Source organism: Pangasianodon hypophthalmus, chromosome 24, assembly GCF_027358585.1.
Source record: "Pangasianodon hypophthalmus isolate fPanHyp1 chromosome 24, fPanHyp1.pri, whole genome shotgun sequence".
NCBI lineage: Eukaryota > Metazoa > Chordata > Actinopteri > Siluriformes > Pangasiidae > Pangasianodon > Pangasianodon hypophthalmus.
In genome coordinates this window covers 17,037,607-17,098,554 of record NC_069733.1, presented here as the reverse complement: position 1 = coordinate 17,098,554, position 60,948 = coordinate 17,037,607, and the positions used below count along the sequence as shown (strand labels likewise).

General features: G+C 38.5%; 4 protein-coding genes across 7 annotated transcripts in view; 2 read left to right on the top strand and 2 right to left on the bottom strand.

Moving 5' to 3' along the window:
* The first annotated feature begins 2,334 nt into the window (after window positions 1-2,334).
* hspb8 (heat shock protein b8) lies at window positions 2,335-14,026 on the top strand. 2 transcript variants are annotated; one of them, XM_026931490.3, is made up of 4 exons: window positions 2,335-2,459; window positions 2,570-2,952; window positions 5,191-5,254; window positions 12,046-14,026. In XM_026931490.3, exons 2-4 carry the CDS (start codon window positions 2,604-2,606, stop codon window positions 12,209-12,211), a joined length of 579 nt encoding a protein of 192 aa, XP_026787291.1. In that variant the 5' UTR covers window positions 2,335-2,459; window positions 2,570-2,603; the 3' UTR covers window positions 12,212-14,026. The 2 variants fall into 2 exon arrangements, with proteins under 2 accessions (XP_026787291.1, XP_034154951.1); XM_034299060.2 differs by having other exon boundaries at window positions 2,350-2,952.
* A 1,334-nt stretch (window positions 14,027-15,360) lies between these two features.
* si:dkey-1k23.3 (heat shock protein 67B1) lies at window positions 15,361-18,221 on the bottom strand. Its single transcript, XM_026931433.3, has 5 exons — window positions 17,732-18,221; window positions 17,587-17,650; window positions 17,380-17,500; window positions 16,201-16,449; window positions 15,361-15,795 (listed from the first exon to the last, which is right to left on the bottom strand). Exons 1-5 carry the CDS (start codon window positions 18,099-18,101, stop codon window positions 15,514-15,516), a joined length of 1,086 nt encoding a protein of 361 aa, XP_026787234.1. The 5' UTR covers window positions 18,102-18,221; the 3' UTR covers window positions 15,361-15,513.
* Window positions 18,222-19,475: 1,254 nt separating this feature from the next.
* LOC113536881 (coiled-coil domain-containing protein 60) lies at window positions 19,476-43,713 on the top strand. 3 transcript variants are annotated; one of them, XM_053228938.1, is made up of 15 exons: window positions 19,477-19,904; window positions 21,808-21,918; window positions 24,147-24,224; window positions 24,824-24,900; window positions 28,371-28,535; window positions 28,728-28,856; window positions 31,327-31,431; window positions 34,607-34,697; window positions 34,997-35,192; window positions 36,992-37,085; window positions 37,658-37,735; window positions 39,334-39,468; window positions 39,886-40,032; window positions 40,195-40,384; window positions 41,789-43,713. In XM_053228938.1, exons 1-15 carry the CDS (start codon window positions 19,725-19,727, stop codon window positions 41,885-41,887), a joined length of 1,875 nt encoding a protein of 624 aa, XP_053084913.1. In that variant the 5' UTR covers window positions 19,477-19,724; the 3' UTR covers window positions 41,888-43,713. The 3 variants fall into 3 exon arrangements, with proteins under 3 accessions (XP_053084914.1, XP_053084913.1, XP_053084915.1); XM_053228939.1 differs by lacking the exon at window positions 31,327-31,431 and having other exon boundaries at window positions 19,476-19,904; XM_053228940.1 differs by lacking the exon at window positions 21,808-21,918 and having other exon boundaries at window positions 19,479-19,904.
* Window positions 43,714-60,371: 16,658 nt separating this feature from the next.
* xbp1 (X-box binding protein 1) overlaps window positions 60,372-60,948 on the bottom strand; it is a 4,958-nt gene continuing 4,381 nt past the window's right edge. Inside the window, 1 exon segment of the mRNA XM_026931293.3 lies at window positions 60,372-60,948. This exon segment is cut by the window's right edge and continues 409 nt beyond it. Within this exon segment, the coding sequence (XP_026787094.3) occupies window positions 60,770-60,948 (179 nt within the window). The 3' untranslated portion in view covers window positions 60,372-60,769.

Here is a 60,948-nt window from a genome sequence, read left to right as displayed (position 1 = left end):
TTTCTGCACAGTCATCTACAAGGGCAGTGGGATAGTGTTCCTGTAGCTCAATGCCATCCTGTAGACATGTACATATAATTAATTAATTAGCATTTTTTATCATCAGCAATTTTTTTGAGAACCCAAAGGGATGGAATCTAAGGCTATTCATTTTTTAAAGCCTTTTTAATACATTCTATCGATTAACACCAATAACCTAGCTACTTAAATTATTATAGGACACTTCTAGGAAAAAGAACAGCTACAGAAACTATTTAAATATACTATTAGAACTATTAGATAATAACAGTTATTACTCTGATTAAACTGATTACTGCTTTTTTAAGAGAGAGATATCGAGGTGAAAGCTGAGGATGTAGACTGCTGGAGGTTTATTGCAGTAAGAAAAGTAAATCATTATTTACTAGATGTAAGGTGTAATTTCCCCCAATTATTATCATGCTATTTTTATCATTTTCATTGGAACCGTTATAAGGTATTGTCATTGTATGACAATGTTATTAACATGGAAAAATTGTTTGACGGTAAGAGTGTACCTTAAAATGATCACGATCAATTATGGTTCTATTTTTAAATGTCCAGATTACACTGACTGTAGGCTAATTCTTTGAGACATGAGTTTGAGACATGATGTACTTAATGTACTTGATCATGGGGTCCTAAAAAGTCTTAAGGTGTGCATTAGGGGTGTATGGAAAATTCAGGGCCCTGGGTGATGCAAGAGGGCTTCCTGGTAATTTTTTCCCTTTTTATTGCCATTGTTTTACCCCTGATGCCTTTATAAAGACTCACAATGAGCGAACTATACCATAACTGTCTGAAAGTGTTAGTATTATATTCTGCATGTTAGACTTAGCGCTAGATCAAGCTTCCCAATTACATAAACCATCGTTACATTACATATGCTAAAACAGAGCAATGTTGGCCTTTATTCTCTGTATATACTTTAAAAGACCAAGCTATCAAGATAATTTGAGCAAAACAACAAATTTGATGAAAAATGCTAGCTAAATTATTAACATTACATGTTCTAAACTGAGCACCAACTCCTACATAGCTGCTTGCTTGCCAAAATGATGTTAGGTTAGCGTTAGGTTAGCGCTACGTTGCTTTGCGGCTTAGCCTACAGTTTTTATCCATAATTCTTTTATTATTATATTATCTACAACACTTCACCACAGTTCTCCTCTTCTTCTTGGCTTCCAGACAGTATTATTTTGAAAAAATGCAATAATTCATATTTTACCCATCTAAAGGTTTGGGGAAGTTTTGGGGAAGTTTTGGGGAAGTTCTGAACTTTTTTATGGACTTAGTTTTGTCCTCAGAGCCCCAAGCAATTGCGCTCTTGTAGCTACACATCTGCAAATGACCAGCCAAACAGGCTAATAACTAGAAGAAATAAATTGAACTATAATACATAAATATAATGACATTTATAATGTGGGTTTTGATTTCCAAAACAAAATTTAAAAATGATCACGGACCCCTGAGCATTTCCCTAACCCCACTTGGAGATCTACGTTTCTAGTTTTACACTGTGCGATTCCAGCGCTCTTTTATAATTATTAATTGTCACAGTGTATGAGACGATAAGAATCCAATAAGAATTCTATACCACACTGTGTGATAACGTGTTCATCATGTCAGATTAAACGATGAAGATAGATACTACGTTCTGCCGTACTGGATGCTCAGCGACTCAGCACAGGTTCGTAGCTCTGAAGCTGGAAAGCATAAAAATAGCTTCATGTTGTCATAACAGTAAATAAACTCTATGAACAGAGTGTTTGCGTGCTAGCTAGCTACACAGCTGGAAGCTATAATTCATCGGTTTCTTTCCATGCCACGTCCCTTTTTGTCCTGTCATGACTTTCTGACTTTCTGTCTGCTTTCACAATTCAACAAATGTTTCGTTTCACCATCGTGTTACCGGGTTTGTAGCTGTTCTGTGAGTTTTGTGTAACCATATGCTATCATCCTATTGGTGGATTTGAGACGAATGTTGTAACAGCGCTCACACTCTGAGATTTTAAACAAAATTATCTGACACTGCCAGAACTTTGTCGTTGACCGTCTTTGGTCACAGCTGCACTAAATCTGTCGGCGGTGAGGCTGTCACATGTACGTTCAGTCGGTGAGAACGATCTCAACTCACGACAGAGACTATCCTTTGCGATGTATGATTGTGCAGCAAATATTGTCCAGTCTAAACCCGGCTTAAGTCTGTTTAAATCACAATCCAGCCCTCCCACATGTGGGGGTTTGTTAATACCAATCTGGCAACCCTGATCACCCCAAATATGGCAACCCATACTCTTCAGGCTATATAAAACTGCGCCAGTCCACTTTTGGCTGAAGACCTTTTACACACGCAGCAAGTGGACATTTAAACTCTAGGGCTGTGTGAGTGTGTGAGTGTTAGTGTGTGTGATCGTGCATCCAGAAGCAACTTTATCTAAGTATTAATGCGAGTTTGAAAACTTTTTTCATTTGTTTCCACAGAATTTAATGATCTTGTGAGACGTTTAAAAACTTTTTTTTTTTTTGAAAACCCGTGAACTCTTTACAGACTTTTCTACACTTGTCTTTAAAACTTGGAGAAGATGGCGGAAGGTGATTTCTACCCCCTGGGCAGCAGGCAGCGGATTGCGCGTGACCCGTTCTCCACGCACTTCATGGATCCGGACTTCTCCGTGCCCATGTCCGCGTTCCCGGAGGATCTGTCTCTGGACTGGCCTGGCTGGGCGCGTCCCCGCCTGAGCGCGCGCCTCGGCTCGCCGTGGACGGGCTCGTTGCGCACCTCGTTCCCGCGCACCTCCATGAGCGCGCAGTCCCCGCGAGGCGCGCCGCCGGTGGACCCGGACGAGCCGTGGAAGGTGTGCGTGAACGTGCACAGCTACAGACCGGAAGAGCTCAGTGTCAAAACCAAGGACGGTTTCGTAGAAGTTTCAGGTGAGAGACAGAACAGACAGACAGACAAAATTAGAAATGAGATGATTTATCTGGTTTGATTTTGGGTGACGTCACTGTGTGCACCAGGTCAGCTTCTTCTTCTTGTTTTTTTTTTTTAAAGACATTTTAGTTGTTTTACAAAAATAATCACAAATGTAATACAAACATAAACACAAACATACATTAAAAAATGTCTTTTAGTCTTAAAGCTCCACAAACTTTTCCTTTTTTTTCAAACCTATGTGTTCATGTAGTCCAGCTTTAGTTTAGACTGTTTACGTTTAATTCAAGATTAAAAAGATTGGTTTAAACCGGTTTATGTTAGATGGTTTAGTTTAGACTCCGTTAGTTTTCAATATTTGAGGTTTGAGTAATAAGATTGTTTATGATACTTTATTACTTATTAGGTTAGATTTACTTTAGACTGGTTTAGTTTAAATGTTCAGGTTAGATGATTTAATTTATACTGGTTTAGTTTGGACTGATCTTATTTAGACTGGTTTAGTAGACTGGTTTAGTTTAGATTGGTTGAATGTTTAGTTTAGACTGGTTTAATTTAGTTTAATAGACTGGTTTAGGTTCGACTTTTTAGTAGAGCGAGTTATTGTAGACTAGCAGTCTAAACTAAAGACTAGTCCAAATTAGACTAGTTTAGGATTAGACTAGTTTAGTTTATACTGGTTTAATTTATACTGGTTTAATTTAAACTCTTATTTTAGACTGGTTTAGTTTTAGAGCGTGTGTGTGTGTGTGTGTGTGTGAGACAAGCACAATGACTTGCACATTTCGATGATGCCTCTCTGACTCTCTGTCACCTGCTGAGACACTTTAAGAAACATCACGCTACAAACACGAGACAGAATTAGACGTCAGGCGGAGAGTCGCTCTCTTCTGTCTATAAACAGCGCTAAAGCGGAGATGGAGGCACGTGGAGCAGAGGCAAGATTCAGATTCAGCTCAGCGTCAGAACTGTCTGAATAACATTCAGGTTTTGAAGATCACAGCCATGACTAATCTTTGGTGAATGAAGTGACGCGACAAAACACAGCTTGGCTTTTTAAACAGAATTATACCACAGCTTAGTAACTAGGTTACAATGTTGTGAGTAACTCAGTAACCAGGTTGTGTTACGTTAATTAGCTTAATGTAGCTATAGACACATAGTGAGCTACAAACACAAGGAAAATGTTAGCTATGAGATATTGATCATATTCCTCAGTAAGCTCGAGAGCTGAGTCCATCGTGTGTTTAAACTTTCATGAACAGAACTCTGGGATTGCGTTCTCTGTGAAGGACACACACACACACACACACACACACACGCACACTCCTCTGATTAATCACAGGATGACACCTGTTCTAAAGGGAGAGACAGTATATCAGGAACACACACACACAACACACACTCCTCACACAGGGAGCCTCATCCTAAGTGAATTCATCCAAACTTTACTTGCTTTATGACGTAAAGACGAAGCAAGTGTGTGAATGTGTGTGTGTGTGTTGGGGGTTGCACATATCTTGGCCAGACCAGAGCCAAGAGCACACAATAACAATCTAACAGTTGCAGAGAGAAAGAGAGACAGAGAGAATGGAAAGAAAGAGTAATATGGAAACAGAAAAAGATTTAAAAAAAGGAAAGATTAGTAATGAATAGATATAAAAGAGAGGAAGGTGAAAAGAAAAAGTGAGAGAAAGATAGAAAAAAAGAAGAACTAAAACAGACGTAAGAAGATATAGTAGAGAAAGATGGACCAAAAAAGACAAATAAATAAATAAATAGAAGCACAAATGATGACACGAGGAAAGATAAAAATAGAAACAGAAAGAGAAAGAAAGACAAATAATAAGGAAAAGAAGGATACAGTTTAAGAGAAAGAAAATACAAAAGAGCTGAGTTTTACTGTAAAGAAAGTCCTGGTCCTGTAAAGAAAGCGTCGAGCTGAAGCTCTGCTCTGATGCTTAATGCTGCTAAAATGTTTCCTACTCTGACCTTTTTCTAAAAAAAAAAAATCTTGGGGTCAAAGGTCATGAACAGGAAGTGTGCTTCTGTGCGTTGATCCTCGTATGAAAGCAGAATCACTGCAAAGTCATCCACTGAGCACCAAGAGCTAAATGTCAAGTGTCACTTCATTTAGCAGCTGTTTCACTCAGACTACTGGTGTGTGTGTGTGTGTGTGTGTGTGCGCGTGTGTGTGTGTTAGTTAATAACTATCATGATGTTTTTTTTCTCTTCAGGGAAACATGAAGAGAAACAGGATGAGGGAGGAATCGTGACGAAGAACTTCACTAAGAAAATTCAGTGAGTGTCTCTGCATATATCTGACCCCAGAAACAGAGAGATGGAAAGAAGGATAGACACAGAGAGAAAGGAAAGGAAAGAGAAAGATAGCAAGTAATAGAGTGATGAAAAAAAATGACAATAAAATAATGAAAGATTGAAGATTTATTATATTAAAAAAAAAATTAATGAATGAATACATCAATCAACCCTATTTTTTTTTAGACAAAGTTGTAATAATCAGTGGAGTTTAATAATCAGTGCTGAGCTTTTAGACAGAAGAGGAAATAAAAACATTAATTCTGTACTCCTTGTAGCCAAGAGCATTAATGCTCTCTCTCTCTTTCTCTCTCTCTCTCTCTCTCTCTCCATCACACACACACACACACACACACACACACACACACACTAGGGGTGTAAGGATTGTACAGCTGTGGATTGATACGTTGATTTAAAAGGCAACAACTGAAATGAATGGAGGCAATAACGCTGATATTAACTTCAGTGTCTGATTATGAAGTAGGAAGTATGAAGCTCCAGGTGAAGTGCAATAGATGTGAGAAGGTTTGCTCTCTGAAGCTCTAGGTGAAGCTCCAGGTGAAGTGCAGTAGATGTCAGAAGGTTTGCTCACTGAAGCTCCAGTGAAGCTCTAGGTGATGTTCAGTAGATGTGAGAAGGTTTGCTCTCTGAAACTCCAGGTAAAGTGCAATAGATGTAGGAAGGCTTGCTCTCTGAAGCTTCAGTGAAGCTCCAGGTGAAGTTCAGTAGATATGAGAAGTGTTGCTCTCTGAAGCTCCAGTGAAGCTCCAGGTGAATTGCAGTAGATGTGAGAAGGTTTGCTCTCTGAAGCTTCAGTGAAGCTCCAGGTGAAGTTCAGTAGATATGAGAAGTGTTGCTCTCTGAAGCTCCAGTGAAGCTCCAGGTGAATTGCAGTAGATGTGAGAAGGTTTGCTCTCTGAAGCTCCAGTGAAGCTCCAGGTGAAGTTCAGTAGATCTGAGAAGGCTTGCTCTCTGAAACTCCAGGTAAAGTGCAATAGATGTAGGAAGGCTTGCTCTCTGAAGCTCCATTGAAGATCCAGGTGGTGTGCAGTAGATATTTGAAGGTTTGCTCTTTGAAGCTCCAGGTGAAGCGCAGTAGATATGAACATACTCAGCTGTAGTCCACAAACGTCACATGGCGTGACAGCAGACTCGTACCGCCCTCACAACAGATCTATAAATACTCTGTGTCTATTTTAGTTCACTGTTCTTTCTCACTGCATGGTTTAGAGTGCACCTGCTTTTAACCCTCATACTGAGTTTAGGGTCCTGGTGACCTCTGACCTTTGTTGAACAGCTGAAAAAACCCTCCTGAACATTGTTTGAATTCTGAATTGTGATTGGTCAGAAGGTGTTGATTCATTTTATCTAACAGAAGCTCTGGCAGTAGTGCAGCTGCAAATATTAATAGTAGTGCGGCTGTTTATATTAATGGGCTTGTTCTAATATGTTATCGTTTCTATAGCAACAGCTCATTCACAGGGACTTGTACAACAGACGCTCCACATAAACGGATTTAAAAACGTGTGTAATCGTTGATATGTGAAGTTTTCTCTAAGGAGAAGTTTATTTCACATTATGGAGGAGTCTCCAGTGTATTTGTGTATCTGTGTCTGTTTTTAGCATGAACAAAGGAGCACACAAAAACAAAATGTAATCAGCTTCAGCTGGTCTGTTATTATCTGCTCTCTCTCTATTTCGTCTTCATTTGATGACCTGCCTGTCTGTGTATCTGTCCGTCTCTGTATCTGTCTGCCTGTCTGTCTACATATCTGCCTGTCTGTCTGTGTATCTGTCTGTCTGCCTGCATATCTGTCTGTCTGTCTCCTCAAATTCCTTTGTCACTTTCTTCTCTCTCTGTTCTCCATTTAGCGTTTCTGCTTCTTCTCTCCCTCCCTTTCTGTCTCCATCTATCTTTTACTTTTCGCTTTCATTCCTTCTGTTATTTCTCTCTGTCCTCTATGTGTGTGTCTGTGTGTGTGTGTGTGTGTGTGTGAGAGAGAGAGAGAGAGAGACAGCAGTTGGCAGTCTTACAGGATCGATACGAGAGATGAAATGATAATGAAAACTTCTTGCCGGAGGTAAACAGACTGCACCGACGCCTGCAGCCCCTAATGCTGAGATCATTTATCACACACACACACACACACACACACACACTCAGAAAAACAACTCTACTGCCATGGAGAGGAAGAGGAAAAACTTTACCATGCTGTGATAAATTGAGACAGCCACAATAACAAAAACAAAGGGAGAAAGAAAGAATGAAAGAAAGAAGAGGAGTGAGAAAAAAGGCCAGTAAGAAAAGAAAGTACCAAGAAAAAATACCATGAACACATGATAAATACATGAAGATTATAAAGACAGAAATGACTGATGTTACTTTTAACTGGAAATTAAATTAGATTATAGTTAGAGGCCACAAGCCGTTTTGTATGATATAAAATAGAAAATAATTAAGCGGTAGCGCACGAGCACGCGTGCTGTTGTACTGAATAACATCACGGCTGTGACAGCTGGATAGAGTGTAGCGTGTTGCCATGGTAACACACAGACTGAGTGACAGCCCGTAGTAAGTGTAGTAACAGTTTCACTGTAACGAACTTTTGCTAGGAGTGGAATTTTATGTAGCGAACACAGACACATGGCGAGATACACACAGTTACATGTCCCCAGGCTGTTACGCTGAATATCAGCACTACTGACACGCTGCTCGACCAATCAGATTAGTGGACCAGAACTAACTGTTCTATAATCAGCTATAATCTGTACAGTTACTACATACAGGAAATGACCTCGGCATAAACAACTGAGGTAAAAGTGTTTAGATAATTACTTCTGGAGTACAACACCCTGCTGGAGTGTATGGAGTTTGTGTTAATGCTGAGGGAACACACTCTGTTGGACGGCTGGAGTGTGTGTGGTGTGTGTGAGAGGACACACACTGGTGTTAGCTCACTATAGCAGTGTGATGTTAATTAAATGGCAAGTGACTCCTGAACTAACACTGATGTTTATATTACAGTCCACACACTTGCCTTCACTACCTTATTAGGTCAGAGAGCTGGGGTGTGTGTGTGTGTGTGTGTGTGTGTCAGTACCTCTGTTCTCTCTGTCTCTGTGTTTTAGTGTGTAGTGCAGTCGAATAAATCACCATACATTAGACAATAATATATATTATTATATATTATTATTATATATTTTATCTTCCATGTCTTCAGGAAGAAGGAAGCTGTATATATTTGTGTGTGTGTGTGTGTGTTTAGATTGTGTTAGCTAGCTAGGTAACATGAATGCTCGTAAATATAACTGCTAATGCGATCTGTTCATCTAACATTGCTAACATTGACAGGATTTCTGAAATGATTTTTAAGTTCTGTTCATAAATATACACTGCTAACACTAGCCAGATGGCTAACATGAGTTTAGCGAGCTAATGTCACAAAATTTCTGAGAGGGACGTTAGTCGTATTTGTAAAGATCTATAATCTATACTGATAACTCTAGCCAGCTAGATAACAACTGCTAACCTGACAGGATTTCTCGGAGGAATTTATGGCATTGGTCTTGAAGTTCATAATTTTTCCTGAACACATGAGCTATCTATGTTGAGCCAATCACATAGGATTGCTAAGATTTTGAAGTCAAATACAAAAATGGTCACAATTTTCAATGCTAAAGCTAGCTAGATAGCTAACAAATGCTAACCTGACAGGATTTCTGAAAGGATTTTATGTCATAGTTTATAAAGTTCATAACCTTCATAATAAACATTTATAATCTGTACTGCTAACCCTAACGAGCTAACAAGTGCTAATCTGACAGGATTTATGAGAGGAATTTATAGCTCATGAATTTCAGAATCTTCAATGCTAACACTTGCATTAACTAGTGATGGGTTTTGTGTCATGTTCATAATCTTTTTTGCTAATGCTAGCTATCTATAATGAGCTAATCTGACAGAATTTCATATGTATATACTGTATGTTCATAATTTTTTACTGGTAAACCTGACAGGATTTCTGAAAGGATTTTTTTTTTCTCAGGATTTTTTCTTCTATTAAAATTGATCATCTTCAATTCTAACCCTAGCATTATCTGCTAATTTACTGCTAATGCTAGCTATCTATAATGAGCTAATCTCACAGAATTGTTGAAAAGATTTTGAAGTCATATACATAAATGCTCATTTCTCATGCTAGCTAACAAAGGACCTTTATTATTATTATTATTATTATTATTATTATTATTAGGGAAGCATCAGTAGCATTTTTTCAGATCAAGTGAATGTTTTTTGTAAATGAGTAACCTATGGTATTAAGCTATCAGGGATGTCATTATATTTTGCTTTGTTTATGTTGTGTTGCTAGCATTGAACTCCTCATGCTCAGTGTAGTGTTCCTGAACCGCCCCTGAAGGCTCCAGAATGTTCCGCACCTCCCAATCCCATTCCCATTTCCATTCCTGTTCCCTTTCCGGAATGTTGCAATAGGAGATGAGTTTTGGGAGGGGGATCTGTCAATGACATCACTGCACATTCATGTTTAAAGTGTGTTCCACCCTTTCCCAAACACACACACACACACACCCCCACACACACATGATAACTCTTCCAACCAGTCCTTCTCTGTGCTTTCTCTCTCCTTCTCTTATTGTTTCTTTCTTTCTGTCTGTCTCACTCTCTTTATCTGTCTTTCCGTTATCTCACTCCTTCGCTCTTTTTTGTTTGCTCAGTCATTCTCTCTCCATCTCTTCCCATTTTGTCTTTCTGTCTTTTACTCTCACTCTCTTTCTCTCTTGCCTTCTCTCTCATTTTCCTTTTCGTTATCTCTCTCTTTATTTATTTCTTTCATTATTTTATTCTCTTTCCTCCTCTCATTCCCTGTCCTTTGTCTTTCTCTGTTTTATTTCTAACTTTCTTTCTCTCACACACTTTCTTTTTTTTTTGTCATTTTCTTTTTTCTTTCTTTTCATTTCTCCTTCGCTTTCCACCATGTTGTCTGTCTCTCTCTCTCTCTCTTTCTCTCTCTCTCATTAAAATGGCTGCCACACTGATTACTCCAGTTTGCAGATGGAGATTTAAGGTGATAATCTTCGCATCAGCTGGTGATTTGTAGTAATTGGGAACAGACTCTATTTCTGAACTCAACACCTGCATATCTCTCTCTCTCACACAAACACACACACAGTCTCTCTCTCTCTCTCTCTCACACACACACACACACACACACACACTGCAAAATGATGAAATGAGGAAATACATTAGGAATGATCATCCTCCCATGCGCCTGTGAGAAGAACAAATAAATAACACACGCTGAGTTTCAGTAAAGAGTCCCAAAACTAGCACAAAGGTGACAGTGGAGTAGCTTAGTTACTGACGATCATACGTGGATTTACTAATCCTGTAAATGAGATGAGCATTATACGGAAAAAGAGAAGAGCGTAATAAGTCAATAAGTCAAGCTCGGATATTTCAGTTCCGAGATACTACACTGTAAATGTAGTGTACGATGTATTTCACTATATGCGCTGAAAGAAATAAAGAAAAAACAAAGAAAATGAAGAGAAAAAAGTTGTGTGTAAGTGATAAAGAAAGTAAGATGGAAAAATGAAAGAAAGAAGGAGGGAAAGGAAGGAATTTAAATAAAAGAGATAGACAAGGACAGGAAATAAACTGAGTTGAAAGAAAGAAAGAAATGGAAGCAAAATACAAATAAAGAAATGAAGGAGAAAGATAAACTGGAGAAAAGGGGACAATAATGAGGAAAGAGAGAGAGAGAGAGAGAGAGAGATGAGAAGGAAGTGGACAAAGAAAAAAGTAAGAAACAAACTAAGAGAAGAAAGGAAAGAAAAGGAGAAAATGAAGATAGAAAAGAATTGCAGAAGAGAACAAGGAGAAAAAGACAGGAACGTCAAGACAATGACAACAGATAAACTGGGAGAAGGAAAGAAAGAACTGGAAACAGTGGGTGGTGTACTGTTTTGCTAATTTTCTAGAAAATTTCTGAAGCACTGTATCATCCCCCCCGCCGCCCCACCTCTCTCTCTCAATTTTTTTTTCAGTTTTCAAAGTACTTTATTGGCATGATTTTTACATACAATATTGCCAAAGCATGAATATAGAAAGGAAGGAGAATTTAATAAATAAATAAATAAATAGTGACAAAATGCAAGGTACAAGTGTAGGACATAAGTATAAGGATTACAATAGTTACGTACATATACACCATAAAATAACATAACATAAAATAAAAGAGTAAATAAGATATATGTTGAGTATGCACAGTTGTCCAGTGAGATGTGATCAGAGCAGTACTCACTTAGTGAACATGTGCAACTCAGAGCTGAATTTCGCTGCAGTAGATGCGTGACTCCGCCCCCAGTAGTACCTACATGTGCTTTGTTTCTGATTGGTCGGAAAACTGTGGCAAGAGCTTAGAGAATTTTTCAAAGTATATTTCTCTTCTGTTACAAAAGGTATCCCAGTGAAGGAGAAAGTGTGCCTCTGTCTCAGCCTCACCAGTCTTACAGTGACAACACACTCTTTCTACCTTTGGAAGCCATGTTTGTTTGTGTCTGCCTTTCTCTATGGCTAGACTGTGAACACTGAGCCTGTATTTTGTAAGGATCTCTCTCTGTTTTGTATCTCTGATGCTGAAGAGGTATTCTGCCAGCTCGTACTTTCTGTTTAGGGCCCGATAACATTCTAGATTACTTTGGTTTTTACTCTCTCTCTCTCTCTCTCTCTCTCTCTCTCTCATGTTGTGTAGGATCCCAGTGGATGTGGACCCAGTCACAGTGTTTGCGTCTCTTTCTCCTGAGGGAGTGCTGATCATCGAGGCGAGACAGACTCCTCCATATTACTTGTACAGTAACGAGGCTCTGGCCGAGCCCATGGAAGAACAAACCAAACCACAGGAACCTACCACAGCTTAAAAATCCACTTCCTCCGAGCTGGTGGGGGTGGGGATGTGATTTTGTACGAAATTCTTACTGCAATTTCCAACTTGAAGTGTTGTTTAATGTAAATGTATGGCAAAAACTTTCTGAAAACCAAATATTAGTGCCTAAGACAAGCTAAATATCACCAAAAAGTTATGCTAATTTTGGGTGTAAGGGATTGAAAAGACGGGAAAGGAGATTGTTTGGAATAAATGATGGCGTAGCGAGTGTGTGGTGCAGTTAAATGACGTCGCGTTGCTCCTACTTGTTGCTAAGTTACCTAGCTAGCAGTACCCTCCTGTGCTCCTGTGCTAGCGTCAATCACATGGCTAAGTTAGCTGAACAAATAACACAAGCTTGTTACCTCAGCTTTTTCCTGCTGTTGGCTAAAAAAAGATGAGGGTTTAATCTAAATTTGTGGCTAAGACAGCCTGAAAACCAAACATTTGGAAACAAAAAGCTAAACATCATCAAAACATGCTAATCTGGGGTGAAAGGGATTGTTTGGAAGAAATGATGGCATAGTGAGTTTGTTTTTCAGTGTATCCTTTACCATGGAGTTAAATAACACCTTGCCCTGTCCTACCTTGTTACTAAATTAGCTAGCTTGCAAGAGCCTCCTGTGCTAGCCTCATATAGTTGGCTAAGTTAGCATTCTCAGTCGACATATAATCTTGGCACATTACCTCAGTTTTTTCTGCTATTGGCTAATGAACAACTTACCAAAGGGAAGGTTTTATTTTCATTTTAGATTTGTGGCTGAGACATGATGGAAACCAAACATTTGGAAACAAAGGCTAAATATCACCAACACACAGCAGGTTATCGCTAGCTAAGTAAATTAGCAATATAACAATGAACTGAAAGAACTTAGCAATAATGGATTAGCCATAGCATTTCTGTTCATCAAAATCTGAAGTGAAAAGAGAAAAGGAAGTAAAAATAGGTAACATAGTTGATGAATATTTTCTTATTCGGTACAAACGACAGTTAACATGGACATTTTTTATCATTTTCAGCTTTAGTTAGCAAAGTTATCAGGCTTGCAGTAACTTCCTCTGCTAACTTCAAGTGAATATAATATCAGTTGGTGCTTGTTGTTACCTTGGTTTTTTCCTTTTCTTTGGCTCATGAACAATTTAACAGCCTGTGGCATGGCTTAAAAAAAAAAAAAAAGCAGGAAGCTGCTAGCGTTAAAGCTAAAGGTGATGATTTTACAGGAGTTTTCTTCATTCTGGTGTCCTTGAGAGATAGTTTTATACAAAGTACCATGGCAAGAACATTGTGCACAGGAGCGGGTTGGAAACAGGTCATACAGTGTAAGGTTGAAAGTAAATTCTGTAGAAATGAATAAACTATAAGTAAAATTATATAATATATAATAAGTAAAATTCATTTAGCCAAATCTACATGTGGTATATAGAGGAGGATCAGCAAAGTGCGATTCCAGGTATAAATGTACTTTACACCCAACATAGTGTGTGTGTGTGTGTGTGTGTGTGTGTGTGTGTGTGTGAGAGAGAGAGAGAGTTCTGTTTGAGTGCTATATTTTATGAAGGCCAGCTCTTGTGAGCACTTGTTTTTGTTGTTTTGGTAAATTCAGTTTTCTCCTGGAGATGCAGTGTGTTTTGTAACTAAACATATTAACAATTGTTAACCCTTTTAATTTATCCGCAATTGATTTATCTTTAGTGGAGTCAGTATTTTATCATTTAGTGTTTTTTTTTTCTGATACTTCATTGGGTGTAAATATACTGTTTGTAACTTGTACTGAGAAATTCTATACAATAAAATGTCTTTCAAAAAGGGTCTCCTTATCCATTTCATGTATATTCTTTATATAGTTTTTTGTTGATGAGATTTAGGGAAGGAGTCTCCAGTGTCAGTGCGTGTCAGTGCTTTCAGAAAGTCTTCAGGACTTAGTGGTTTCTCAGTAATATGACAAGCTGTAATTTTTTTATAGCAGCTATAACTAATTTGTTTCACAGACATTCCACAACGTTAAATATAACTAAAAAGAATAAAAAGTACATGTCATTTAGTAATAATTTTAAAAAAGTAATCATTGGAAAATTGCTGTGGCATAATAGGAATAAAATCGAGTACCAGAGTTTACTAAATATTTACTTAATTTTTCCATTGCTAGTTAAGGTGCGAGTTAGTCAAACACCAGCTGAGCACTTTTTCTCGATTTTCCCTCTAATGTAAGATTAAATTTAAACTTGATCCGAGTTTGTAGATAAACTCGCTGATTGCTTTTGCCATTTTCCATCCAGAGTCACTAATAACGTTTTTCAGGTAGTGAATTATCACTCAGGTGGTTCCTTTACCAATCACCATTATAGAAGTTCACCTTAAAGCAGGTCTATTTTTTTTAGATGTTCACTTTATCATGACCCTAAACACTCCTGCTGTGAGCATCTTCCTTTCTAAGCTTTGATTATTTTGTCTGTAGCTTTCCTGTTCACGTTTCTCAATATGGAAACTTGCACTGAAGTTAATGCTAAGTGTATGTAGTAGCAATAGAGTCTTTTCTTAGCAATTAAACACCATTTCTGAGTGAAATGTTGATATTCCTGACAGCTCTGTCTTGTTTCCTCTGTAATTACGCCATAAATCGTACATTTAACAAACTTAACAGCTATGTAGTACCTAGCTAATTCCTTAGCCTCAGTTACTAGCTAGCTTATGCTTGCCCTCTGCAGCTCCCAGTTGCCTAGCAACAATGTTCTCATTATTTTAAACACTATACCGATTATTTTTATTATTTTGAATTACTTGTAAGTTTTGAGTGAGGCAAACCACAGAGAATACAACGATTAGCCCCTGGAAGTGTCCCACAAGTTTATAGGAGAGCAGTTGGTTTAAATAGAAATTTATTATACACTAATTTATTTTACTTCACATCATGTTTTGGGAGCTGTAGATGCCAAATCTGTGCACTATCCAATGTTCCAAAATAAAATCTATTTAACTTTTCATACAAGCACAAGTCAGGTGTAATTAATATACAAATTAAATACTTTCCTTTTAATTTTTTATTTCATTTCCTGTCTCATTTCTTTATTTCATGATGAGTATGAATGAGTTCATGTGTTAAATCAGGGGTGTTGAAACAGGAATGAAAATAAAGGAATCACACATTCGGGTGCTCTGGTTTATTAGCGCTTCAAAGTTACAGGTTACAGCAAACTGCCTCTCAGATAATGCTAATTAATGGTCAATAAACTGATGAATCAGCTGAATTAAGGATGAGCGGCGGATTTTTATCAATCTCTCCAGGCAGTCATCTTCATCTACTTGATTTGCTCCATTTGCTCTACAGCCTGTTTGTCCTTGACGTCCAGCTTAGTCGGGATCTCCTCCTGAGTTATCCCCGAGACGGGAGGTTCTCCCTCAGCCTCAGCACTCGGCAGATCTCCTTCCACCTCCGCTCCTTGGATCTCTTCATCCTCTTCCTTTCCCTGGATCTCTGATTCCCTCTCAGACGTCACTGTTTCTGGAGCTTCAGGGGCTTCGGGAGCTTCAGGAGCCTCAGGTTTTGAATCCAGCACCTCCTCTGTGGCTCCAGCTGAATCCTAATAATAATAATAATAATAATAATAATAATAATAATAATGAGTAGAGATATTTATGGATGCTATCAGGAAGTAGACAGTCAGCTGAATGTTAAATGTTTACATGTCTCATTCATAGCCTTTTCGCATCGTTCATACTGATGTATGTGCTCAAATCTATCGGCCACCAAAAAAAAAAAGGTAAAAAAGTCCAGTACATCTTATTGTGCATTGTGTGGTAAATGTAACACATGATCACGATGGTCAGCTAGTTTATATTATTAGCCTGCCAGTTTTCATCTGTGCTAATATTAGATGTCTAGTTTAGCTATGTAGCTGACAACAAGTAATGATATTTGATAATTAATAATACTTAAATGGACAAATAATACATATAGTTGGAATAAACTCTTTCAAGTCACTTACAGCTACATATACACTCTCTTCCTCTCTCTTTTCTCCATCTTGCTGGCTCGTGATGGCTTCCTCTCCTCCCTCCACACTTTCTGGAGCATCAGGTAGGCCGTTCGTGTGATGAATCCTCTCATCAGCGCCTACAGTGTCACCTTCAGGCTTTTCTACAGGAGGAGGAATGACTGGGTCTGCTATCTCAGGCTCTTCAGGCTGGTGGCCATCTTGCTTTTGGTCTTCCAGACCTGGTGCCTCCAGCAGCACCTGAGGCAAAAAAAAAAAAAAAAAAACAGGAGATTGATAGAGAAATATATTTATTTGAAAAAATAAAATAAAAAATGCCACAGGCGCTGGAGAGAAAGCTGTAGAAAAAGGGCAGCAGTTCCTCCACAGGATAAACACAGTTCTATTTAATCACTGCTGGTTATTTGGACAATTATGCGACTTGTAATTGGAAAAGCGGAAAGACGATTAATTTATAAACAGCTTTGCAGATTTAGACGACTTTTTAATTACTTAGAAAAGCATATTTTGCCTCTGCAATTTTAAACAATTAAAAATTCTTGCATTAAAATAGCTAACAATTGCGTCGCTTTCAATTTAACAGCATATTGTCTTTGCATATTACTTTTCTGAACACCTGGACTCTCTCTGGGGTCCTTCTGTGTTTTATCGCAAATACATAAATATTTGCTACTGCGCCTTAGGTAGTGCACTAAATATCCAATAGTGAGCCAACATGGGACTCAGCTCTACTTTCTCCATGTACAAAAATGCATGTATCTTTAGAAATAATGGTTTCTATACCCTCAACAGTGTGCTATATATTTAATAGGAAGTCATTTGGGATCCATTTTTATGAAATAAGTCTACCCCTATGTAGGATGTATGGGAAAAATAAAACACCAAGTGTTTTATTCTTTACTTAATTACTTAACTCTCTACTCCATATGGGATTCCTACATAGTGCACTATATATCCAATAAGGAACCTACATACATTATAGGTTCTCTTCTCCTCTATCTAGGGTATGAAATAATGGCATTTATGTATTGTATCTATGTAGTGCTCTATATAGCCATATTATATGAGGATATATAAACACCTGAACACTGAACATGTCATGACTTTTAATAGATTTTAGATAGAACAACAAAGATGTTTTAAACTCCACGATAAGACTAAAGAACCTGCCTGGACCGGGATTGTAACATCAGCCGATGGTGCAATGTTGGGTAACGTGGCTTCAATGGTAAGAACTCCATCTCCAGTCACAGAGGAGCGTATACTCTCCGCTTCAATTCCAGCAGGAAGCCTGGTGCAAAGTCGAATGCATCTTATAATCAACACTGACATCTATATTTACAGTGATGAAGAGCAAATCACAGCCTTGGGACTCACTTGTATTTCCTGAGGAAACATCTCGTGATGTAGCCATGTTCGTCCTGTCTCTCGTCATGTTTTCCTGTGGTGAGAACACAACTACATCAGCCATTTCAATTCATGAAAACTCACTGGATAATTCTAAGAAAGCATTCACACTGACCTTCAATTTCCAGGAAGCCACCATTTGTTCTCACTGTAATCTCAGACGGCGCGAAATGATTCACATCCAGACTCACGGTCCATCTGCTCTGCTGGGCCGACACCTCGGAAACGCCTCCACCCACCTCTCTGTGGATCTTCGGGGCAAACCCAGATGCTTGGGTGTATCCGGGCCATGAGGAGGTCCGTAGCTTCCTAAAAATGCTCTCCATCCAGCTCAGATCTCTGAAGTCCAGGAAGGGAGGAAGACCGAAGTGCTGGTTGTAGAGCAGACTGGGCTGCCAGCCGTAGCCTGGAGGGCGCGAGAAGGCATCACGACACAGCTGGGCCTCATCCTTCGTGACTGTAGACTTGGTGGTTGTGTCTTCCATGATGAAAGTGTGGGTTTGTTTGAACCTCTTCTTATCTGAGGCAGAGTGCTGCTTGTGGACTTCCTGTCACCTCCTTATATATGCCACCCAGGCCTTTTAGCATGTCCTGAGCAGCTCTGCTGATGCTAAGAGAGGAGAATTTATGGTGTTGGTGACGGAGAGCGAGCAGGAACTGTTGCCACGCTGTTGCTATTGATGCTAATTTAGAGATATTTATAGATGTTAAAAGGAAAACGGCAAATAGCTGAGGGATGAGGCACAACATCCAATGTGATCTCCGGCTAACACTGAGATGAGCTTTGTCACTTAGCAGTGATCATTAGCATGCTACAGAGATCACGACAACTGCAAACAGGAGCCGCATGCTAGTTAATTAACTGTGAAATTTGGTTTGGCAGGAAGGCTATGACAATGACTAAGCAGAAGCGAAGTTTTCAGCCCCTCAGTGGGATCACCCTGGGCATGTGTCAGGGTAATTTTCATGAGAGAATGTGACAGGTGGAGTTTATATATCCCTATTTTTAATTCAGCACTATTTCCAAATGGGACCACTATGTATACATATGATACTTCAGTGAAAACAAAATTCCACAGATTAATATGTAAGGAATAAAACACACTGTGTTGTGCTGTTATATGAATTTGGGTTACTGCTGCCAACCCAAAGTTGGGTTTTTAAAATAATTTTGTGTTTCATTTAACATCAACCAACCTTCAGCCTTATTCTGCTTTTTTTTTTTTTTTTAAACCTGGTCTTACATTTCAGAATGTCAACAAAATGTAGGTCAAAAACAATGTATAGATGGACAACTCTGTTTAATGGGATACATTTGTGTTTATTTCAGAATTTAACTATTTATTTTCCATTTTTTATTGAATATCTACACATGCATATGGACTGATATTTGCTTTCAGTGGCATTTACCTGAATGGAGTTTAAAAGATTGCAAATGTATTTGAATATGAATTTCATACACAACAGTGAGTTGAATGAAAACCTTACTTTTTTATAGTCAGTTGTACATTTTTAATTTTGCAACTACAAATTTAATGTACTGTACAACATACAACTTTAAACAACATACAAATTCTTTTTTTAGGGTGTATTTAATAAATCTTTGGCCTAATATACATTAAAGCTGTATTTTTAATTACTTTCAAATTATGTTTTTTAAAGACAAATCTGAGCCCTAGTGAATTCAAAGCAAAGAAAAAACACTGGCAAAATGTAAATCTATTAAATAGGGGAAAATGATTTAATGTGACATGTATATAATTCAAATAAAGGAAATTATATTCAAATACTTTTGTCAGCATCCATGCTGCATATTGTGTTAGATAAGCTGTTTCTCAGTTTTTAAAGCACACTGAGCACTTTAACCCCTGGACAGGAGACAAACAGTTTTTCCCCCCACTCTAGCTGGTTTTAAATGGCCTTGTTGCTATTGGAGACGAGACACACAACAGGACCCAGAGCCATTTTTGCCTACATGTGCACTCCGGAGAAATTTGGCCTTCAGTGCTCCACATGCACTACATGCACTCTGTAGATAATGTGCTGTTCTGATTGTTTCTTCAAGACTTGAACCCTTTCTATTGTTTTGGATTAGAAAACATAGCACAATGCCACAAACGCTTCAGCCATGCCAGATTTTGGACCCTGGACAGTCTTTAAGGAATAAGGAGCTTTACATGAACCCGAAATGGGAGGAGGAATTCTGGGAGAAATTCCACCACAAACACAAGCAGGTGTTTGGTGAAGTGAAGGAAATGCTTCATCTGGAGACTCAAAAAATGGACGAGGTAATTTTTTTAACAATATTTCAGTCTGTGTTGAGTATATTTATTTCCTGTTTGAGTTTGTTTGACTCTGAGTCTCTTTTGTTGACCCTCAGTTGCTTGGGATGTATTCTCTCTCAGTTGTCATTTTAAATAAAAGTGTATTCCTAATGTATAAATGTATAAATGCATTCTTTCAAAAGGCAAAGTTAGCAGTCTGGACTAGTGTTCCTAGTACCTCCTCCTACCCTGCTCATTACACAAAAAAGAAAAGAAACCTGTAAATTTACAGCACCAGATTTGATAAGTAGTTACTTGCAATGGGATACGGTGTGTTGCATAAGTATTTGCCCCCACAAGCACTAAACTTTCCACATTTTGTCATCTTACAACCTGAAATTGAAAATCAGTATAGTCTGCAAAATAATTTTAAAAAATGTAAAAGTTTTGATTGCATAAGTATTCACATAGGGGGGTAGGTGTAAGTTTCAAGATTATAACGTAATGTTACATTGAAATGTATTTAATTTATTCAATTCTTTTTGGTAAATTGGTATATCTATATATGGTATATAGTTCATAAACTCAAACATAGTTACTATTTGTGTGCACACTAAGCTATGACAGAGCCTAAGTTCAACTTAAGGTTTTGTAGGACTGGAAATAACTGCTAAAGATGGCTGCTGAGTGGACAAACTTGCCTATATCGACTTTTTTTCAGCATCTTTCAGCATCTATCTTCTACACTTAATCTATCTCTTGACCTAGTAAACTGGAGACGCAGTATACACTCAGTGTTATTGCATGGCATTGTGTAAAACTGTAGCAGACATGCTTTTCTGGCACACTTTAACACACTATTTGTGGTCAGTAGGGAGAAACCTGGAGTGCTTTCTAGGCTACGATGTTGAACATGAGCAGATTTACTGCAAATAGGATCATCTATCAGGAGAGGGAGAGAGGGGAGAGTAGAGGCACAGCGGAGAGGAGAGGAGAGACAGAGCAACCGGAGGAGACACCTCCGTCTGAAAGAAGCCACATTTGTCAACCAGAAGGCCTTTGGCACATCCAGGCGAACATTTTTCCACAAACATGACAGCATGGATGCACTTCTAGACAATGGCCCAGTGGCAGGCTTTAGACTAGAACAGTACAGGAAATGAATAAATGCATAATGAGTAGCTGGAATCTCCTGTTTATGTAAAATATGTATTCAATTAAATTGATTATATGAATTTACAAAAGCTACTATTAAACTACTGAATGCCTTTTTTTATTAGCTGGCTAATATGAGATTTTGATGGTGACCCAGTGCATCATCTACCTGAAGTTTATGTTAGCATTAGCTCTAACTCCATGCTCCATGCTCCTTGTTTTGTACACAGTAGGCTAATATCAGTACGTTAAGTTTGATTATCCACATGCAAAACTGACCGTATGACATCAACACAATTCTTTAACTAACTTTAGGTAGTTTGCTAGTAATTTCATCTATCCATTTTTTTACATATTAAACAATACAATATTTCACCAAACATTAGCTAGCTTGCTAGTAAACTCATCGATCTATTTCTTTTTTTAATTACACAGTGCAGTGTTAGCTAAGCTAACCAGCTCTCTGGCTTACATTAGCACTTGTGTTGCATTCGACTTAAGTCAGAAGTGAAAAGTCTGAAATCAGAATTACCTCATTTTCAAGCTCGACACGCTTTATCTTGTGAGTTTTCACATAAAGTCTATTTTGTTGAAGTTATCATCTGTGCACTGATGGAGACTTGAGTGCAAACCTGTTCATTGTAGTCCTAAAGCTATCATAGCAATTGTAGTCCTAAGCCATCATAGCAAGACTGTTCATATCAATTGCAGTCCAGAGCCACTTTCATGGTTTATAAGTGGTACCATCTACAGTAATCTCATTGATCTTTAGGCTGTCCATGTGGAACCATCCTCAGCAGCAGTGAGTGGTTTCCAAGTGATGAGAACTCCAACCAGAAGTAGGGCATCAGGATGGATCAGGCAGGTCCAGAGAACAGAAGGGGTAAGGATCACTGGTATCTCAGGAGTAGCATGTGTAGTTCGACAGAGAGAGAGAGAGAGACAGACAGAGAGAGGGGGAGAAAGAGAGAGATTGTTAGGTATGCTAAATGCCACGTAATGGTTAAGGACAATGTACTTTGTGTGCAGAGTGCAAGCAGGGACTCCTGCAGTACAGCGTAACTAAAAGGGAAAGCCGAAAGGTAACACAGGCATGTGGGTGCCCTGGGACATGAAGCAGCCAGCCACTCCAACGTCAACAAACCTGAATGAACAAGTGAGAGTGGGGGGATGACAGCATCCAAAAAATCCCAGTTCGCCACAACACTCTATGCCTGTGAACCCTCTAGATCTGCGCTTTACCTAAAAACTATTCACAAAAGGCTTGACTAAACAAATATGTTTTCAGCCTAGACTTAAACACTGAGACTGTGCCTGAGTCTTGAATACTAATTGGAAGACTGTTCCATAACTGTGGAACTTCGTAAGAGAAAGCTCTGCCCCCTGCTGTAGCCTTCACTATTCGAGGTACCAACAAATAGCCTGCACCTTTTGATCTAAGTAGGCGTGGCGGATCATAAAAGCCCAAATGTTCGCTCAGGTACTGCGGTGCGAGACCATTCAGTGCTTTATAGGTCAATAGTAGTATTTAAAATGAATATGAAATTTGATTGGGAGCCAATGCAGTGTGGATAAGATAGGGGTGATATGATCATATCTTCTGGTTCTAGTAAGGATTCTCGCTGCTGCATTCTGGACTAACTGGAGTTTTAGTGTCTTGGAACATCCAGACACTAAAGCATGACAATAATCCAATCTGGAGGTAACAAAAGCATGAATTAGTTTTACTGTAGTGACAATATATTTCTTATCTTAGCAATATTTCTGAGATGAAAGAAGGCTATCCTAGTAATATTAGCTACATGACCTTCAAATGAAAGACTGGAGTCAATAATCACACCAAAGTTTTTTACTGCTGCACATGATGAAACAGAAAGGCCATCCAGAGTTATTATGTAATCAGAAAGCTTATTTCTAGCTGCATGTGGTCCTAGTACAAGTACTTCTTTCTTAATATCCTTAACACATTCCTCAACTTTATTAAGCTGATGTCTGTCAGCTAAATGTCAGTAGCATAACAATGGAAGTTAATACCATGTTTATGAATAATTTTACTCAGAGGTAGCATATATAAAGAAAAAAGCAGCAGGCCTAAAACAGAACCTTGCTGAACACCAAACTTTACCTTAGAATGCATAAAGAAGTCACCATTTACATCTACAAACTGATAAAGATCAGTCAAATAAGACCTGAGACAGGAGAGGGCTGTTCCCTTAACCAACAACATTTTCTAGTCTGTCAAGGAGAATAGTATGATCAATGTTGTCAAAGGCTGCACTAAGATTAAGCAACACAAGCAAGCTGAATGCAGTTTAATGTTGAATGCAGCTGAATGTAGACGAATGCAGCATTAGCTTAGCTATCCTAAGCTTTGTTGGGACAAATAAGTGAAAAGGAAGACTAGTCGTAAAGTCATGTGATTAAGTTTGTGATTGGTTGATAAAATTTTAACTGCTACTGTATATAAGTATGGTATAATATGTCATAATAATTATACGATAATTATGATGTTAACAAAAAGTGAACAGTGTTGTTAAACTAGAAAAGTGTTCAGCTACCTAAGTCTCATAAGGTATATAAACTATGAACTCCTTTAATTGCTAGTGTTAGCTTGATAGCAAGCTATGCAGCTGGGATTTCGGATATCTTACTGGTATTCTAAATATTTTGGAGAAATCCTAAGGTACAAGTGGATCAGCTATTAAACAGTGGACTGCTTTGCTGCCTCTGAGGAAGTTTTTAGCCAATACATTTCATTCTGCCTCTGAGGCAGACCCGACTTCAGTACTTTGTTGATTTTGCAAATATGACAGATGAAACTATTTAAGGATGTGCCTCAGACTAAGCTAAGGCTAAAATAAAAAAATGCCACATTCAAGGCTAAAAAAAAAAAAGAATGTTTTTAAATAAAATACGTAGCAGAACTTGGGTACAGTTTTTGGACACTGACCCATAACTGACTCGTTGATGCCAAGAAAAATTACAACACTAGCCAAAAATTCAGAATCCTTTGATTGTGTGTGTGTATTTTTAAGCAAGTTATGACCAAATAGGTCAGGAATATCACAGGTGAACACAAAACCGACTCAGCATTGTTATTTTTTTCTGTAGGAGCCAAAAATAGAGCTCTGTATAGCCGATGAAGGTGTCTGCCACTCGACTGCTCCAGACTCTTTGCAACAAAATAAGGTATGAGGTCAGCGTGAGTCACAGCTCAGTCTGCTGAGTATGTGAAGATGAAGAGATGTGAAACCTTTTGATAATTAAAACACCGGCAATTAATTGATTGAGGTGCTTCTACTTGGAATTTTGCACTTTGGAATTGTGGGTGCTTGTCTGAGTAACCTTGCAATGGCTTTGGTGGTCATTTGAGGATTTTTTTTTAATGTACCTAATACTGCATAAATTTAAGATGCAGAGCAAAACAATGCTGAATATACATCTTTTAGGCAAAAAAAATTAGATTTCCTTTTTTTTTATTTTGCTGACTTATTTATGGTTTGTGGTTTGTAGATTTAATACCACAATATACCACAGTAAATATATTTTTAAAAAATCATAATATTCATACAAATTTTACTTTGCATATGCAAGCCCAACAAAACACTGTATATACAGATTTGGTAACATTTTTGGTTCACTTGTTTTAGACAGTTTTCTTTTTGTAAGGCAGCAGAATTCAAGGCCCTTATCTTTGTAATCCAAGAAAGTATGAGATTCTTTGTGTAAAGTTTACTTTACACTATTTTTAATTTAATTGATTTCCTTTGTTCTTTTCTCTCTCTCAGGATTTGCCCCTAAAGAGGCCAAAGTCTCTGAAAAGAGGAGACACCGACAACCTCTGGAAGCATCTACAGCGCTCCAGGTTGGTTCTCCTGCCAGTACCTAAGTTAGCATGAATAATTTAGCTGAATTTAGCGCTCACCACAGATGCTGGAGGATTAAATAATCAGCAACCCAGATTTCCTGTAGGAATAGTGTTTGTTGTTGTTTGCCTGCTGCAGGGATTTTTCATTTTCTTTATGATGCATGACATTCTTCTGCATTTGATTCAAGGCCTCCTGAGTTGAAAGAAACAGCCGTCAGCCAGATATTATAGCTCATAAGTGGAGAGCTTTAGCTAGAATGAAAGTGTAATGGCCTTTGAAAGTATAGGCATAATAGTTGGAAATAAAAGGCTAAGCCCTGCAATGTGTAGGACATAAAAAAACCATGGCTAGTCTGCTCAGGGACCTAAAACTTGAATTCAGTACCATTTTGGTCATTCAGTGTCAAGGCAAATGTCAGCTTTCTCAACCATAACCTCTAAGGGAATTAAAGCATCTTTGTGCCTTTTTTTGAAGTATGCTAAACACTAGTTGGAAAATGTTTCATGGTCAGTCTCTAGGTATGTTTCCCCTTCAAATGTTTTCCAAATTTCCCATTGGTTGTATAAAGATGTGAATGGTTGTGTTCACCATCAAACACCAGCATTCACTGTCAAACACCTACACCAACATTCAGCTTCAAACACCAACACCAACATTTAACATCAAACACCTACACCAACATTCAACATCAAGCAACATTCACCATCAGAACCTACACCAACATTCAGCCTCAAACACCAACATTCACTGTCAAATACCTACACCAACATACAACCTCAAACACCTACATTCAGCATCAAACACCAACATTCAGCGTCAATCACCAACATTCACCATCAAACACCAACATTCACCATCAAACACCTACACCAACACTCAGCATCAAACAACTACATTCACAACTCACAACTACATTCTACATTCACACCAACATTCACCATCAAACACCAACATTCACCGTCAAACACCTACACCAACACTCAGCATCAAACAACTACATTCTCTATCAACCATCTACATTCACACCAACATTCACCATCAAACACCAACATTCACCATCAAACACCAACAACATCCACCATCAAACACCATCCACCATTAATCAAACTTAATCCACCATCAAACACCATCATTCACCATCAAACACCTACACCAACATTCACCATCAAACACCAACACTATTATTCACCATCAAACACCTACACCAACATACAGCTTCAAACACCAACACTATTATTCACCATCAAACACCTACACCAACATACAGCTTCAAACACCAACACTCACCATCAAACACCATCATTCAGCATCAAACACCTACATTCTCTATCAAACATCTATATTCTTCATTACACACCAATATTCACCACCAAACAACTACATTCAGCATCAAACACCTACATTCAGTGTCAAACACCAACATTCACCATCAAACACCAACATTCACCATCAAACACCTACACCAACACTCAGCATCAAACAACTACATTCTCTATCAACCATCTACATTCACACCAACATTCACCATCAAACACCAACAACATCCACCATCAAACACCATCATTCACCATCAAACACCTACACCAACATTCACCATCAAACACCAACACTATCATTCACCATCAAACACCTACACCAACATAGAGCTTCAAACACCAACACTCACCATCAAACACCATCATTCAGCATCAAACACCTACAATCTCTATCAAACATCTATATTCTTCATTACACACCAACATTCATCACCAAACACCTACATCAATATTCATCAACACCAACATTCACCATCAAACACCAACTTTCACCACCAAACACCTACATTCAGCATCAAACACCTACATTCAGCGTCAAACACCAACTTTCACCACCAAACACCTACATTCAGCATCAAACACCTACATTCACCATCAAACACCTACATCAACATTCATCAACACCAACGTTCACCATCAAACACCAACTTTCACCATTAAACACCTACACCAACATTCATCATCACCAACATTCACTATCAAACACCAACAAATCTATCTATTTTCACACCAGTCCCACTACACTCTCAATTTCTATTTTTCTTCCATTCTTGTGCCTAGTGTAAGCCTGGCAGGCATCAGAGCTGGCATTTCGTCCGTCCATGTGGGAGAATAAAACACCATGTTTCTCAGCAGGCCTCTCTCTCTCTCATTCTCTCTTTCTCTCTCTTTTCCTCTCTGGGCATCACAAAATGGATGACATTTATGACAGTCACTGATAGATTCCAGAATTGTGAATTATGCATGCTAAAGCTGGGGTGGTCTGGCATTTTAAAGAAGGAAAACACAATTACTGCGGCTGGCTTTTTTATCCAGTCAAAATAGAATGAGTTTACTGTTTATGTGGGTCGCTGCTTTCTTTACCTCCAGCGTTCATTGGCTTTTATTATCTGCACTGCACGTAGCTGGAAATTTCTGCTCCGCTTTCACTCAGTGAAATGACCTTCTCAGCAGGAGGCCTAATGTTATAAGAAGAACAGTACAGAAGCATTGTGGATGTATTGACAGTGCAAATGTGGATGTGATGAAAGATGTTGCTGTTGAATGGAGAATTTTCGTGTTTGATTGAGAATGTTTGTGTTTGATGCAGAGTGTTGGTGTTTGATGGAGAATTTTAGTGTTTGATTATGAAAGTTGGTGTTTGATGGAGAATGTTGGTACTTGATGGTGTGGTTGAATGCTGGTGTGTAATTAGGCATGTTGGTGTTTGATGGAGAATTTTAGTGTTTGATTATGAATGTTGGTGTTTAATAGAGAATGTTTTTTGGCAAATATTTGATGGAAACTGTTCCATTGATGTGAAAGTTGGTGTTTGTTGGTCAGTGTTGCCGTTTGACTGTTCTTGTTTGAAGATGAATGATGTGGTGTTTGATGAAAGTTGGTGTTTAATGGTGAATATTAGTGTTTGATGGTGAATGTTGTCGTTTGATGGTTGGATAGTTGGTGTTTGAAATGTTAGAGAGTTTGACAGTGTGTATTGAATGCTGGAGTGTAAATGGTAATGTTAGTGTCTGATGATGTTAGTGTTTATTGGTAGGTGTTTGATGGAAAATGTTGGCGTGTGATGGTGAATTTTGGTGCTTGTTGGTGATTGGTGGTGTTTGATGGTGTATGTGTGTGTGTTTGTGTGTGTATGTGTGTGGGTGTGTAACTGTGTGTACGTGCATGTGTTAGTGTTGGTTTTTGGTACTGAATACTAGAGAGTTTGTTGGTGTGTGTGTGTGTGTGTGTGTGTGTTGGAATTTGATGGAGAATGTTTGCATTTGATGGAAAATGTTGGCGTGAGATAGGGAATGTTGCTGTTTGATGGTGTTTATGGTCCAGTGGTGATGCTGTTAATGGGGGTTATTTCATCTAGTATTCAATCTATGGTTCTAAAAACAATGTTTTTTGGTGTTTAAGAAATGTAATGTTTATTGTTTGTCCCTCAGGAAACTGGTTTCGGCAGTGAAGCAGGGCCGTAGCTATTTTCAACTCCTCCAGGAGCAGGAGGAGCAGAAGAATGAAAAGAGGAGGAAAAAAGAAGAGAGGAGATGCACTGATCTTCATCATCCAGCCTCCATCGCTGACTCTGAGATAGAGAATGAGGAGGAGAGGTATTGTTATTGTTAACCCTTAAAATACCAGATTTTTCTTTTTTTTTGTGGGATTTTATGAGAAGGGTATGAATATGGAATTATGGGAAAGGGCTTCATTTCCATCCGGATTGCTTTTGTGGATCTTCACTGAGATGAAGAAGAAGATGAAGATTATTTCATCTATGTACACAAATACTGTTTTCTATCCAGAATATCTGTTAATGGAGGAGTCGCCTCATCACCATGGAGACAGAGCGACAGAAGGCAGGGCCAACGACTCCGCCCCTTTACTCCAGTCCACCAATCACTGACTTCAGATCAGCCACAGCAGCTATCAGAGTGAGACTCTATTCCACACACTCTCTGTCTGTTTTTCTTCTTTCTCATACTTTCTCTCTATCTTTCTCACTCATTCTTTCTCTCATATCCCCTTTTCCTCTGTTCCTTGTTTGATTTCTTTCTTTCTAAATTTTTGCCTAGAATTCTGTCTATCATTTTCTGTCTTGGTGCTTCTTTTTCTCATCTCTTTCTCTCATGTGTCTCTCTCCATCTTTCCTTTCCTACGCCTCTCTTTGTCTGCATCTCTTTCTATTTCACTGTTTCTTTTTCACTACACCTCTTTCTCTCACTTGTCTCTCTTCATCTTTCTCTTACTATGTCTCTCTCTCCATCTCTTTCTGTCTCTTTTCTCATATCTTTTTCTCATGTCTCTCTCCATCTTTCTTTTCTTATGACTGTCTTTCTCTCCTTACCTCTTTGTCTCACTGTCTTTTCTTTCTCTCATGTTTCTCTCTCTCTCCATCCTTCTCTTCCAGTGTCTCTATATCTCTCTCCATCTCTCTCCGTCTTACTGTGTCTTTCTCTCTCAATTTCTTCCTGTCACTGTCTTTCTCTTATCTCTTTCTCTCGTATGCCTCTCTTCTCTCTCCATCTTTCTCCTCTTGTCTCTTTTTCCTCTGTCTTGCTCATCTCTTTCACTCATGTGTCTCTTCATCTTTGTCTTCCTATGTCTCTCTTTCTCTCTCCATGTCTTTCTGTTTTGTGGTGTATTTCTCTCTTCATCACTTTCTCTGATGTGTGTATTTCCATCTCTCTCTCTCTCTCTCTCTCTCTCTCTTTCTCTCTTGGTTTTAACACACTTTTTACACAAGCACAAGTGAAGTGCGTACACTGAAGATTTAAATGCTGAAAACATCAGTGGGTGTTTTGTTGCTGCATTTGATTGCTGTGCTCTCAAATAGTGGCCTGTGTGTGTGTGTGTGTGTGTGTGTGTGTGCCCACACACTCTAAAACACTTAGGAATAAAAAAAAACTCCGGCAAATATCTCAGTCTCAGATAAGTTTACAAAAGAGACATTTTTTGAAAACACTTTCAGAGAAATTGCTGGTCTTTTATTCAGCCATGTTTCACACATACGCACAGAAGCATGTTGGCTTTTGTGTGAACGATTCATTGGAGTGAGACGCAATTTCAGCCTGAGAGTTACAAAGAGCCGAGCAGCGGCACCCCTACTAGAGCAGAACTGAAAAGAAAAGAACAGACACAGACGTTTCCTTGTTGGCCTGACAGCCACCAGTGCTAAAAGCTTTTATGAATAGCTAATAGCCAACTTAGCGGAGAAAGATGACCTATTAGCTTCCTGTAAGGCTCTAACTTTACCAAGCATGTGATTGTGGCAGTTAACCAAATGCTTTTCTTATGGTTCTTTCTTTGCTTGCTGTTTTATTTTATTAAATATGTCACTATGCTACACCTCCACTACAATGTGATAAAGAACAATAGCTAACTGCTATTCAAGGCAAAACGGCCTGTACCACTTAAGGAGGGGCCGCTGATTTTCCCCTAGACTGCAATAATTACAGAATGATATTTACAGGTTGTGTGTATATACATCAATATACATGTGTTTATAGCTACAAGCTACTTTTTTAAGCATAATGTTAAGGTGTATGTTGTGGTGTACGTCAATGGTTTTCTTCAGGCTGCAGCCCCCAGTGGATTATGGTGGTATTGCAAGGGACTGTCTATTTTTCCCAGTAAAATTATGTTATAAATAATATGATAATAAGCTAGAATGCTATAGATCAAACATAAATAGGAGATGTTTGTGAAATATTTATGGAAGGAGTCTCCAGTGTCAGTTCTTTTTTTTCCCCAGAGAGTCTTCAGGACAGAGGAGTTTATGCTTTTGCGGTTTCTTGGTAACATGAAAACCTGGATTTTTTTTGTCTTATTAATTTCCAGAGAAAAAAAGAGGCAGGTGAGAAAACGACTGTTTATAGCTGCTATAACGCAAGTGAGAACAGGAACTAACTTTTTTTTTTGTAGTTGTTCTATAACTTTAATAATTAAAAATTGTAATTGTCAGCAAGTTGTTGAGGTGTAAAAGGAATAACACACATCATGACATGCTGTTATTAGAAAATAATTAACTTCGAAGTGCTAACAGTCACTCTGCTTCATCTCACCGCAAACCAGAAACTCCTCTGTCCTGAAGATGTCAGAAATGTTCAAATCACAACTTTACATCTGACTATTACAAAGCGCTGACACTGGAGACTCCTTCAATGTCCTTTTGGGAAAATTCACCATATGAACGATCACACATATTTTTATATTCATTTATGTGGATCGTCCACCATACAAGTCCCTGTGTTAGCTTTTACTATACAAAAATAATATATTAGTATGAGCGCATTAATATAAACCTTGAGCCATCTGACCAATCAGAATTATTGCTGTGATATAAATGTATATATTGTGCAGGGATTTGAGATGTAATACGTTTTCTGCTCTGTGTTCTTCTAGGGAACATGTGTATCGGCAGCTGTGCTGTCTGTGCTGGTTGTTGGAGGCTCTGACTCTGGAACGTTCTGGAAAATTCGGACCTGTGGTTTCCTGCTGGGATGCTAAGTATGAGTTCAATCATAACAGTTTGCACAACTGCTAGCTGCAATTTTCTCTTAGCCTGTACATTTTATGTTATTTTATTTGATTTTTTTTGGGCCTACCACCACTCTTCAGAGGACCATAACAGACATGACAGTAGATGTGACAGTAGATGTGACAGTAGACGTACCGGTAGATTTGTCAGTAGACGTGACAGTAGGCGTGTCAGAAAATGTCTCAGGGACGTGATAGTAGACATGACAGTAGACTTGTCAGTAGACATGACTGTAGACTTGTCAGTGGACGTGACGGTAGACGTGGCAGTAGATGTGACAGTAGACATGTCAGTGAACGTGACGGTAGATGTGGCAGTAGAGGTGACAGTAGATGTGTCAGTGGACGTGACGGTGGACGTGGCAGTAGAGGTGACAGTAGACGTGACAGTAGACGTTGACAGTAGATGTGTCAGTGGACATGACGGTAGACGTGGCAGTAGAGGTGACAGTAGACGTGTCAGTGGACGTGACGGTAGACATGGCAGTAGAGGTGACAGTAGACGTGACAGTAGACGTTGACAGTAGATGTGTCAGTGGACATGACGGTAGACGTGGCAGTAGATGTGACAGTAGACGTTGACAGTAGACATGTCAGTGAACGTGACGGTAGATGTGGCAGTAGAGGTGACAGTAGATGTGTCAGTGGACGTGACGGTAGACGTGGCAGTAGACGTGACAGTAGACATGTCAGCGGACGTTTCAGTGGACATGACGGTAGACGTGAAGGTAGACGTGACTGTAGACAAGTCAGTAGACATGACACACAAGAGGATGGTGTGGGGTTGAGAAAAAAAAAGTAGTAGTTGTATTATAATGTACAACACCATCTTTGGTTTTTGTGTATGGTGTGTGAGTGTGTATGTGTGTGTGTGTGTGTGTGTGTGTGTGTGTTGAGTCATGTCCATATAGAGGTGAATTCAGCAGTTTTATTTTTTATTGAAGCAGAGACTTTTTCCATTGGTGTTAGATGAATAGTGTTCTTTGATTTCCAGGTCATTAGTAAGGTTGTCTTGGTGATGGTCAACGCTGGAGGAAGAACTGTGCACTGTGAAATGTGAACTGTGTACTGTGTGTAATTGTCTGGTGTATTTTGAGTGCAATGTGTACAGATTTCAAATTTTAAACGTTTCGCCCTGTGTAGTGAGTTCTATGGATTATTTTGTATCAGGTTTAGACTGGTGTTATTAGTTATATAGGACATGTTCTTTAAAATCTGTGGCTAAAAGTCATCTCTGGGTAAAATTGCTAACTCTTCATCCCGTTTTTTTTTTAATGGTATGGAAATTGTAGGGATGGATTTTGATATTATTCTATATATTTTGGATAAGATATTGAGGAGTTCATGAGGGGAGGTAAAGGTATTTTCTTTTTAGATTGATTTTATAACATATGATGAATCTGAATTGTAGGAATTCAAGGAAAAGTTTATTCTCCCATCCATAATTTTGCGTTAGATATGAGAATGATATAACGGTGTTGGTCTGACAGATGTGTTTAAGACGTGGAGTGCCTTTTTCTACCCATTTTATTTTGAACTGTTCCTTTAAATATTTCAATAAGTAATAAGGATGCATGCAAAACATGTCTTCTGTTTTTTTGTGTGTGTGTGTTAGTGTTAGAGTGTTAGTTCATCATCAATGTGTTGTTTATTTAGAGTGTGTGTTAGGGAGCGCGTGTGAGTCTAACTCACAGTAACACACTGCACTTCCTCCCTGAGGCTGAACACTGACCTTAATAACACTGTGACCTCAGAGTCCAGAGTGGATATAATGAAGGTAGGAGCTTTATGAAGTGTGTGTGTGTGTGTGTGTTCTTTATAATTGAGTTTGGCTTCAAGACACAAAAGCAAGGAGCTTGTGTGCGTATATGGTTCCCTCCGTATTGCAGTATTGGAACTGCATGGTCAATTCTTTTGTTTTTTATTGTGTTGGAAGTGTGTTTTGGGTCGTTGTCTTGCTTCATGATGAAGTTCCTGCCAATTAGATTGGATGCATTTCTCTGTAAATTGGCACACAGTTTGTTTCTGTAGACTTCTCAATTCATTCTGCTGCTACCATCATGAGTTCCATCATCAATAAAGATTAGTGAGTGCGTTCCAGAAGCAGCCATGCAAGCCCATGCCATGACACTACCTCCACCATGCTTGACCCATGATGTATTGGACCATGAGCAGATCGTTTCTTTCCATCACTTTGGTAAAGGTTAATCTCGGTTCCAGAACTTTTGCAGCTCGTCTCTGTATTTCTTTGCAAATTCCCATCTGGCCTTCCGATTCTTACTGCTCATGAGTAGTTCACATCTTGTGGTTTGGCCTCTAAATTTCTGCTCTCGAAGTCTTCTTGGAATGGGGGATTGTGATACCTTCATCCCTGCCCTGTGGAGGTTGTTGGTGATGTCACTGACTTGTTTTTGGCTTTTCTTCACAGCTTTCACAATGTTTCTTTCATCAACTGCTGTTGTTTTCCTTGGCCAGCCTGTTCCATGTCTGGTTGTTAGTACACCAGTAGTTTCGTTCTGTGACTGTATGGTAGAATGTAACCATGGCGACAAGCATAAATCACAGTATAGGCTAGGCTAGCTATCTGAACAAAAATGGGGAAAAGTGTTGATTATCATCTATGTTTAATGTAAAAAAAAAAGCGGCATGGTATACGTGAGCTAATGTTGCGGAAGTGTCCCCATATCAGAAACCCTCTGTGTTAATTTGCTCCTGTGTTAATGTTCAAATTGTGAGTACAGTAGGAGCACGCCCCCTGGTGGTGGCCATAACACCTTTATATTCTGCTTACAACATTTACAACATTGTCTTTGTGACACAACCGCTTTGTACTGGACTTTTATAACAACAACAACAACAACAAGAAGAATCAAACAACAGAAATGCTAATTATAGTAATAAATAAATAAATAGAAAGAAAAAATGAGGGAAAGCAAGAGAATGTGTGTGTATCTGTGTGTGTGTGTGTGTGTGTGTGTGTGTGTGTGTGTGAGAGAGAGAGAGAGATAGAGAAAGAGGTGATATGGATATAACCTGGAGCTGTAGACCAGAATTAATGAATGGGATGCAATTTGCTCTCTCTCTCTCTCTCTCTCTCTCTCTCTCTATCTCTCTCTCTCTCTCTCTCTATCTGTCTCTCCCTCAGGGATCCAGGGCAGAGCAGAAACACTCTGAAGGCTGTGAACAGAGAGAAGTTGATTCAGGCCAAGTGGGAGCGATTCATCTCTCCACCTAAGGTCTGTCTCTCTCTGTCTCACTCACTGACCTGAGAGAATCGTCCCATAGTTCATCTCTACCTAACAAGCACACACACACACACACACACACACACACAGAGCTCTCTGCTGAGCAGCTGAGCCCCAATAATAATAAATAAATTCTATTATTATTCTAAATAAAAATGAAGATAGATAGATAGATAGAAATGAATAATTGTAATATAATGAAAATAATCATTTACAGGGTTTGTGTTAATTGTATAAGTGTAGGACTGATATATTCTGCCTCTCTCTCTCTCTCTCTCTCTCTCTCTCAGTCTTTGCGTCCTGTAATCAGACTGTCTCACATCACCTCTCTGACCCACAAGTCCTCAGCCCTCAGTGCCGTGTCATCAGCTGTGTTAACAACCTCGTTGCTAGGCAACATGTCCTCCTGTGACGTCACTTTTTCGGGTGAAGAGAGCGAGTGTCCGAGCGTGGTGATGTCAGAGACAGATCCTCCCATTTCTAAATGTAGGTCACATGTCACTCTGTGTGTGTGTGTGTGTGTGTGTGTGTAAGTGTGAACCTCTGAACAGGAAACCATAATGTGTGGCACAGGGGTCAAAGGTCATGTGTGTCTCTGAATGCATATGAATAAGGAGTCTTCAGGAACAAGGCAATAATTAAATTGTGTTACAGATGTTGAACAGCAGAGGGCAGTAGGGAGATAACATCTATCTATCTATCTATCTGTCTGTCTGTCTGTCTAACCATACTATCTATCTATCTATCTATCTATCTTACTGCCTGTCTTGTTTTTCTAAGCTTAAACTTAAACTCTAAGTGATGTATCTCTTTCTCTCTTTTTAACCTTTTAAAAATTATAATTCATGATAAATCTTTCAATGTTGTGTTTAAAGAACTCGCAAGTTTTAAAATGTTTAATGAGAAAAAAAACCCTCATAATAGAGCTTGATATAAATGTGAGTAATGATCCAGATGAAAGTGTTGTACTCATTTTTATTAGATATTAAATCCACAAGAGATGAGTGTTATTACACGTTTTCATATCTGTGTGTGTGTGTGTGTGAGAGAGAGAGAGAGAGAGAGAGAGAGAGAGAGAGAGAGCACATTAAAACTCTGTGATGGTGTGTAATTTCTCATAATGTTAATGAAAATTTTGAATATGAAATTCATGGATATGGAATTGTAGCTCTTCTACAATAATCAGATTTGTCCTTAAACAATAACGTTCCAGCTGATGTGTGATACAGATGTTGACCAGCAGAGGGCGAGCTAACATCATGATTATTTTACATCTCATTCATGTGAACTTTCAGTAGTCTCAGTTTAGTGATGTAACATTTATATTGTGTATAATTATATCATAATAGACAGAGTAATGATTTTATCCTGAGCTAAACTTTATTTTGTCACTTCCTGTTTCCCTCCAGCTCTTACTGTTGTTTCCTGTTCCAATTTTTCTTTCATGGTGCCTTCTTGTTATTTTTCTGACTTCTTTCTGGTGTTTTTCATAGAATTTCCCTGTTTTTTCCCTTCATTTGTTTTCCTTCATTCTTTTCCTTGGGTCTTCCTGGTTTCCCTTGGTATTTTCCTGTTATTTGTTTTCCTGGTGTCTTCCTATTGTTTGTTTGTTTGTTTGTTTGTTTGTTGTTTGTTTGTTTACATTTTCCCCCTGTGACTTCCTGTTATTTTTAAATTTCCTGTTTTGTTTCCTGAGGTCTACCAGGCATCATTCTGACATTTTACTGTTCTTTTCCTTTGTGTCTTCCTGGTTTCCCTACTGCCTTCCTGTTTTTCTTTCCTGGTGTCTTCCTGTTGTTATTTTTCCTGTATTGTTGTCTGTTGAGTTCTTCCAGGTGTCTTCCTGACATTTAACTGTACTTTTCCTTCTTTCCTCTTCCTGGTTTCCTTTAATGGTGTCTTCCTCTTGTTTTTCTGGTTTCTTCACAGAATTTTTTTATTATGATTTTTCCCCTGGGTTTTCCCGTTGTATCTATGAGGTGTCTTTCTACCAAGTATCTTTCATGATTTTTTTTTTTGTTTGTTTCTTCCTGGTGTCTACCTTTTTTCCCCTGGAGTCTTCACAGAACACTACTGCTACCCTGCAAACACTAACTCTGAGTAAATTGTTTCAGGTGGCCATTTTGGGTTGTAAAATAAGCGGTTGTAGTGAACCATCATTTCCATTTATTACTAAACGTTACAGTGTGTGTTTGACTTGAGACTTTACTGCCCTAGAAACATCTGGGTACTGCACGGTCAAGAGTGTGTGTGTGTGTGTGTGTGTGTGTGTGTGTGGGTCTCAGACTTGCAGAAGCTGCTGGATGAAGTGCACCAGAGTGTTTCTAAAGAGCTTTACGGCTCAACCACAGACTGCAACTCTGAAACAGATATGATCAGGTGAACTCCCATCATGCACCACATCCACACACACACAATCTCACACAATCTCACACACTCCTGAGCCCTGTTTCAGATGACTTTGTTACAGAATATGAGTCTGCTGTTGGTAATCTGTGGGTTTGGGTGTGATGCTGAACATCAGGCAGAGATGACGAAACTCTGACTGTTGTAGTGTAACGCAATTTAGTGTGCTGAAATATGTGTGTGTCTCCGTGTGTGTGCTCTGGAGACTCCTTCGCTGAAAAAATTATGGAAATTAAGGGCAGAATTTCTACTTAAGTAAAATATATAAGTTCAACAAAAAGTAAAGAGGTAATGTTAAGAAGGTTAAAAATGTCACATATGAAGTACATTTATTGTAGTAACATGGACATTATATCAATATGTAAAAGCTACATATTTTTACTTAAGTGGAAATTACTCACTTAATTTTAATACGCTGATCCCTGAATGCCACATCAACGATTATCTAGTTTATATGGTGCATTCTGTTGCTTGGACATAACAGTTTTTATATGTTCAGTGAGCGACGTGTGTGTGTGTGTGTGTGTGTGTGTGTGTTCCTCTAGTTTTGAGACACTCAGAGCTCAGTATAACACACAGGACAGCAGGGTCGCTGGGAAATTGGAGTCGCACACACCAAAAAGGTGAGAATTTCCCCAAACACACACATGTATGTGTCTGTGTGTGAAGAATGGATAAAGAAATTGATTATTAACAAGCAGAGCTCATGGAGGTGTACAAAGGAAGTGATGTGAACACCGGGCAAATCTGTGGTGCTGTGGGTCAGACACACACTGCCCCTACACACTCTGCCCCTACACACACTGCCCCTACACACACTGCCCCTACACACACACTGCCCCTACACACTCTGCCCCTACACACTCTGCCCCTACACACACTGCCCCTACACACACTGCCCCTACACACACACTGCCCCTACACACTCTGCCCCTACACAGACTGCCCCTACACACTCTGCCCCTACACACACACTGCCCCTACACACTCTGCCCCTACACACACACTGCCCCTACACACACTGCCCCTACACACTCTGCCCCTACACACTGCCCCTACACACACACTGCCCCTACACACTCTGCCCCTACACACACTGCCCCTACACACACTGCCCCTACACACACACTGCCCCTACACACTCTGCCCCTACACACTGCCCCTACACACACACTGCCCCTACACACTCTGCCCCTACACACACACTGCCCCTACACACACTGCCCCTACACACTCTGCCCCTACACACACACTGCCCCTACACACACACTGCCCCTACACACTCTGCCCCTACACACACACTGCCCCTACACACACACTGCCCCTACACACTCTGCCCCTACACACACTGCCCCTACACACTCTGCCCCTACACACACACTGCCCCTACACACTCTGCCCCTACACACACACTGCCCCTACACACACACTGCCCCTACACACACTGCCCCTACACACTCTGCCCCTACACACTCTGCCCCTACACACACACTGCCCCTACACATACTGCCCCTGCCCCTACACACTCTGCCCCTACACACACACTGCCCCTACACACTCTGCCCCTACACACACTGCCCCTACACACACACTGCCCCTACACACTCTGCCCCTACACACACTGACCCTACACACTCTGCCCCTACACACTCTGCCCCTACACACACTGCCCCTACACATACTGCCCCTGCCCCTACACACACTGCCCCTACACACACACTGCCCCTACACACTCTGCCCCTACACACACTGCCCCTATCAGCACCACAGATTTGCCCGGTGTTTGCATCAGTTCCTTTGTACACCTCCATGAGCTCTGCTTGTTAATAATCAATTTGTTTATCCATTCTTCACTGCCCCTCTTCACACTCTGCCCATACACACACTGCCCCTACACACACTGCCCCTACACACTCTGACCCTGCACACTTTTCCCCTACACACTCTGCCCCTACACACACTGCCTGTACACACACTACCTGTACACACTCGACCTCTACACACACTGCCCCTACACACTCTCCCCGTACACACACTGCCCATACACACACTGCCCCTACACACTCTACCCCTACACACTCTACCCCTACACACTCTACCCCTACATACACTCAGGGATCTTGAAAGTCATTTACGTTCCACTGAGCCTTGGAAGATCCAAATATCCATTTCCGTGTATTTTAATGAATGTTTTTTTTTTTTCTTTTTGTTTTTTTTTTAGTTCAGAACGTTCCCTGGCCTCCACGGTTTTTAGCCATGAGAAGGCGGCCATGTTGCAGGAAATGAAGCTAATGTTTAAAGAAAGAGCTCAAGAATTATCACTGAGTTTAACCGACACTCTCGACCTCAAAGCCAAGTGAGTTACTTCCTCAAATAACAGTATTCTTACTGTGTCTTATACATGATACAATATTATACATTATACATACCTCTGACTGTTACAAAGCGCTGACACTGGAGACTCCTTCCATAAATGTTAAATATACATCTCCTTACAGAAAATTTATCCATATCAAGGATTACACGTTTTTAATCTCTTTTCCCTGTGAATTAGCTGTTACTATAGAAACGATAACTTATTAGAACGAGTGCATTTATATAAACCTGTGCTTTGCAGCTGCACTACTGTCAGAGCTGATTGACCAATCAGAATCGAGAATTCAACAGCACTGTGGAATAAATATAATTAATGTATTATAATGAGCTCATTACTATATCCCTGTAGAAGATTATAGAAATCTCTCTCTCTCTCTCTCTCTCTCTCTCTCTGTAGGAAGAGGTGGATGAGTGGAGTGCAGAGATATCAGTCCCTTTCCAACATGTCTTCCTCTCGATGTCGTACCTCCTCTGTGCCCTGTGTCACCCCAAATCCACAAGTGCAGGATTCTGAGACACCAGACACACCCTACAGTACCCTCTGGTGTGTATGTGTGTGTGTGTGTGTGTGTGTGTGTGTGTGTGTGTGTGTTGTTAAATGTTAGTGGAATAATACAGAATTTGGTGCCCTTTATATCTTTTTTCTGTGTTTCCTCCTCCATATCTCCTCTCTCTCACTGTACATGTGTGTGTGTTCTGTTGCCAGGATCTCAAAGTTAATCAGCAGCATGTCCGCTCACACACACTCGAACAGGAAGTTGGTGTGTGTGTTGGAGAAATTGAAGCGTTACACACAAGAGAGAACTCTGCGTATCCGACCACACGTCTTCCTCAGGGTCCTAAACTCCCTCCATCCCTGGGAGCTGTGCTGTCCTGAACTGTGTGTGGCTATAGAGGTATTTATACACACACACACACACACACACACACACACACACACACACACACTACTGTGGATGGCTATAGAGGTAAACAGACACATACACCGTATACACGCACACTATTATCTACAGACAAATATATATTGTATGTATGTGTATGTATGTGTGTATATACATACACATACACACACACATACACAAACTGTGTGTGGGTCACTATAGAGGTACATATACCATATACACACACAAACACACTGAATCCATCATCACCCTTGCCTTTCATTTTTGTTTTATAATTCGAGCACTGACTGTATGTGTGTGTGTGTGTGTGTGTGAGTGTTTGTGTGTGGGCAAACCCAAAGCCACTACAGAGTACCTCTATAATCATAGGAGTCACAGACTCACAGGGACACACACACACACACACACACACACACACTACTGTGGATGGCTATAGAGGCCCATATACCCACACCCTCACACTATTATGTAAACATAAATACACTGCAGTAGCTGTATGTGGCTATAAAAGTACACACACACTACTGTGGATGGCTATAGAGGTAAACAGACACGCACTGTACACGCACACTATTATCTATATTATCTACTGTATATATATATAAAATGTATGGTATGGATGTATATACTATACATACATACAATGTGTGGGTCACTATAGAGGTACACACACCATACACGCTGAATCCACCGTCACCCTTGAGTTTTTGTTTTATAATTCGAGCACTGACTCTGTGTGTGTGTGTTTGTGTGTTTGTGTGTGCGTGAATAAAGGCCCATAAGTGTGCAGTGTGTAGGCAAACCCAAAGCCACTACAGAGTACCTCTATAATCATAGGAGTCACCCCATCTCGTGGCTCACACACACACACACACACACACACACACACAGGCTGTCTGAGCAGCAGTGTGTAATCAGTGAGAAACTGAGCAGGGCATTTACAGTAGTGCATAATTATTGTACAATGCTGTATATCTGTCATCTTCTTTCTCTTCTCTTTCACTTAAGCCATCCTTTTCTCTGTCTTCTCATTCACTTCATCCCTCATTCTATCTGTCTTCTCTTAAACTATTAAACTATTTAAACTAAATAAAGAACACTTGAAAAGTTAATTGTTTATTCCATCCATGAAAATCAGAAATCAGCCAGGATGTCAATAAGCTACCAGTATGCATTTGTTGCTATAGCTACATCTCAGATTTTTATCATTTTTACCGCTTTTAAATAATTTTTATTGAATTGATTTCAATTTAATTTCCACACTGCATCCTGATTTAAATCTGTGAATTAAATTTTTGTGTATCTATGTTCAATAGTGTACTTGTCTGTCTCTCTGTCTCTCTCTGTCTCTTTCTTCATCTCTCTCTCTCTCTCTCTCTCTCTCTCTCTGTGGTGTAGATAGTGAGGGAGAACGCAGTGAGGATGTCTACAGATGAGTATGACTGCTGGCTGTGTGGTAAAGTCGACATTCCACAGAGTGTAAAAGCCAAAAGATAATTTCTCCAAGTATCTCTCTTTGTAATAATAATAATAATAATAATAATAATTGTGTGCTTCCAACTTTGTGGGAACAAAGTTGAGTGTGATGGTGCATTTTAATCACTGGATCTCGTTGTTAAATAATGCATTCTTTAATAAAAAGTGTAGACTCAGACTTTTGGACTCTACTGTAAGGTTTCCATCGCCCTTTTTCCAGAATCAGAGCAACGTACAAAGTTAAAGCGACTATTCTTATCCTACTTTGATAAGCTGTACTGGAGAGCTATCAAATCCCTGAGAATGGTGGAAAAAAGGGGTCAAAGGTCACAGAGGCAGCCTCAGGGGGGCTACAGTGGGAGGGAGAGTTCGGAAATCTCTGGAATTGCGTCCTGGTTCCAGGTCTTAACATGTCAGAGTGTTTGGTATGAGATTACCTACAGCGTGACTGCTGACTGAGTCATTTCCGAGCAGGCATGTGTGATGTCCAGCAAATCTGCTCAGATCGATAGATCGATAGATAGATAGATAGACAGATAGATACATAGATACATAGATAGCACTTTCTTGATGTGGAAGTTTAGGAATTTTCAGTTGTCTATTGTTCTTTAATTAATTAAACATTGGTATCATTGTCGAATTGCTGTGCTATAAAGGAATAAAAGAGGAATAAAACACTTCGGGAGGCGCTGATATAGGAAAATAATCAACTACGGGGTGGTAACAGTAACTTCGCTTCATCACACCACCCCTAAATTTAAATGAAAATGTTAAAAAAATTGGGAATATTATAAACGTTGCTGAGAAAAAAAGGGGGAATAATCTGTCTCAATATTTACTACTGATCTAATCTGCTAAAGTGTCATCATGCCTGGTGGGAAATACACACACACACACACACACACAGCAAACAAAGGACTCATTTGTTAATGTAATTATTAAATACACTCAATACACACATTTAGATGTGTACTTTGCTTATGAACAGATTGTGCCTGCATTTGTAGGTCTGAATAAGCCCTTGTGAGAGAGAGAGAGAGAGAGAGAGAGAGTGTGTGTGTGTGTGTGTGTTTGTTCAGCATGTCCTTGGTACATGGGCCTCCATCTCTCTGCCCACTATATCAATAACGCAACTGCCTACGGAAAGTTCAATATTTATTCAGCACTTTACACTGCAGAATGGAGAAAGTCTGTGTGTGTGTGTGTGTGTGTGTGTGTTGTAATGTGTTTACACATGAAGTTTCCCATAAGCACCCATCTGAGCCCCTGTGTATGTGTTCATGTAACATAAGTCAGAGGTTTTTTAGAACCCTGTGTTAACATTTTGGGTTAAATTTCAAGAAAGGGGTTCAAGTTTAAATCCTCCAGATACTATTTACGTACTTAAATTATTATTTTTTTCTTCTTTAAATGACTCCAGTGTAACTCCTGTTTCCCCAGGCAATCCCATTTGTAAAGTACAGTATACATATACAATATAAATATAATAAATGTTGTATAAATGCAATATACATAATATAAATGCAACACTTAAGAATAAATGTAGTATAAAAATGCTAAATGATATTACTGATAGTAATGATATGGATCCTGAAAAGAAATTTTACTAAATTACTGCTCCGTTACGCAAGCAAAAAGAAACATTGTGTGAATTAAATGGTTTTTTATGCCAGTACAGTACTCAGTGTGACCTTACTGATATTTGTAAGGGTCAGAGTGTGAGGTGACCTTGACTGTGACACTGTGATTATAGCTATCACTACTGATTTTTTTTTATAAATAACTTGTCTTACTGTACATGCTTTATTTTTCATCATGTATCAGAAAAGGCTACAAAAATGAAAGAAAAAAAAAATCTGAAAATAAAACCATATATATAAAATTCACCACCTTCGTATCATTACACTGTTTTTTTTTTTTTTTCAACAAACATGGCGCTGATGTTCAGGGCCCCAAAAAGTTTGATTTTGCTGTCATCTGATAACAACACATCATTCTAATTTTTATTTCCAATGATGCTTGGTGAAATCCAGGAGCACCAGTTTGTAGGTTGCTCTTAGGAAGGACTTCTTTTGAGCAAAAAAGTCTTAATAGTTGATTTAGAAATCTAACAACTTCAGTAATAAAACTAAATAGTTCATTTCTGAAACTAAACTGCCCTTGGGGATCTTTCTCTCACATCCTCATGAGGATTCCTGATAAATGTTCAACTGTTTCGAAGCTTTATGACACTAATTGTGCATAATAGTATTTTAACAGCTTTATTTACTTTATTGTCCAGAGTTCTGCAGGTCAAAAAGCATCTAAAAATATTCTTTTGGGGTGGCAATAATTTTTCCACTTAATTTCTTTTCTTACAAAATACTAAAATATTTTACACATACTAAAACACGTAGAATTTATATCACTGTTGAATTGATGAAATTAAAGTTTCTCCAACTTGTTTATGTGGCCAACTTGCAGCGTTTTGGTATTATATTTATTTCCTATTTCCTATAAAACATTTTGCCCCATGGTGGTGCAGAGGGTAGGATTGCCCCCTCACAGCTCCAGGAGCCTGGGTTCGATCTTGACCTCAGGTTACTGTCTGTGTAGAGCTATGCATTTTCTCCCTGTGTTTATGTGGGTTTCCTCTGGGTTCTCCAGTTTCCTCCTACTGTCCAGACCTAGTCATTGTCCAGACTAGGCAGATTGGGTACTCTAAATTGCCCCTAGGTATGAATGATTGAGAGAGAGAGAGTGTGTGTGCGTGTGTGTGTGTCTGTGTGTGTGCGTGCATGGTGCCCTGCGATGGTCCATTGCAACCCTGATCAGGATAAAGTGGTTACTGAAGATGAATTAATGAATTTTTGCTCCTTGTTCTGAAGGGTGCCAATAATATTAGACTTAACCATACTTTATTTAGTGTAACTTTTAACCTTTGCATATTAACTAACAGTATCTAAAAATGAAAAGGCTGACCATAAAAAAGCAAAAGTATGACCCAAACAGCTTGCTATCGTGTTAGACGTAAAGCCGGATGTCGCCGTTTCACTTGAATGGGAAAGTGTTATTAGATATGAGAGTTTATAGAAGTGTCATAAAAGAGCTTTAAAGGGCAGAGAGAGATTAAAAATCAATAGAAAACTGTTAAAGTAAACAAGAGTGTTGCAAGAATATCACTGTGGTTTGACCTGAAAAACTCCCAGAGCAAAGCTCAGTGTTTCAACCAGCTCTAATTTAATACAAAGTTTTAGCTTTCAGAATTCAAAGTACATCATTAATGTCACATAATGTTTCTTTTGTTGTCGATTGGTGACAAAGACACTAGGACCAAAGTTCCAGGGCTTACATTCCTGTAAAACACACATCTCAAAATATTCTGTTACACTATAGAGACTTTTGTGAATTGGAAGGATCAGATGTCCTCACAATGATAGGATTCTGTCCAATGTCCTCACAATCATTCAGTCCTCACACAAATACTCTGGGTTTTATTTTTAGGTTGAAGTTATGTTTAGCTTTAGGTGTAGGCATCAGTGTTAGTGGAAATAAACCATCATGCATGTGTGTGGACATGTTTTTATATCCTGGTAGGGAGCAAATGTACCCAGAAGGATAAGATTATCTGACAGGTTTGACCTTGTAGGGACTTTTGGCTGGTTCCCATGAGGAAACAGATTTTATTTTAAGAAATTAAAGAGCCACAATATTTCCTTCTGGTTACTGGGGTTGAGGTTAGGGTAAGATTTCGGTGTAGTATAGCATTAACTAGCTACGATTATAATTATCTCAATAAAAGGCCCACATAGTCAGAAAAAAACTGTGTGTGTGTGTGTGTGTGTGTGTGTGTGTGTGTGTGTGTGTGAACCAGCAAAGCTAGTTTTTACTTACGGGTAGGAACTGAAAACTTGACAACTTCCTGCTTCCTGGTTCAGTAAAACAGGAGAACTTAAACTACGAACTATAGACTGTTTATTATTATTATTATTATTATTATTATTATCTAGTCTCAATTTTAGCTCAATGCGGTTCTCTGCAGTTTTCAGTATGGCAAATAAACAGATTTTTATTAGCTAAAGCATCTACGATATTTAACTGCTAATATACGCTAAGTAGCCAGGCAACCTTAGCAAGTTAGCCAAACAATATTGTTTAAGTACACTGAATCTATACAAATGTTGTTTTTTTTTCCTTGATGATTGAGTAATTCATCAAATGTAGATTAAAGACCATAACCCTTGCTAGCATGTCTGCTTGCTAGCCAGGTTAGGTTGTTGGATTATAGCTAGCTAATACTGTTAATTAGCTACAGCAAAGATAGTGATTAACAGTTGGTCAATATTTGAATTCTTAGCTAGCAAACGATTTACAGAGTTTTGCATACTGTAATGGTCTTTGAGTATGTTACTAAGCAGTGCGAAGATTCATTATATATTTTCCCTTTTAATTATATATTTATTTCTTTGTAACATTCCTGTGCCTGACTGTTTACTGTGTCCTTTGCTGTGTAACACACGAGTGTCAGAATCAGGACGTTCTTGCAAAGTATCTTATCTGATGCTTATGGTCAAGGTCCAAAGCACACTAGAGGTCACATCCAGCTGAGCTGAACAAGCATGGTACAACAGTGATAATAGTAATGATGTATTATAGAGATGGGTAACAAATTAGGAGTACAAAAAAAAAAGTGTCTTAGTAAGGTGTCAGCCCACAGACGCAGTGCTCCTTGGAACAGATTCTACACGTCTCTGGAGCTGTACTGAAGCAACAAACGCCTTTCTGCCAAAAGATTTTCCTTCAGTTGGTGTTTTGATGGTGGATGGTGGTGGTCGGACATGTCACTCCAACATCTCCCATAAGTGTTTAATCAGGCTGAGATCTGGTGACTATGAAGGTCATAGCACATGATTTACATTTTCAATCCCATCAAACCTTCCAGTGAGTGCGAATAGTGTTATATAGAGTAAATGGAGTTATAAATAGAGTTTATTTAGAGTAGAAAATAATAGATTATAACATATTTCTTATAGGAAGAAGATTTTGGTCACAGAACCACAAACTATTTACGAGTTTACAAAATTCTATACTGTCTATCAAGAATGGTCAGTTAGAAATGATGATGTCCAGAGATTGGTTGCTGAGAATGATGGTGATCAGTGATTAGTCGTTGAGAAATTTGGTGATCAGTGATCAGTTGCTGGGAATAATAGTGATCAGTGATTGGGTTTTGGAAACAATGTTGATCAGTGATCAATTGTTGGGAATAATGGTGATTAGTGATTGGTCATTGGAAACTGATGATCAGTGTTTGGTTATAGGGAACAATGGTGATCAGTTATTGGTCATTGGAAACCGATGGTCAGTGATTGGTTGTTGGGAACAGTGGTGATCAGTGATTGGTTGCTGGGAATGTCAGCTCACACAAAAGCAACTCAGTCAGGTTGTGATTTCTTTTTTGAAATTTAGTCACTAAAGAGGTCTAAAAAAAATCACCAAATCTAGCAACAAAGTCTGGTGACAACACCGAGACCTAGTGTCCTGTGGATGGGGGCGGGATCATCCTGGAAGAAACCACACCCATTGGGATAGATATGTTTCAGCATAGCATAAAGGTAACCAGTCAGAAGAACTTTTTTTATTGATTTGCAGTGACTCTTGCCTTTAAGTAGACACAGAACAACAGAGCCGCTGGGTTTTCCTTTAATTTGTCACCTGTCTGTAGTTACATGCCGCTTTATGCTGCGCCCATGATTAAGTAGAGCTCCCATCTCTGATTGTGTTGCTTCTCATAAATACAAAAATACAAATACCCAGTGTCCTACTAGGGACTTAACTGGGGCAGATATCAACAACCAAGACTTCACCAAAAGACAACAATATATCATCATATGAAAGCGAAGCTTACTGGTAATGGAAAACAATCCTATTAAGACTGTTTTTAAACTATCAAAATGCATCATTGATTCAAATTCCTTCTGTGTTATAAGTTCAGAAACACATTAGACTAATGAGATGAGGTGGCACAGGTGCAAACACTGATAAGGGAGCAGGTGGAGGCTGAAGCTGTAGCGGAAGAGAAGCAGGAACTAGAAGTAAACAGGAAGATTGTGTGATAGCTAGACTGTTTCTCAATAGCAGATATGTCAAGAAAAGACATGTCACTATGAGAATGAAGTTCTCACTAATTACTTTGTAAGAATGAACAAAAAACAAAGCGCACTCCTATAAGATTTTGAGAGGACTATTTGGATGCTTGGTGTTAGCTTCAGTGCTAGTGGCTTCAAGCTTCAAAAGCACCGACACAGTCATGATCATGCTAATTCTGCTAGATAATTAAAGTTACTACAGGTTATTGCTAGCTAGCTAACTCAGATAACTGGAGAATCTTCCAGTTATTGTACAGACTGCTACTATTTTTTCCCCCAAATCCAATTTTTATCATTTATGAAAACCTACAGCTGAGTCACCTCATCGGTTATCAGGTTTCTTAAGTGCTTCAGGTGTTTATTAATTGCAAGTCATCCCGAACGAACACTTCTGGATATTTTACATTTCTTTGCTACTTGCATCATGAACTCTGAAATCAACCTTTTGAAAAGGAGAACAAACAAGAATGGGTATTGAGAAACACCTCATGAAGAAGGAACTGATGGCAAACCAGGAAGTACGCAAGGAAGGATGTGTTGTAAGTATCAACTGACAGAAAATAATTCAATTCAGTTTTCTTTGTATAGCACTTTTAACAATGGCCATTGTCACAAAGCAGCTTTACAGAAAGATATAAATTCAGGATATAAATTCTAAATTTATGAATTTAAAATTGGATGGATCTGCCTGGTCCATCCTGAATGCCCTACATCTGGTTGGAGTTCTCATCACTCATTATGGATGGTACCACTTATAAACCATGAAGATAGCTTTGGACTGCAATTGCTATGAACAGTTTTGCAACGATGGCTTAAGATTACAATAGTTATGTTAGCTTTTAGGACTGCAATTCCCACGAACAGGTTTGCACTCAAGTCTCCATCAGTGAACAGTCAATAACTTCAACAAAACAGACTTCATGTGTAAACTATGATGAACTTCCTGTTATATAATATATTGTAGTATACAGTTATTTATAATCGCACTATCCGGTGTCACCCAGATGAGGACGGGTTCCCTTTTGAGCCTGGTTCCTCTCATGGTTTCTTCCTCATATCATCTCCGGGAAAAAGTAACCATGAAGAGTATTTTTGTTAGCTAAAGCATCTAAGTTAAGTGCTAATAAGTGTCAGTGCTGTAGTTAACTTAGCTAGCAACTTAGCTAAGTTAGCTAGCCAACTGTTTAGCAAGCAGGCAAGCTGCAGAGTTAGTTCTCTCGGTAAACTTACTGTCTGACATCAATTCAGTAGGATGATTGTTTTTTTTGTTTTTTTTTTTCTTTTTGGATTAAGTAGTTCATCATCAAATATGAATTAAAGAAATACCGTAAACCTTGCTAGCTTGTCTGCTTGCTAGCCGGTTTTCTGGAATACAACTAGATAATACTTTTAACTAGTGAGCTACAGTGCAGACAGCTATTAAAAGTTAGCTAATACTTAAATCTTAGCTAGCAATCATTCATATTTCATGCATTTTAAAAAGAAATGCAGACAGCTTTGTGCTGGTTTTCACATGGCCCTGAATGGTATGCAGCCTTACAGGCTCAGCACACACCAAACAAAAAAAAAGAGATAAGAGTAATATCTGGGTTGATTAATCCAGGCGCCGTCTTGTTTTTGTGTGTGTGTGTGTGTATTTGGGTTTAGCAAAGCGTCTTCTCAGGAAGTCAAACGGCCTCCTGTCCAAACACGCAACATAGAAAAACACTTTTAACTGTATTTAATACATATTAGTGATGTGTCGTTTGGAAGAGTCAACTCGTTGAATCAGCTCTTGTACGTGAACGTTGACTCGCATTTCTGAAAAGCCAAAACAGATGTTATTCTAGTTGTTGCTAAAAAATATAGCACTGCTCTGTGTTTATGATTCTTTAAAACAGTGCAACTGTGACTGAAATGCATCCAGGGAATCTTCATGAATCAAGAGTTGTTTGGCACAGAATATCGCCAGTTTGTGCACTGCTGCTTACTATTTTTTTCTGTGACGTACGTGGTGTAGTGTACTGGGGAGTTGAATATCAAGATATATAAACAGGAATCGTCTTTGAATTCTACTTTTATCAAAGTTAAGCACAGACACAAAAGGTTAAAGAATAAGACATTCTTTTGTCAAGCTTTTATAAGAAAATAATCACCAACAGGGTGGCTGTTACTTGAGGGGGTTACTGTTACCACCCTGAAGATGATTATTTTCATCAAGTGTTTTATTCTTCTTATACCACAGTAATTTGCCAACGATTAAAAATTTTGCATCTACTATTTATCAAAGAACATTTAATGTTGTGGAACGTCTGTGAAACAAAACTAGTTAATTCCTGTTCTCAGTTAAATTATAGCAGCTATAAACTCTATAGTTATATAAGTCGTTCCTTCACCTGCCTCTCTTTTTTCTCTCATAATAGTTACTAAAAAATGCAGCTTTTCATATTATTGAGAAACTGCAAACTGTTACAAAGCGCTGACACTGGAGACTCCTTCCATAAACAGTAAATAAACATCTCCTTACAGAAAACGTCACTTTATCAATGATAAAACATTTGTTCAATAACACATTCTATCCGTTTATTATTAGTGAAAGATTACGTCTAGCGTCCACCATACAAGTCCCTGTAAATGAGCTGTTACTATAGAAACGATAACATATTAGAACAAGTGCATTAATATAAAATTGTGGTTTGCAGCTGCTGTTATAGAAAATTAATCAACACCTTCTGACCAATCAGAAGTGAGAATTCAACAGCGCTGTGGTATAAAAGAGAAATAAATGCTGGTTTTACATTTATTATACAAAGAAAGATCAACAACTTTGGCCCGGCTTTCCTTGTTGAGCTCAGAGTCGCTGAAAAGGACGGTTGTTAAAATGAACATCTTGCCCTTATCATTGTTTAGGACAGACACATGATGGTGGAAATAAAACTGTTTAGTAAACCACAGTGTGTGTGTGTCAGTGTGTGTGTGTGTGTGTCTCAGTGTGTGTCAGTGTGTGTTCACTAAACACTTACATATAAACAGTCAATTAAACAGCCATACATTCTTTTTCACCTAAAGCTTTGAATTTAAAAACAAAAAAATGTAAGTATTTAGATTTGTATTTTACATTTTAATGTAAACTACAATTCGTTAATTATTCTCTTGTATATTAGAACACTTTTATTTTACTGTAACTACAAATATGATATATTTTTTTAATGATGTTTCAGGTTCATTAGAGAAACTGAGCCAGGTTTCAGACAGACTGCATTTGCTCTTACTATAAGGACACAGATGTTGGGGGTTGGAATGAAAAAACAAGACTCTGTGTGTGTGTGTGTGTGTGTGTGTGTGTGTGTGTGTGTGTGTGTGTGTGCGTGCAAGATTTTCCACATGGCAGAGTGTGTAGGAGACTTGCCACATGGACAGGAAGTGAAGCCATGGTGACTGCAGAGCGTGTCTTAAATGACGTCTTTCCCTCCCCCTCTCCCTCTCCCTCCTCCCTCCTCCTCTCTTCACTCTTTCTTTCTTCCCTCTACCTCCTTTCCATCTCTCTCCATCTCTGAAACAGCACAACTCCAGGCTAGTTTTGTCCACGTCCACATTTATTTCATGGTAGTTGTGAAGCTGAGGTTGTTCTCATTCTGTCCTTTTTTTTAAATATATGACGATTAGTGGCTCTGAGCTAACAAAAAGATATGACTACATCAGTCCAATCTTTCTTTATATACTGAATATCACACTAATACGAGTGTTTTAACAGTAAACAACGTTTAAATAAATAGATTTTATCCGTTTATAGTACCCTCTTGAAATGAATATTAACTCTTTATAAGAGTTTATAAGAATGCAGATTTTTTGGTTACAATGAAACCACGAAGGCTCTAAAGACTTAAAGTTACAGCTTTACCTCTGACTGTTACAAAGCACTGACACTGGAGACTCCTTCCATAAATGTTAAAAAAAAAAAAAAAGTCTTCTTACAGAAAACTTCACCATATCAATGAAAAAACATTTTTAATTCGTTATATAACACCACTAAATAACAAAATTCCTCTTTGTTATTGTGGAGCCTTTGCTGTTTGAGTTACTTGTTTGTCAGAGCTGCTGTGATAGAAAATTAATCAACACCTTCTGACCAATCAGATTCCAGCTGTGGTATAAATTATTTCTATCAACTCATTGAAATTCCTTTGTCATTGCACTTTTCAGAAATAAACTCAGTACGTGGAGTAAATTGATCGGGAGCATATGATAGAAACAGATAGTACAGAGTTCAATCAAGCCGTTGTCATGACATCACACACACCGTCAAGTCGGAAACAAGTGCTGAGTTCTCAGAATTACGGGGGAAGAAACATGGACGCCTCCGTAGTTGTCTTTTGTTAGCAACAAGCTAGCCAGCTAACTGTTATGAGTGATGTGTACAGTATGTACCTTCTCAAAACAGTGAACTGTAGAGTCTGTTATAGATTTAACAAGTGAATATGTCTGTATGTTGTCTGATATAAAAAGCAGATACAAGTATATGAAGTATAACTCCTTTAAAGGTAAGAAGTGTTGTTTTGTTTACTGTTGATGCTGTGAGCGTCCATTTTGATTTGATGTCACTTGCTGAACTCAGGTTTGAGGAAACCGTTCTGAGTTCCTGAATTGAGGTGGTGTTTTTCCTAGCATTATTAGCATATTTATGACTTGACGTAAATGCACTAGCCTGTACTTATCACACAGGTAGGGTAAAGTGATGGCTATCAACCTCATTTATTAACCTGCTTTTTCCAAATCCAGGACACAGGCCACGTCTGCACCACAGTAGCTTGTTTTATATTCAGGAGTTCCTCGTTCTCAGCGCCGGTGACTCTGTTTGTCCGGTCTGAGTCATTCGCGCAATGACCCAAATACGTCAGACACGATAAAGGCCAAAGCTGCTTAATGGAAATGTAACAGGTACACTGCCGAGTGGGTGTGATTACCTCTGTGAAGGGACGTGTGCTGGTTTTTCCCCATTTCTCCCACCTTTCTCTGACATTTCTCTCTCCACTTCAGCTCTTCTTCTTTTACTGCATCTGAAACCTCCGCGAACTTCTGCTTTTGCATTTCCTGCCAGAGGAAAAACATGTAACTGCTGCTTCAGACCACAGCGCTGTTGAATTCTCAAATCTGAAGGCATGGATTAATTTCTATAACAGCAGCTTCGAGACGGTCATTCAGCTGTAAATCACACGTTTATATTCATGCACTCGTTCTAATACTCGTTCTAATGTTTCTATAGTAACAGGAAATTCAAAGGGACTTCTATGGTGGACACTCTACATAATCTAAAATGAATAATAAACAGATTAAAGAGTGTGGTGTTGTTTAGCAAAGAAAAATGTGTTGTTGATATGGTGAATGTTGATATTTAAGTAACATGACAGGCTGTGTCTTATTAAATTCAACAGAGAGACAAAAGAGAGGCTGGTGAGGGAACGACTGTTTATAGCTGCTATAACGTAAGTGGTAACAGGAGCTAACTTGTTTTATGGACGTTCCATAACATTAAATGTAACTATACAGTAAGTGGATAAAAAGTACTATGTGATGTTCTTTAATAAATAAATTGCTATATTTGGCAAATTGCTGTAGTATACATGGAATAAAATGTTTCCAGACATGCTGTTATTGGAAAATAATCAACTTCAGGATGACAAGAGTAAGTCAGCTTCATGTTGATGATTATTTTCCTATAACAGCACACCCCCAAGTGGTTTATTCCTTACTTATTCTTGTTGTCTGTACAGTTATATCCTCCAGCTATAAAACTGCCAGACGGTCAGCTTGTAGAGACCCGGCTGGTTCCTCAGAGCAGAACCAGAACCAGAACCCCAAGTTTGTTTACAATGATAACAGACCAGGCTGAGTGTGCTCTCAAAACCTTGATATATAGTTCACCATTTTGCAAAATATGAAACTAGACATGAAGCTGAAACTTGTTTTTTTTTTTTTTTTTTTTTTTTGCATCCACTGCAGGTGTTCAAAACTGAAAAAAAGCTTCTTGGTTTGTTTGGTTTTTTTTAACTTCTTTTACTTTCCATTCTGTATTTAGTCTTTCTGAAGAAAAACCAATAGATACTTTAAGTATCGTAAGTTAAAGCTGCAATGAATGTTCTCTTCCAACCTCTGTAAATCAGACAGGAAGATTGCAGTGTGAGGTTAGGAGATGTGCTGAGATCTGCACTTACACTTCCTCTGATTGTGAAGAAATGTGTTGCTTGTTTTTATAATCTCTCCTTATGTAAATGTAGATACTTTTTTTTCCTTTTCACCAAACAGAGCTTTAGAGCATCACACGGGACAGTCGACATAGATCCCAGTTTTTCCAACACACATACAGTACTGTGCAAAAAAATCTAAAGCACCTTAATTTTTAATAGAAATTTTGTTAAATTTAGATTTTTTTACTTTATTTTATGACTTCTGCATTATTAAGTCAGTAAAAAAAAACATTATGGATTTCCAAACATTACTTTTCCAACAAAACTTGAAATTTTTGCATGTCAGGTAAAAAGTAATACATTACCTAATACATAACAGACTACTTTTCAGACAAAAAGACATAATGAAGGCTTTCAGGATTGACCTGGAAAAAAAAACCAGAAGAAATTGTGACAGAAAGTCTCCAGAAGAACTGTAGCAGATTCTCCAAGATGCTCAGTAAACCTTACCAGCTTATTTCCTTATAAAACTGCACAAAGTGTACGTTAGACTACTGTATTTTTAAAAACCAAAGGGTTCTCACACCAAACACTGACTTTTTTTTTTACTTTATTACTAATCACTGCTCTTTATAGCAGACTATTTTTTATGTAGAAACATTTAATTTCATTATTTTTCAATGCATCTTTGATTTACAGCATTTCTTTGCATGAAATGTGAAGTCTTTACAAGACCTTTGCACAGTACTGCTGTATATACACTGTATGCTGTATATTAACATTTATCCACTTGGGAGAGGTTTCTTATCCAAAGCCATAAAGTGAGACAGAAACATCAGTCTCAAGGACTCTACAAGTTCTAGAGAACTAATTTTCCACCAGCTGACCAGAGAAACAAAGCAGCAAGTAAACACAACAGCATTTACCATCAGTAACTAGGACATAAATATAAACCTGTGATTTCCTTTACAGCCAGAAATACCATCAGAGCTGCTGGTGGAGAAAATTAATCAACACCTTCTGCAGAAAGGGTCATGACCAATCAGATTGCAGAATTCTTTCCACAGCGTTGTGGTAGAAGTACTTTCGAAAATACTGTGTAAATGTGTAAATATACTCATATGCAGCCTAAACATATGACTTAACATTACTTCCAACTGCACTGTCCTGACAAATTGTCCTGTCACTGACAAATTCCTAGCTTTTCCTACGACTGTGAAGACTTTTAATGTTTTGCACTTTTTAGTTGATTTTCTGTGGAACAAAAAGCTCTCGCATTGAGTCATTTATTCAGAAAGTCTTAGTAATACTTAATATAAAACAACACCAGGACCATCACCCAGTTTCATATTTACACCCGGTGGAGTCTCACGAGCTCACGAGCCCCCAAAATAGAAAGTATAAGTGTGTGTTCGAGGATCTTGTAGTCCATCTGAGGACAGATACATGATACGTACTTCAGAACACATTCCAGTGGCAATTTCTACAGCGTTTCTTCTCTTGGCCTGCTTTCTGACACGCCCTTGATGACGTCCCATCGCCATACGCTTTACATGACGCATAACGTAAGTGCGTACTTGCAGCCCAAGAGGAGTGTAGCAGAGAGAAGATCATTCAACAGGAACGCACTTAACACACAACTGTCAGGAGATACGTCAGCTAGGATTGGAGTACAAAAACCAAATTAAAATATTCTATCTGTCCTGTTTCACTGATAAACCAAGGAGGAATTTCAAGTTGACGTTGATGAGAGTGTTAAAAGTTGTACTGAAACATAACCCAAGACTACACCGTGCCCTGACGGTTGATCCTCCTCGCCTGAGGCCTCAGATGCATGCTAGATGATCCACCATTTCTATTTTAGACCCTAAACTCCATATCCAATGCTGTAGACGTTTCATTTCTCTCCCCATTTTTTTTTTCCCCTGAATTAGTCTTTTTTTTCCTAAGTACCCGTCTTTAAGTGCAGCAGTCTGGACATTGCTGATGGTTAGAGTGAATTGTTATATTTTATGTTCCTTGAATCATCTGAGCAGCTGTGTGTGTATTGTATTACTTTCACCTTCTCAAGTATTTCAATATTCTGCGTAATTCTTTAGGCTTGCTCATTATATCCTGAAAGGGAATACTGAGACATTTTCACTCTAAAGGGGTTTTCCCTCTATAGCTATGGACCGAAACCTGACACTTTATTGTAGGGTTTATCCCGGGACACTCAAGGTGATGACAGTTTCATATTATCAGCTGGGATCATGTTTTAATTTAAGCCTGGACTTCACCGTACAGGACACGGCAGCATCAGCAGGGAAAAGACAGCACGGACAGAAAGTCCCACTGCTGAAGCATGACCTTTCACTGGTGTTTCTGTAGTTTTCATTCCTTTTCTACAGAAAGAAATCATCCCTCAGCATGGACACAATGAGAGGAAACTCAGTAGCTACACTACATCTATCATCATCCAGAACGTAGTACTTCTGGAGAACGTGGGATGATTTCTTGCCTTTTATTTTACTATAAAAGAAACCACATCAGTCATATTTCTTCACACATGCAAAGTGAAACTCACTGCGTCAGAAGCCCAAACCTCAGTTCCTGCCACAGGAAGTTCACAAATAAATATACTGCAGTGTGAGCGCACAGAGAAGTGGAGGTACAAAAAAAAGAGGATGAGTTCAATGAAGTCAACAGGCATATTTATATTTTCACTGTGATTTCACTAACAGAGAAGCTAGTTTGTCTGAAGTTATTTCTTATTTTACAATCAGGAGCAAAAAAAAAAAAAAAAAAGCAGCAATAATGATACATATATAATATATAAATAATAATGAAAAATGATAATAAAGCCTTGTAATCTTATACAAACTAAGAAAGTTTTGATTTTAAACAAGAAACTTATATATATATTCTAGAAAAAAAAGCAAAATATAACTTATGTGTATATATGTAGCCTACAAAAAAGCTATGAATGTTATTATAACAATAAAAATACAAAAACTAACTATAAGTTGTGTGTATGTTTTCATTAAACAAGCTACGTAGAAATTTTCTTCTACCAGTTAAATGTATCCGAGTTGTGTATTACACAAATTATACACAATATATAACGTTTTAATGTATGTACTGTATGTTATGTATATGGCGTAACAAGCTAATTAACAACAGCCAAAGACAACATAAATTTATGGTCTTTTTTTAAATATACACAACTATACACAATTTCTTTAAATGTAAAACAAATTGCTTTTTTTCTGCTATGTTTTTGCAGTCTGGCACTAAACTAGGCTTGGATTATCTTAAATAAGCTAGCTTGACTACTCTTATTTGATGATGTTAAATATGTTGTGCTCTAACAACAATCCCTCCCTACTCTTTCTTTAGTTTTTAAAGTCTCTCCACCCAGACTGACGGATTTAGCCTGAGGATAATAAATGGGTGTGACCGAAAGAAAATACCACCGTAACCGACGCATTACAGACAGGAACAGGAATCTGCTGTTTAGCCCTGCAGCCAAGGTACAACTGAGCTATTACGCAAGTTAGACTTTCATCTGTGTGTGTGTGTGTGTGTGTGTGTGTTTGAACAGGGGAGCCATTTTGACCTGATCAGTGTCTCACACACAGTCACAGTTTTTATCTTATCTCCTCTTATAGAGCATGTGACAAAGTCTCACAGGGCAATTTGACCTGTTGCTGTGATCAAAAGTGACAAAGTCAGCTGTATTGTATATAACGTGCTCCTTAATGACATTACCTGCAGTTTGCTTTGGATAAAAGTATGTGCTAAATGAATAAAGGTAAAAAGCAAATGTATCAAATTTGACTTCAGTATCAGAATCAGAGGTTAACATCAGAATTGTGGAGTTAGCTTCATTGATCGCCCTTAGACATTTAAATGCAAAAATCTGAATTTGATTATTATTATTATTATTATTATTATTATTTTGAATTTGTATCAGAAATACTGAAACTGAATTTTGAACTTCAGCTGAATTTCACGGTTTGAAAAAAGAGCAATCTAAAATCTAAAACGAAACTGAATTTCCTGTTTGAATGAGACATTCAGTCTCTCTATTCTTTCACGTCTTCATATTCACTTTCAAAATAACATCCAGGGAAGTTCTTGTTAGAGACAGAGTTTTTTTTTTTTTTTATCCTCATCAATGCAGTGGACACTGGATTTTAGGAATATGCTGGAAGAAATTCAATTCAATTTCAAAATAATATTCAAATTCAGGTTTTTGCATTTTAATCGAATTCTAATCGAATGAATTTAATGCCGCAATCCATTGTACTCAGAAATCAGAAAGTTCCAAGATGATTTTCCGAGTTCTGATGTGAACACTTTCCAGTGAAAAACACAAATGACCAGAGCGAGGTCATGTTTCTGTGGGTAGTCTCTGAATTTGATAATCATATAAATAAGCTGTCTTGTACATCTTCACTCATAAAACTTATCTGTTACAACGATTTTTCTCGTTAGTAACTTTGGGCTGAAATCAACGGAATTATGTTACAAATCAAAACTTCTAAAGCCGTTAAAACACTTTTTCACAACGGAAAAGCTACATGGCAAGTAAAATCACGTGTCATAGACTAGAAGAATGTAGGAATTAGTGGGAATTCTGTTTAACGCTGACTCTGAGCCGCCATGTTGTTGTGATCTCAGGTGTGTGCATGTCAGAGAACTCGGGCTAGGTTGATGTTGCCCGAGTTCCTGACTGGGAATTCCGAGTCGAATAACCATCCCATTGCACTTTTCCATGTTTTTCCATGTATTTCCAAGTTCCCAGTACAATGGATTGCAGCATAACTCCATACAGAAAGACTCAACATACTGTAACTTTGAGCTAAACTTGTACAACTTGTTCTTCCTTCTAGATAAAAGTATTGAAAGGGCAGATAAAGAATCCTCGTTACCTAACAGCACAAAAAAAAGCTATTTTGCCAAAACATATTCAGAATGGCTGAAGATTATTTTTAATATGTAAATGGATTATTTAACATCTTTGGCATAATATCTAATTAACCAGTGGCTCATTTCTTTCACTATGTAACACACAAGGATTATTTTGGATGTTTATGATGATTAATTACCAAAAGTTTAGAAGCTATATTATATTGTTATTAATTTGTGGACCTATTCTGTCAGTTACGAGCATTATAAAGCTGAGCGTATAAAATCATCAGCAGGTTGGTTTTTTTTTTTTTTGGTTTACATGTCAGTGTTTTCTATGTGTGCTGTGTGGTTTTATTTAAATCCGTGTACACCTGCTGAAACTGACTAGAGTAATTGTGAAAATACACGCTTTCATTAACTGAAATACATTTCTTTTTTGCATGTAACACAAACGCAGTCAGAAGTAAAGTTAAAATGTCTGGTTACCCCCAAAAAAATGAAAATTTTCATAAATATATTTAAAGTTTTAACTTTGCAGCACAGCAGCACCACAGACATTTCAACAGCCGGAATCTGATTACAAACCGATTTGTTTAGGTTTACGTCTGTTTTACTCTCCAACAAACTTGATCAATGTGTGATGTTCAGCATGTGAAGAAGTTCTACTTAGCTAGTGAGGTTTTAGTCATCTTTAGGCACACTGCATTGATCTTTGCAGAAAATCTAGACAAGACTGAAAGCATGTTATAGGCAGAAAACCTTGATTCTGATCAAAACCTTGTCACTTTTTTGGTCCCAGCAACAGCTGATGATTTTCCTAGACCACCACAAGGATGTCTGTGAGGAATGATGGAAGGAATTTGGAAGGAAAGGAATTTGTGAGGAAAAAAAAAAAAAAAAATGTGCATTTCGTTCTCTGTGCTTGTCTTGCACTCATCTCATGCTGTTGTGTATTTGCACTTTATGTAGTCTTGTGTGCTGTTGTGTTGCGTCATGGTCCTGTAGAAATGACATTTTGTTCTGATGTATACTGCTGTATAGAGGAATAACGATAACTCACTTGACTTGAAAAAGTAACTCCATGAGGGATTCTGGATTAAAGTGGATGATCACACAAAAAAAATTGCAATTCTTGCATGCTTTAGAAGTCTTTCCTGGGTTAAATATCTAAAGCAAGAATGTTTCCCTGCGTTCTGTATAATTAGAGCAATTACAGGACTGTGTGATCTGTGGATGCTAGCATGCTGATCCCAACATATGTATAAACAAAGACTTCAGTCACACCAAAAAAAAAAAAAAGAATCAAGACCATCAGGATGCGATGCATAATTTTTTTTAATGCAGTAAATGATTCCATAAGGAGGGCGCTAATAAAAATTACGTTATACAATATTAAAGCAGACAGATTACGATACAGGACTCTGGAACAAGGTACAAATAAATACATCTTTTTAAAATGAAAATCTTCCCCATTGAACTTCCCCCACTCTCTGACAAAAATACTGAACATGAATCACAGATTCACCAATTGCTACTTTTGGAGCTCAAACGTCCATTTCCCAGAAGAAAACAGGCAGTTATTTCTGTATTAATGGGGGATTTTTTTTTTTTTTTTTAAAAAAAGAAAATTTGTGCTGACTGTACATTAATGAAGCATATAGTGATCACTTAGTACACTAGGATTACATTTAACCCAACCAACATATTGGTTTTTTTTAGACGCTAATGAGTTGCGGAAAGAGTTCGTTAGCAAACATGTCTTCCCAGGAGCTGTCGGAGCAAAGCGGGGACGACATGTCGCTGAAAGGGGAAGGTGACCTTTCGTATCCAGAGTCACTGTACGTATCGGACATCAGGTATGCTGCCTTGTCGTATCCTCCGAAGGAAGAGGACG

Coding starts and splice junctions, on each gene's coding strand:
- si:dkey-1k23.3 (XM_026931433.3), bottom strand. CDS start 18,101: ATGGAAGACACAACCACCAAGTCTACAGTCACGAAGGATGAGGCCCAG. Junction 16,450..17,379: donor ATGTTACAATCCCGGTCCAG/GCAGGTTCTTTA, acceptor TTTTTGCCTCAG/GTGCTGCTGGAGGCACCAGG. Junction 15,796..16,200: donor AAGAGAGTGTATATGTAGCT/GTAAGTGACTTG, acceptor TATTATTATTAG/GATTCAGCTGGAGCCACAGA.
- LOC113536881 (XM_053228938.1), top strand. CDS start 19,725: ATGCCACAAACGCTTCAGCCATGCCAGATTTTGGACCCTGGACAGTCT. Junction 19,905..21,807: donor AGACTCAAAAAATGGACGAG/GTAATTTTTTTA, acceptor ATTGATCTTTAG/GCTGTCCATGTGGAACCATC. Junction 39,469..39,885: donor ACTCTCGACCTCAAAGCCAA/GTGAGTTACTTC, acceptor CTCTCTCTGTAG/GAAGAGGTGGATGAGTGGAG.
- hspb8 (XM_026931490.3), top strand. CDS start 2,604: ATGGCGGAAGGTGATTTCTACCCCCTGGGCAGCAGGCAGCGGATTGCG. Junction 2,953..5,190: donor CGGTTTCGTAGAAGTTTCAG/GTGAGAGACAGA, acceptor TTTTCTCTTCAG/GGAAACATGAAGAGAAACAG. Junction 5,255..12,045: donor AACTTCACTAAGAAAATTCA/GTGAGTGTCTCT, acceptor CATGTTGTGTAG/GATCCCAGTGGATGTGGACC.